This window comes from Macrobrachium rosenbergii, chromosome 49, assembly GCF_040412425.1.
Source record: "Macrobrachium rosenbergii isolate ZJJX-2024 chromosome 49, ASM4041242v1, whole genome shotgun sequence".
Classification (NCBI taxonomy): Eukaryota; Metazoa; Arthropoda; class Malacostraca; order Decapoda; family Palaemonidae; genus Macrobrachium; species Macrobrachium rosenbergii.
Genome location: NC_089789.1, coordinates 14,121,281 through 14,193,369, shown reverse-complemented (window position 1 = coordinate 14,193,369; position 72,089 = coordinate 14,121,281). Strand labels below are relative to the sequence as shown.

The window sequence follows — 72,089 nt, the reverse complement described above, 5'->3', positions numbered from 1 at the left end:
TAGCTAAAAATAATTCTTTACTGAAATCTGGGAAACTAAGCACGGGAGAATGAGTTAACCTTTCCTTTAGTTCATCAAATGCTTCTTGTTGCCTTGTTTTCCATACGAATGACATGTGTTCCTTTAATAACTCCGTCAGCGGAGCGGATATTGTTGCAAAATTCTTTATGTACTTGCGGTAAAAACCTGCTAATCCCAAAATGACTTCACATCCTTCTTACATTGAGGTGTAGGATACTCTTTGATTGACTTAATCTTTAAGTCGTTTACTTCCACACCCTTTTCACTTAGTGTGCGTCCCAGGTAGTCTATTTTCCTTCTGAGGAAATTGCACTTCTTTAACTTCAATTTAAGATTCGCCTTCCTTAGTCTCTTTAGTACTTCTCTTACCAGTTTTATGTGTTCTTCAATTGTATCTGTTGCTATTATCAAATCGTCTATATAGCAATGTACATCCTTGCCTAATAAATCACCTAAAATCTTATCCATTAATCTCACAAAGGTTACTGGGCTTGACTTCAGACCAAAAGGCATTCTCACATATTGATATCTACCGTTGCTTGTACTAAAGGCAGTTAATGGTTTACTTTCCTCGTCCAAAGGAATTTGTAAAAATCCTTGCAACAAATCTATTGTGGTAAAGTATTTCTTGGGTCCGATCGTTGTGATAAGATCTCTCATAGACGGCATTGGATAAGGATCATTTTCGGTTATCTTGTTTAACCTTCTGAAATCTACCACTACTCTGTAGGTTTTATCCTTTTTGAACTAGCAAAGTGGGAAAGACCATGGAGATTTTGATGGTTCTATTATTCCTTGCCTATCCATTTTTGTACTTCTCTTTCAATGATCTCCTTCTGGGAATGGGCTACTCTATAGGCTGGTATGTAGATTGGCTTTGTGGTTTTGGAATGTCTATTCTATGCGTTATTTCACCTGTGTTACCTAGTGTATCGCCCTCCATAGCGACTATGTCTTGGTATTCACTTAGCAAATCTATGAGTTTCTCTCTACCACAATCTTCTTTAATATCTTTCAAGTGAGACCCTATCTTAGCTCTTCTCAGTTTTATGTCCTGGGATAAATTTTCACCTTCTTTATTGATTGGTGCTACCGTTTCCTTCTCTACAACTTGAATGGGAATGGTGTATACCTCTGCTAAACCTAATTCTGTTCCCTGTGTTAGCCTAACCTTTCCTCCTCTGTTATTCATAACCTGCAAAGCTATTTTACCCTGCCTGACTTCATGTAGACTAGAAGAGTAATGTACCCCCTTTACTTGCGCTTCTTCAGTAAGCGTGAGAATTTCCTTCCCTTCAAAAATTGGATTTACTGTACATTCTATCCATGCGCTCTCTCCAGGTTTAAATCTTAACTCCCTGTCTAATTTCAAGTAAGTTTCTTGGTTGGATTCTAAGTGAGTATTTATCTGTTGAGAGCTTGTGCTGTATACTGAATATCTTCCCTCTGTCGTGTCTTTCTTTAGAATACTTCTCAATGAAGAGTGCTCTCGAGTCGGGGTTCTTCCTGTTAATTTACATAGAGGTATTCTAGAAATTTTATGACCCCTTCTAATCACTAATTGCTCTCTAGGTGCATTAATGCTGATACCTTCTCTAGCCATAGTTGGATAACCAATTAGCAAATGTGCAAACCCTAACTGTATATCTCTTACTACTAGAACCTTCTCCTTTAGTGAAATTCTTCCTAGCTTAAAAGGAAAATCTATTTGTCCTACTATTCTGATATTATTACCCTGAACGTCTGTGATTCTACAGTCTACTGCTGGGTTCAAACTTAAGTGAGAAAAATACATCTGATACACCTTTTCTGACATTATATTCTTGGGACTTCCTGTATCAAAGAATGTGGCAATAGGTTTCTCTAAACCAACATGTGCGGGAAATACTGGTCTATAATTATATTCATTCCCTATATTAACTTTGCTAACCTGTCTAGTTTGGCTTAGGTTCTGCAATCCGGTCCTTCCCTCTATTATGAAGGAAGACCCATTATACCACTGGAGTGAAAATTTACCATTGTGTCATCTGATATACTCGCAGTTTGGTTAGTATCTTGATACCTGTTTGGGTTTGAACTCCTATTCCTTCTAGCTTGTGGAGACTGTCTACGGTCTCTACCTCTGCCTCTTGTCTGAGATCTATATCTAGGTGCTGAAGCAGGTCTATTTCTGCAATCTCGATCGCTATGCCCGGCTCTCTTATGGAAAGGGCAGTAAGCTATCCCTCGACAGTCACTGGCATAATGTCCCTTCTTCTGACAGTTATAACACGTGACTGTTGAAAATCCCCCTTGAGTTGTATTACCTAACGTCCTAATTCTGATTCTATCTGGATTCCTAGAACTATTTTGTCCTCTTTCTTCTTGTCCTATGGTGACTAAAGGTCTGTATACGGGGTTCCCTTCGTGATTTCTACCTAAGATTCTTGCTACTTCCTCTTCAATCTCAGCTATGTCATCTGAAGTCTCCCATTTTCAGGTCATCCTTCCAATAGCTTCGGCTGGCAAACTTCCAATCATGAATGCTAACCTAATAATGGTTTTGACATCAGCTACTGACATTTTATCTGTCTCTGCCCATTTAGTGGATGTGACTAAGTGACCCCATTCATTCATATTGTTGTATAGCTGGGAACTCATCCCTTGGTAGCTTCTTTTGTCTGCCTTATAACAATGAGCTATCCTTGCAAGGCTGATAACGGGATCTGTTTTGCCTACTGTGGAATATACCTTCCTAAAGAACTGTTTCATTTCTTCCCAATTCTTAAGTCTCTGATATGTCTCGGAATGGACATATCGTTCTAAATCTCCCCTGCTTCCAGATCCAGATAACTCTTCGCTTCACTGAGTTTTTCGCTATCTGTGCCTATTATGTTATTAAGATGTATGCCTACCTGCTCTATCCAGTTTTCTAAGTTACAGGCACCCTGACCTTCTTTCCTTCCGCAAAATTTGGCTATATGGTTAATTGCATGTCTTTTATGTGTACCTACAGCGGCAGAGACTGGGCTAGTTGAATGTGTTCCCCTATCCATAGTTAAATTATTGGTTTGACTTCTTGTGTAAACAGGAGTTCTTACACTATTAGTTGTGCCAATCTCCTCCTGGGCATTTACTCACTAATGACAAACACTTTCTTAACCAATGAGTATAATGGCAGTAATAACAAAACCAATAAAGTCAACCAGTTCTTAAAATCACAAAAAAAAAAAAGGTGATTTCTATCTTACTTAAAGTAAAACTAATCAATCACTAAAATTTCCCCGAAATTCTAAATTACCGATTGGCAGTGTTAAACAAAGAAAAAAAAAATCCCTTAACTTCCAATTATCCTTGACAGTGCTGGTAAAACAAGTAAATAAATTATCACTCGCTTCAAAAAAATTAAGGAAAAAATAATCTTCGAAAAACTTATGATTCTGAACACCTTTAAGCGAACAAAAAAAACAAGTTGAGATTTCTCGATCGAAAAATATATAAATTTCAGCTAACGAATGTTACATAAGAAATTAAATGCTTAAAATAATCGTAGAATGACACAAATAAAATACAGAAATTATGGGTTAGTCATGCCAAACGTTAAATAAAGTTTAGTAATACCAAATGTTGGATAAAATTTAGTAAAAGATCGATAGGTGCTTAGTTAAAGAAAGTGAAAAGGAAAAAAAAAACTCTTGTTGCCAAGTCTATTTAATTTACGTATGAGTTTTGTTTTCAGATGAATATCAATACAAGTGTTCTTAGTCGACTTAATTTTGTTTTTAACTCATAGAAAAAAAAATTTTTACGTGTGTGTGTGTGACCGTAAGGACATTCTTACTGTGAGTCGTTTTTTTCTCTCGTCTTTCTGCGCGTATTATCTCGGCAGCTTGATTTCGTTATTCGTAGGCTTTTATCCAAGGGTTAGGTTGTTCGTTCGTCTTCTTCTTCGCCTTCTTCTTCAGCGTCCTTCCGTCACTGCGCCTTAGCTGGGGATCTTGCTCTCACTCGATCACGGGAATCATCGTGGCGTCGACAGGAAAAGGGCCTCTCTCTCTCTCTGGGGTGTAGTCTTCTGCTTTGTCGTAGCGTTGTGTGTGTTTGCGTGGGGCGTATTTTATTTCTTCTTTGCAGAGTGGCGTATGTTATGTTTTGTCTTTGGTGTTTTCTTTGATCACTTGTTTATTCTATTTTCAATTGTTTATCTCACTTCACTGTTTCGCCAACTGTTCGTGATCACCATCTGTACACCCGCGGTTATCTCACTTAGCTGTTGAAATCTCACCGATCGTCATCGGCTGCAGCTTTTGTTATCTCACTTAACTCTTGTTATCCCACTGCTTTCGTTATCCCACCGCTTGCTACCAGCTGATGTCGGACCCTGTTTCTTTCCTTCAAAGGGCCCAACACTAAGGTAAGCGCGTCCGGCGTAGGGCGTGTGGTAATTATTGTAAGTAGGAACAAGTGGCTCTTTAAAACAGTTATTAAATTGTAAATTACCGAGGTTAAAGGGAAAATGATTAATTGTTCCCGTTTCTTCTTTATTTGTGATTTTTGTCTTACAGTTCCACCTATAGTTCTTAACTGTTTCTTAATGGTTCGAGACTTTAAGATAATGGTTTCGAGACTTTGAAATAATGGTTTCGAGAGACTTAACGAATTAGATTACAGGGACTATTGTTTGAGAGAGTCTTTCTTCACTAACACACTTCTTCTCTTTCTGTCTTTTCTGCTTCCCACACTTCGAATAGTTCTCTCTCTCTATCTTCCCACTCTAAGTGACTTTTTCTCTCTGTCTCTCTCTTTTCTCTCCATGACTTTTTCTCTGTCTCTCTTTTTTCTCCCACCTTTTTCTGTCTCCTTTCCTGTATGCCTGTCCTTATATCTCCCATTTTCCTTGTGTCAACCATGACGTCATATTCTGGGCAGGTACTGCTTTTCTGAGGCACCACCTCCACTTGCTTCATTCCAACTTTTTGGAGGTGTGTTTTAAGGAATTCCTGTTGATTATTGGGTATTTGCTCCTTGTAGGATGTCCCTAGGTCTCTGGCACTGATGGCATTTGATTGGCCAAAACATCTAGGCTTGACCTGTGGGCGTGGCTTATTTCCTTGGGCTATCCTCGAAGTCAAGGGGGTTGGGTGTATTTTCCCACACTCTGCTAACCTTCGCAGGACCCTCGTGGATTTTCGAAGGCACGGCCAGATGCAATTTCTCTTAGCGCCTCGTTAGTGCTGGTGTGTTCTTGAAGATATGGTTGGCGACTTGTTTTGACAGGCTGGAGATTTATTGCGTTCTGGTCCTTCGTACTGACCCAAATGGAAATAGGATATTTCTACTCCGGAAAAATACATTTTTCTCTATTCACTCGATACATATATATATATATATACTGTATATACATATATATATATATATATATATATATATATATATATATATATATATATATATATATATATATGAAATTTTTTATGGCAAGGTGATTTATATACAATCATGAAGCTACAAAATTAAGCTTAATATCAAATTCACGCTAACTGTGAATATATATATATATATATATATATATATATATATATATATATATATATATATATATATATATATATCTTTAGCGTCTAAAACGATACAGCCTATCAAAGAAACACAAAGGAAAGGTATGGTTGACAGATGTAGAGATTTGATAAGAGATAACCTTTTATAATCTTTTAATTGCGCTACCTATCCCAGAATAAGACTGCCTCCAAACTCCCTAAAAGCCAAGTTGATCTTACTGAAAGATTTTATCGGGTACTGGGGTCACGTCTTTAAAGGATTGAAATTCCAGCTTGTATGACTAGGATTTAACTTGTGTCACTATAAGGCCATAGAATTCGTTTGGTCTTTCATCTTCTTCTATATATAACAGCGTTTTGCATAATATGTACATTGTCATTCACTCGACCCACCCTGTAAAGAAAGTACGCCCAGACGTGTTCTTCCTGCTTCACCTATGGGAAAAGCGGAAAAAACTGAGAGACGTGTTCTGCCTGCTTCTGCCAGGTCAGTCTCATACGACGTTCACAATTACTTTACGAGAGAAAAGATAAACAATGGGCCCTTGACCGATGTGACGAGAGTTTACGATCGGGCATGTGAGGTACCAATATTCTCAGAGGGACTATGGAACGAATCATCAAGGAAGGGAGAGATACCAATGAAGAATTTGGAAAACCAACGTTCAGTGGATCTAAAGTCAGATGTAAACCATTTTAATATGAAGGACAAAGAAAAAAGAACGAAACGAAGGTGTGGGTGGAGGGATTGGTCTCGCACCACCCAGTACAGAACTTAATCCGGCTTTACTATAAGCTGATGAGACTTTTCCCTTTGTCTACAAGGGAAAATATCCTCAACTTTTAGATTCAAATGCGAAGCATTCTGATGAGACCTCGTGTCATCCGCCTTGACATTTTGGTTTGACCATAAATTAAATACACCATCCAAAGGCAATTTTCCTCAGTCTACTTGGTCGTAAATTTCCGAGAAAACGATTATATAATTTTCATTTTTTTGGTTTACTGTAAAAGAAAACTATTATGCCAGCTTTGTCTGTCCGTCCGCACTTTTTACTGTCAGCACTTTTTCTGTCCGCCTTCAGATCTTAAAAACTACTGAGGCTAGAGGGCTGCAAATTGGCATGTTGATTATCCACCCTCTAATCATCAAACATACCGAATTGCAGCCCTCTATTCTAGCCTCATTAGTTCTTATTTTATTTAAGGTTAAAGTTAGCCATAAACGTGCATCTGGCAACGATATAGGACAGGCCACCATAGGGCTTTGGTTAAAGTTTCATGGGTCACGGCTCATACAGCATTATACCGAGACTGCCGAAAGTTAGATCTGTTTTCGGTGGCCTTGATTATACGATGTACAGAAAACTCGATTGCGTCCAAGAAACTTCGGTATTTTTTACTTGTTTTTATCCTCTGTAATGCTGGCAGCTTGTGTTTCCTCAACCATACCTACAGTTTGACGCTTGATCCCACGAACTCCAAATTGCTTACCTCGCAAGAACTGGTAACAAAACAAAACGATATTCTACCCTACCTCCTTGAGTCGTCTCTCTCTCTCTTATCCCAAATTATTTCCCAAAACCGCTCTCTCTCTCTCTCTCTCTCTCTCTCTCTCTCTCTCTCACGACTTGAGACTTTTAACTTGAGACTTTTCCTTCCTTTCACTCTTTCCCAGAAGCAAATTTTTATTCACTTTCTCTTCCTCATGAGCCATTTTCAGTACTTCTAAATCTTCAATTCACTACACCTCCTCTCTCTCCTCTCTCTCTCTCTCTCTCTCTCTCTCTCTCTCTCTCTCTCTCTCTCTCCCATGCAGGTTTTGATTGAATTCTTTCCATCTAAAAACCCTTCGGAACCAACCTGCTAACATTAGGTTGCAATCCAGGGCTCTACATCATAATCACCATCTTTGTGGAAAAGTAAACTCACACTGACAAAAGGCTCCAGGAAACTCTTAACAACTAAACGAAAAGTCAATATTTCAGCAAAATGGCTCAGCTCAGACACAATTTCAAATCCCTGAATGATAGCGTTCTCTCAACACTAAAAATAATAAAAACCTTGCTCCAGGAATAAAACTCTCACGGATTCATAAATAACAGTTTAAGTTTTCTTAAAAGAAGTAAGGCATGTGGTGTTATTTCCAGTTCAAGAATTCCAAACTTTCTTGAAAAATTCAATGACAACTTTGATAAAACTGCAGAACTGTTGGTAAAAGACTGAAAATTGACATAAAGCTACCACCATAAAAGGGACATCTTCTTTACCAATTAGGAGTTTTAGTATTCAATCGTTCATCTTTTTGGCTAAAGTGATCCAAAGTTGTAAGATGAGAGAGTGGGAAGTGTATGGAAAGTGAAACGGCTGATGTTGCAGATGTTATACCACTGACAGGGGATAGTGACGAAACTGCATAGAATACTGGAATGGACTGGAATTGTGCATAAGAGAAGAGAGCTCCAATTATATAGGCTGTGAAGATAAATGGAAATCATGAACACTGAACAATAAATGTTGAAGTGGACAGTGGAAGAGTGGGAGCGTTTATATCGTAGGGGTGTTTGGAGTTAAATCTGACGGATGACGGTAGGATGAGAGAAGTGTCATAGAATCTATGGAAAAATGTAGAGAGCAAATTTAATGGTACAGTGCTGTCTCTTGTGCAAGTTTACCACCCAGGAAATGTTTCGTCTTACTTAATGTCTTCGAAAGGTCGATAAAATGTCAAAAAATTTTTTTTTTTTTTTTTACTTGAAATGCACATACTCGAGATCGTGCATACACACTCACGCATGCACAAACTTCCACACCGCTTTTCAAATCTAATAAAAGAATAAAAAAAAAGATCTACGAAGAAACAGAATTCATAAAATTTATATGCACATCAGTCTTCAGATATACTTTTATAGACACGTGCTTTTTATTAGCGACAAGCATAATTCCCAGACACACGCTCCTCCGTATGCGACTTTTTAAGAAAGAGCCATCAATCATGCAATACCAGAACCTCATCTCTTCGACGAAAATCTCATTTTTAACTCCAGTGAAATCTTGGGACGTCTTCGAACAACTTCCAGGAATTTAATTACACATAATAGTCGGTACAGACTTTCCATGTTTACATATTTGGATTACCTCTCATTTCTCAAGCACGATAATGACTCCAGGATATTCTCCACCAAGTGGTATGGAAAGGAAATGCGATATTTCATCTGAAATATCTTACGTTATTCAGACGACTAGAATGATATTTGACAATTATACACAGATATATAAAACCTGACCGCTATATATATATATATATATATATATATATATATATATATATATATATATATATATATATATGTGTGTGTGTGTGTGTGTGTGTTAATATATATATATATATATATATATATATATATATATATATATATATATATATATATATATATATGCATGTGTTTATTTATATATTATATATATATATATATATATATATATATATTATATATATATATATATATATAGTATATATATATATATATACATATATCCTGCATTACTCGTCACTGAACTTCTGAATCAAAGATTCCAAGCACGGCAGATCAAAACAATCCAGATTATTAGCTGCTTCACATTCTTCCACATGTGGCTCCTCCCCTTCGGAATCAAAGCATTCATAACAAAGGAAATGAAGAAAATAAAAGGGAAGTAAGAGAGAGAGAGAAAGAAAGAGAGAGAAAAACTCAGCTAATTGAAAGGGAATAATGAGGGATCATTTCTCATCTCTGAAGGTCCTCTCTCATCTCTCGAGCAGAGCAGAATGAAATGAAGACGACTCCTGTCAAAGAACGGAGTTAACGAACGAAACGAGCAGATGTGGCTCATCAGCGAATGCCGTTGAGACTAGACAAAGGAAACGGGAATGAATATCGTCTAATGGACCTAGATGCCCCAAGGTATTACATGATAACGGGTACAGAGAGAGAGAGAGAGAGAGAGAGAGAGAGAGAGAGAGCCCCTTTTGCTGCTCGTGTCACGGAATGAGGCCGGTTGTCTCTCGTGCACTTCATAGCCCTAGTGCATCAAGATTACTAATTATTCAGTACCTATTATCTAACTTAACAGGGGTATTATGAGACTGATAATTATGCAAAGTGAAAGCCTTGTTTAGATCCTTGACATCCAATTCATTTATAGAGGAAAAGCGAAAGGAGGAAGAAAAATTAAAAGGACGATGGCAACGTTAAAAAAAAAAGAAAAAGAGATCAAATGAAACAGATTTAAAGGTCTGAATTTTCAGTAATATCCAGCTGAAATAGTTAGTTGTATTTACTGAATGTGAGTTTCACACTTTTGATTATATTTATATGTGACTTTTGCTTTTCATTTTGAATTTCGTTTGACCTCATATCTTCTGGCGTAAAAAAAAAAGGGGGGGGGGGACAATTAGAACTTGAATATCCTGGAATGGAAACCCTTAAATTTCTGAACGCTAGTTTAGTGGTCACCTTCCTTTGGAGGGTAACTAGACATGTCGTCTGTGATGAGCGAAAGAAGTACTCAAGTAACATAAAGCAAGCAAGTAAAAAATGCGCCGAAGTTTCTTCAGCGTATAATCAAGGCCACCGAAAATAGAACTGTCTCTCGGTGGTCTCGGTATAATGCTGTATGAGACGCGGCCCATCAAACTTTAACCACGGCCCATAGTGGCCTGTCTTACATCGTTGCCAGATGCACGATTATGGCTAACTTTAACCTAAAAATAGAATAAAAACTACTGAGGCTAGGGGGGCTGAAATTTGGTATGTTTGATGATTGGAGGGTGGATGATCAACATACCAATTTGCAGCCCTCTAGCCTCATTAGTTTTTAAGATCCGAGGGCGGACGGACAGACAAAGCCAGCACAATAATTTTCTTGTACAGAATACCAAAACCAATCAGTTAATTGCACTGAATACTCCCCCACCCCACCCCCCAACCTCCACGGGAAGCCTGATGAACACTTCTTTAAGGATATCATGATGCAAAAATTATTTGAGCAATACGTAATTGACAAAGAGCATGTCATGGCAAAAGAAACAAGTAACTGATAAGCACAAGTCTGAGCGATAAAGATATAGGTTATAATGTTTATTAACTTTAAGATCAGTGGTTACTGAATAAGCAAAGATGATGCACGAATAAGGATTTAGAAAATCTCGTGAACTTTATCGATTTATGCTTTTGCTGATGAGTATTATTATTATTTTTTTTTGCTAAAGCATACTGAACGTTTTAAAAATTGGAATGGAATATAGAGTTCAGGCCGAAGGCCAAGCGCTGGGACCTATGAGGTCATTCAACGCTGAAACGGAAACTAACAGTTAGAAGGTCTGAAAGGTGTAACCAAGATCTTGGGTGTAACAGAAGGAAAACCTCGCAGTTGCGCTATGAAACAATTGTTAGGAGAGGGTGGATAGCAAGATGGATAAGTGTTTTATAGTTCCCAGTCTCGACATTTAAAGAAAAAAAAAAACATTTAACTTTCAACAGACATATCTGCAACTGACGTAAAAGGCGAATGAAAAGTAATGATGACTATACAGAGGATTTCAGGATACTTCTTTTAAGTATATCTTAGTTTAACCAGACCACTGATCTGTTAACAGCTCTCCTAGGGCTGGCCCGAAGGATTAGATTTATTTTACGTGGCTAAGAACCAGCTGGTTACCTGGCAACGGGACCTACAGCTTATTGTGGAATCCGAACCACATTATGACGAGAAATGAATTTCTATCACCAGAAACAAATTCCTCTAATTCTTCATTGGCCGCTCGGAGAGTCGAACGCTGGGCCAACAGCGTGCTAGCCGAGAGTTCTACCCACCCCTCCGACAGGATACCTTTAATACTACCGTTACTATGACTAGTGTTGATTTATGTTATCATCAACCTTAAAGCTATTACTAAAAGGTTAAATAAGGAATTTCACCTCCATCACTACTACCACTACAATTACTTCGGCTTGTCAATATTAAAGTGACTTCTTCTGTGAAGAGTGTGATTTTTTTATTCACGAAAAAACTAGACAGATTAAGACTAGAATTTCCAATTAATAAAATAAATAACTTTGAATCATAGGCCGACCACTCATTATCAAAAATAAAAGTTAACTATACCTTAGTTTAACCAGACCACTGAGCTCTCCTAGGGCTGGCCCGAAGGATTAGATTTGTTTTACGTGACTAAGAACCAATTGGTTACCTAGCAACAGGACCTACACCTTATTGAGGAATCCGAACCACATTATAGAGAGAAATGAATTTCTATCACCAGAAATAAATTCTTCTAATTTTTCATCGGCCGCTCGGACAATCGAACGCAGGCCCAGCAAAGTGCTAGCCGAGAACGATATCGCCCCGTCCAACGATGAACTACTCATTATCAAAGAAAAAGTAAGTAAAAGGTGGGTAATAGCCTTAGTATCCTTACCAACCACTTCCCAGTACGCAGCGTAAAAATGAAGAGTTGTAAATCAATCTGTTCGGAACGTTCCCGTCTTCTCTATAAACTTTCTGGCGAGGTCAATACATGAGGGGAGCAATCAGTCTGAAATTGTATGATTACATGTTAGCAGATTGGTCATCAATAATTATGTTATGTAATTAACGTCAAGTATTTATGTTATCTAATACTCTACATTATTATGTCTTGTACTGTTTTTTTTTTTTTTTTTTTTACTTTAAACAATTACAAAGATGCCTGAAAAATCTCAGAACACATAATTTTTTTTTATTAATGAGAGATAGAATGTTCATCATATCACGTAAGATACCTAAACCTTGACAATGTACCGAACTTAGAAATAGTTACAGGTAATGAGCTCAGTTCAGAGGACCTTTGAATTAGGGGCCCCCTGAAGAGGAATAGGACCGGTTTCCTACGCTCGTTCATTAAGGATATGATTAATATCATTGATTAATGTATCCGGATCCTTTGCTCTAGAGCTACGGAATTGTCTCCTTCAATTAAATTGAATTGAATGAAATATAGAATTTAGGCCAAAGGTCAAGCACTGAGACCTATGAGGTCATTCAGCGCTGAAACGGAAACTGACAGAAAAAGGTTTGAAAGGTGTAACAGGATGAGCACCTCAAAGCAGTTTCACTAAGATGGAATAAGATGGAAGAAAGAGAATGTGAAAGGAGGTACAGTTAAAGGAACGAAAGGCGTTGCAGCTAGGGGCCGAAGGCACGTTGCAAAGAACCTTAAGTAATGCCTACAGGGCACCGCATGAGGTGCACTGACAGCACTTACCCCTTACGGATTAGCCTACTTCGATTTGTCTTGAAGTTCTGAGAGTGGACTTTCATATGTTTATGAAAGGTTTTGATACCCTTCTCAAGCGCTTTTGCCTTTAGTTTAAATTTTATGTAATAACTTCCGCTTCTTGTTTGTTGGGGATATTTTTCCGATTGTTCATTTTCTTATGTCTTTGCACTCCTATAATCTATTCTAATTTTCTTATAGATGTTATTTTCATTTCACATTTGCTATGTTCCTTGGGTTATTGCATTACAAGTTAGCCTATGAAAGATTTGCAAAAATAACGGACTGCTGTATTTCCCGTTTTGTTATCAAAACCAAATTACATGAAAGTCTGGTAGTTGTAAAGGTTACGGCAGCACAAAGATATCGTTTATTATAATTTTTCGAAACGATAATTTTTCGACTAAATATAAAAATGCTGTATAAAATGCTGTACAGATGAGAATCCAGAAATCTACCGAGATAATGAAAAATTTACCGTTTTTGGTCAAGTTTTTACGTTCATAGCCGAAAGGCTGGTAATAAACATGCAGCAACTCTGCGGAACGGCGTGTTTAGTACCAACCCCTAGGGGATGGACGAAAAAGCATAAACAAAAGACGGTAAGTTCACATTTCGGCAAATTTCTTAAATTATCTCACCTGTAGTGCATTATATACGCCCTTTTCTATAGTTTATCCAAAAATTATATATATATCTTCGTGTGGCCGTCTTTTACATGTGCCGATATTTTTGGTACCCCAAAACGCAATTCACCAAAAATTCTTTAGATTATTACTACAGCTATCCTAAAAGGGATCCTAAATGCTATCTGATTCGTTTATATTGAGTACATATACTGACTGTAGCATTAATACTTCCCTTTGAAGGCATGACAAGCATCTACTGATAACTACCTAAACTAAACGTTTAGGTAGTTATCAGTTTGTCACCAACAGTAATGTTATGACTTGACAAGCTACCTAGCCTAAATAGCTTCTTCCCACTAGAATATCCATTATCTACATTTGCTCCAAGAATAAACTGCATTTTTCCAGTAAGTAAAGCATTTGTTCCTAGTAGAAAACGGCAAACCATTCTTAGACCTACCACCTGAAATGGAAATTGAAATTAGTTTGTTTGTTGCTTGCGCGTTGCCCCCATGTGCTTGCATGGGCGGCTTTAAAAAGCCTACTATGTAAGATCATGATGATACTCCACCCCTTCAGGGGCACCGCCCCTGAAGGGGTGGAGGTAAAAAAAAAAGCATGTGTTCTGAGTATAGAAAACTTAAATGTTAATTACCTTATTTAAGCAATATATTCCTGCGCACCATTAGTTTTCAATGGTTGTAGTCTTTAGATCCGTAAATGACTAAAACCATTCACATAAAATACACCCATGTTCGTCCCTCAATGGGCATCGGTTCCTGAAAGTTATCCAGCTTCAGTTTCTTTGTAAAGACTTTGTATATGAGTAATTTACCTAAATAACTTGAAATTAGTTCACATAGATAAATGCATTACAATAGGCAGTAAATTTAGATAAAACATATGGAAAAACGAAGGCTGTGTTTTTCTAAAAAATCAAAATGATGCCGTGTCCCAAGTCCAGAAATTAATCAATGGACTGGGGTCCAGCTTTACCAGATACCTTCGCATATACGGTATAAACGTTAAAATATTTAATGAAGTATTGTACGGAAAGGTCACCTGCAAGTATGAAAACTAAAAAAAAAAACAACATTGATCAATGAAGGGAACAATAAATCTCAAATCAGAGAGCCCAAATCCAGTGGACAAAAATTGACACTAAAAACTTCGCTTAAAATTTCGTGCACTCATACTCTTATCACAGACATCTGCAGGTAGCCTACACTGGACTCAGACTCCTTTCCGAGACTAATATTAGTTATTTATAGGCTGGGAACTTACTTCCATAGAAATCATAGCAGAACCTTACAAACCGGGAAAAAAAAATAAGTTTCAGAAGCGTTAATCCCACGATTAAACTTATAAGAGAAAAGCTGTAAAATCGAATGACCTGAAAAACAGTAAAACAACCGAGATCCAGTGGAGGAAATAGATATAAACTGTCTCTTACTTTCAAAACTGTCCGCATTTCGCCAAGTTCTTAAGGCAGTAGCTGGTCGACCTGGACACCTTAAACCGTCTTTCTTTTCACAGGGGGTGACAGGCGAACTGAGTACGTAAGCAGTAAATCCAGTAAACGTTGCTTTACAGAACAAAGAGAAGAAAGGGGATGTGGACCTCCTCACGCTATTTGTCCAACTGACTGCGGTCGTTGGACTCCTGTGATCCTGTCTCGAAAGGAGCAATCCCGAGTACCAGACTTGGAAGAAAACTTATGAAAAACGGTTGGCAAATTGTTAACTTGTTATTCCCTTGTTAAAAGAAGAAGCAACGCACTGGGCTTCGTACAAGGATTATGTACCTCAAGGGTTAAGACTATCACAAATATTTCGTCATTCGAAATTAACCACCAAACACCTAAATTCTTGCCTGAAAATTACTTGAAATTTTATCGAAAACGTATTGTTGTAGAAAACTGAGCCCGAGGTTTTTCATATACTGTATTTTAACCAGAGACCTGGTTGAAAATTGTCTCGGGTCTACCGAATGTAAATGGTTTTACTACCTTTGTTTGGAAGCACCGAGGTGGTTGTACTTTCCTCCTCACCTCAGATGTGTTTTCTTTTAGGATCCCTAATCCAGGGTATCCTGAACCTAAAATATTTAGGAAGTATGCTACATTTTTTCCGAGAGGCAAATTTCTGAGATGTACGATGGTATTGCACCATCCCCGGTTTATTTGCCAAATATCTGCGGAATCATTTGTGTGTGGGAAACATAATGAGATTATTTTCATGAAAATTCTATGGTTAGTTTTTAAGATATGGCGTCCGCTTTTTTCAGGGAAAGATCCCGTTTTTGGTTACATTTCAGGAAAATGCTTCCGGGAGGGGTGGGGGTCTGAGTAGCCAGATTTTGTGGTGGCAAATGTTTTGGACTCAAGTCTTTTATGTGAAAATATTTGCAAGTTTAAGGTAGCTGAAGTAGAATTTCAAAAGGGAAAGTTAGTGTGTTGCTCTTACTATAAACCGGATACTTTTTTTTACTTATCGAGATTTAACCAAATCCTTTCAAAACAAGGAATTATAGTTGGAAATCTTATGGATATTAGGCAAAGTAATTTAACGCCTGTTAAAAATATGGGATTTCAAAACATTGCTGGTAATGACTTTTCCAGGTAAAGCAAAAGCAAACAACTGACATACAAAAGTTTAGTTATAAACGCGAAGCATTGATTTTCATTTTCCTTAACGCATACAGACTAGAACATTCACATGCTATTTGTTTACCTACAAGGATAAATTTCCAGGCCAAAACATTAAAGAGTTATCTTTCAACATAAGGTAAATTTGAAACTCACTCTCTCTCTCTCTCTCTCTCTCTCTCTCTCTCTCTCTCTCATGACATTCACTGATGTGTCCAATGCAACAGAATCCGTACCCGTATATTAGCAAATGTTCAAAAATTACAGAAATTGAAATTCATTTTCTTGATATCCCGTCAATGAAGTCTTTGCAAAAATAATAACTAATTACGAATTATATATATATATATATATATATATATATATATATATATATATATATATGTGTGTGTGTGTGTGTGTGTGTGTGTGTGTGTGTGTGTGTGTGTGTATATGAGTGTGGGTGCGTGTGTGTGTGTATATATACATCTATATATACTGTATATATTATCGTTAAAACTTTTTTTTAGTCGATACCACAGTGCAAATTAATTAATCTCGTAAACGCCAGATAAAGAAGCAAAAAGATAATTATGATATACATGATCAAAAATAGACAAAACGAGAGATAAAGAAAGATGGAAGAAGTTGTTGCTTGCATTCGCCAATAAACCTTTTTCTTTCGGGCTCTCGTGGATGTCAATGAATATATCCTATTCATTTACACCGACAAAATTAAACAATAACTAGACAAGAAGTGTAGATTTTCAATAACAGTTTCTAACAGCAGCTGCAATATAAAATATATAATGAAACAATTTTGAAGAAAAAACTTGGACACACAAAAAGGCAAAGAAAGCGCCAGGTAAAAACAAACATTTCCTGGGGTTATGCAGCAGACACAGAGAGACACACAAAGCAAAACGACACACGCGAGATTTATTTGTCAACAGGCCACGTTCTGACGCTGGTAAAAATGGGAAGAGAGATCCTTCAAGATTTACCTGAGGATGAAGAACGTTTGAGACAATATCTCATGACTTACCGTTGCATTTCCCAGAAGACATGCGACGTCTGAAGAGCGAAAGATTATTTGTGTTGCTTGTTTGAGGTGTTTGGGAACGGAGAAAATATGAAACTGTGATACACTGTAGGTCTCTCTCTCTCTCTCTCTCTCTCTCTCTCTCTCTCTCTCTCTCTCTCTCTCTCGTGATTTAAAATATCTTAACAGTTTGAATATGTATCTTCCATACCCTACAACCATTTATTCATGATGTCTTTTACAGTAACTGGAAACTAGTTTATTGCAGGTGTACTAAAAAAATATCGTATTATTACAGTAAAAAATAACTTTGCATCAGAAAAAATTTTTTCTTTAAAAATATGTAGAAAGAGAGTTACCACAAAATCTTCATAAAACTCCGTAAAAACATTATTAAACCAGTTATGCAAATTATTTTAATGTAGTGAGAAAACCCGGATTTCGCTTAGCAACCACTGTACGCTCAGATATTTCCAAAGAGAAAGTTCAAAACTGGGGCCTAAAACGATTAAATAACAATTTCCTCGCATCACACGGAGATATGAAGCCATTAAGAAGCCATATACTATAACAATAAAGACCATTAACGGTAAACCTCAGTCAGAAGTTTTAATGGGTTCCTCAGCACTGTTCTAGAATGACTGTTCTCAAGTTCCTACGAAGCCCTGACATATGTTGAAGCTCGTCTCGACTGCTCCGTTATTAAGCCTCATATCACCTCTAGTCCTTGTTCTTCTCCCTGTAAATGTTTTCCCGGACTTTGCTTAGCTGCTGATGTTCGTAAATTGAAGTTAAGACGTGAGGCTCCTCCAGAGAGCCATGCTCTTTACTTCAGTTTAAATTTTCGGTGCTACTTTGGCTTGTTATCTACGCGTCATGAAAAATATTTCTTTCCACTCATTGTTTCACTTACTGGTATCCTAGTTTGTGTACTTTTTTTACTGGTCTTTTGTCTCAACAGTCGAATACTGTGGATGGGTGTATATAATACTTTGATTTCCGAGGGGCTAGTACTAAAAACGGCGAAGCAGTGTAGATCGCATACCAAAGTGGATTCATGACGCGTAGATAACAAGTCAAAGTGGCACTCAATTTCCTCTTTTTTTCAATCAGTCTTTTCTGCCACAGTATTCGACTGTTGGAACAAGAGACCAATAAAAAAAGTACGCAAAGTAGAATATAAGTAAGAGAAACAATGAGCAGAAATAGATATATTTCATAGCACAAACGAAAATAACAAAACATTGATGATAAATCAGAAGGTGATATATATTTACAAAAAAAAAAGGAATGAAAAGAGCTAATGTTAACATAATGCTGCAATAAATTTGGGGTCTGATCAACTTATTTGCTGTTCCAAAATTTCCCTTTAACCATCTATGAACCCAAGACCAAGAGAAAGGTCTCACTTCTCCCCAAATTCCCCATGTAGGCGGATCTTTGTCTACCTCCTTATTGCGTCAGCAGGTGAATTGCCTTATTGAGCAGGTACCTCTAAGATACGTCATCGCCTACGTAGTTACCCCTGGTGGGAGGCGACCCCACCCAATTGGGTAGACCTTGTCTCTCGTGGCCTTGTATGAACCTATTTGTCAAAAACTAAAAAACATATCTCACTATCAATTAAAACATGGGCCAGTTAATCAAAAAGCCCATCAGCAAAAGGAAGATATTCCCATTCCGCAAACATATGCATGTTCAAAAAAGTTAAAATCCAAGTGAAAATACACAGCCGGAATCTGCCTGATACGTGGAGCTTAATAATAATAGATGTCATTTTCAGATTTAATAATAATAATAATAATAATAATAATAATAATAATAATAATTATTATTATTATTATTATTATTATTATTATTATTATTATTATTATTATTATTATTATTATTATTATTACTGGAAAACGCTTCAGCTCTCCACTTTCGCTGCTGATACACTTGCACTGGAATTCTCTTTCTACTTTTGTCTGCCTGACTCTTATAACTTTCATCCCTTTAGGAGTCATCTTAGTCTATACTGTTACCACCTTCCTTCACAATTTTACTTATTTATCTTTTTTCATTTCGGACATGGTATTGTCCGTTCCATTGCCTTGTTAAAGTTGAAAAAGAGAACTTATAAGATGACCTGCCAATCATAAGTTACAATATTTTTTGCACGCTTTATTTTATACGTCTCTTTTGACCCTTGCAATGAAACGAAAATAAAAATATATCTCACTAAACTTTTCTTCCATAAATATAAAACCATTTTTCAAAGTTAGAGGTCTAATAGTCGTCTTTTCACATAAACGCCTCCATCCGTTTCTTTTATAGCCTTCGCCCCTTCACGGACTAAATGACCCCATCTATGGTTGAGGAGAAAAGTCAAAACAGGAAAAACAAAGTTAAGGGAGAAACGTCGTTCTTTATTCCGCCTTCATCTTAGACTTTGCCATGAAAAGATTTGCTCCTTTAAAGCGCCCATCTTTTTTTATAAGACATCATTTCTAATGTTGGTGTTTTATTATTTGTCTTTCCTTCATTTTTTATTGGGGGCGGGCACTGACCTCGACAACGTGAATGGCCCTTAACAATGGATACTGAAGGTTTTGGAATGTCATTTTTGTTACATTTGTGCTTCGGACAAGAAAAATGGAAAAATGCCAATATTACGTTCTCGACTCCCGGCAAATTCCAGGACACGTTTGCCGACAAATAACTTTTCGCATTTCTATCGAGTTCCTGAGGAAGATATCTCTACATTACTCTATACTAGCAAAATGGAGTCCTCGGGGCTCTTGTTACAGGGGAAAACTTTCAGAGCGTATGAGCTTATTGGCAATAAGGGATTGAAAGAGGAAGAACACGTCTTTGCGTGGTGCGGTATTTCATTGCTAGGTAAATGGACGAATTCTAACTTCATTCGCAAAGATTACGGAAATACTCAGTTGATTTTGTTTTGTCGCTGAAAAGTAAAAATATTTTGAAAAAAGAACCTTTATATCTCTCATGCATACATTTAAATACATACATGCAAACATGCTTACATATGTATAAATACATACACATACATTTATATATATATATATATATATATATATATATATATATATATATATATATATATATATATATTGATATATATACATACATACATGTGTGTGTATATACATACACATATATATATTTATATATATATATATATATATATATATATATATATATATATATATATATATATATATATATATATATATATATATTTATTGTCTAAGCTTAAACCATTGTGGTGCATAGTTACTCTCCTTAACTGGCTGGTCTTTGAAGTGTAATCATGCACCTATTCTAGTCATTGAAGTTATAGGTTTTGAATGAGAAATAATAGCTCCTTGTTATTTTCCATGAAAACTAATGAAAATGTCAACAGTTTATGTGATGTAATAAACCACTCCATTGTTTCATGAAATCCAGCAATAAATGTAAACAACAAAAGACGATAATTGCACAGAAAGAAATGAACGGCAATGGAACAGTATCACAAGTAAACAGACAAGATGAGAATATATTTTATAATCATATTGTAGTTTTAAAAGTAAGTCTTCTATATTTTAGACAAATTCTGCTTAAAAAATGCTTTCTTCCCCTTTTGGTGTCAAGGGTTGTGGTGACAATGACGAAAAATTCAGGAACATTTGATTGCAATACTAACCAGCTAACGCTGAAAAAAAGATTAAGAAATTTCTTTAATGCCATTTCAAAAGCATTAATATTAAAGATATATGCCGAAGGTTTCTGTATAAAACAAAACCATAAACAAGCAATAAATGAATCCCTTCGATACCTCTTAAGTGGCAAGGGTCGCGGATGCCAAAAACCACGATAAATTCGACAGTAAGACAAAAAGACCATCTTTTCCCATTTCGGTATTCACTGATGAAGGCCAAACGCACAAGATCCTAAGGAGAACTTCAGTCAGGTCCCAGTGATGCATTTACATTGATTGCCTGAAATTTCTTCTTCTTCTTCTTCTTCTTCTTCTCGGGGATTCTGACAGGAGGAAGAGGCACGGTTGCTTCTTTTGCGTTTCATTAGGAAGGTCGCAGTTTTTGCTGAATTCTTCTTTTTCGAATTGTTTCTCACCTATTTACTCTAAAGTCTATCCATATTTCACCCTCATGCTTTAAAAAAGGAGTCCATTTTTGTAATCTCTTGTGGGCCAGTTCAAATTCCTGGGAGTTATCATACATCTTTTATACAAGAGTACCATTTTGTGACTTAAAATACATTTCGCATCTACTGTGTACCCGACGCGAATTTCCAGAGTTAGTTTTCAGTTTTGTGTAGAATACATTTGGAAACCTGATTTGCAAGCTGTCTTCCACAATATCGGAATAGAGATAGAAAGTTAAATGGGAGACGAAAAACAGGAAATACTGATCAAGATCTTAGCCTACATTTTTTTTTTTTTTGCATTTTCTAAATGAAAATAAAAGGATAAATAGGATATTTAGATGAAGAATTTAGCATTACGTCACAGTAAGCAAGTTCCAATTAAAAGAAATTTGTTTAGGTGAAAATTCAAACAGAGGATCGGTCATTGATGGTGATATTCTGAGATGAAGGTGATAATGAAGGAGTCAATTTACAACAGTGCATTAAATTGTCTTCGTTTACCAAGCCTTAGGACAAAAAAAAAAAAAACTTGTATTTTCTGAAGATAGAAAGAAAAAAACATCAGCACACAGACTATATAAAACATAAATATGACTTCCCCACACTTGTTTCTTAATTTTTACAGCGTATTTAATGACCACTTTTCTGATTTAAGAGAAAATTAAAAGTCCACGTGAGAAAAATGCAGTCAATGATAAACAGCAAAACTCGTAAGCCATTATCGAAATGGAAAAAAACAGACCTTCCAAATGACCCTCCAGTTCCGCTCACCTGGGCACGTTCTCTCCATTTGCTTGATTGTAAAAGTGTTTGCTTGTGGACTCGGAGAGTTTAAATAGTAAGGAAAAGGAGAAGAATAAGCGGCTAATAATCTCTTTCCCTACCCAAAAACTATACAAGAAAGAAACAATCATAAAGTCTGTAGCATTTTCTGTCAAGCACCCACTAGCTTATCACCCACGCAAACGCGCACACGCATACAAATACATACACACCATACACACAACACACACACACACACATATATATATATGTATATATATACACACAGGGTGTTTCGAAATTAGAGCCCCCCGCCCCCCCTACAGCATAAACTAAAATTGATATGGGCAAAAACAAAAGTAATTCAGAACAGGTATTTACTTAAGTTTCTCTCTGAGTATTTAATATTTTGTGTGGCCTCCATCTGCCTGTACCACAGCCTGCATTCTTGAGGGGTATGATTTCAGCAAATCGCGTAAAATCTGAGACTCAAACTCCATTTCCCTGAGCACTTCGGTCACCTCTCTTCGCAGATCGTCGAGGCTTGGTGTACCATCACTGTGCACGCTTCAACACAATCCTTTAAGATACTATCAATGCTTTCACACACATTAAGGTCAGGGGAGCTACCTGGAAATTCACTTGATGAGAAGAAATCGGTACCACTGTTTTGAAGCAGCTCCTGTGTCTGAAGAGCCTTGAAACATGGTGCCTTATCATGCAAAAATATGACTTCTTCAACAGATAACACATTTTCAGGATCTTTGAGGAAAGGAAATACTCCACCAGTAAGCACAGTTTCTCTGAAGTATTCGCCATTCCATGACTGTCCTTTTTCTTTGATGATCCACATTAACCGTTTGGCTGTGAAACAGAAAAATTCCCAAACATTCAGGAAATTTCACAACTTGGGGATAGTGCACGTCATCGCTGATATCATCCAACTTTGCAGCCCAAATGATGTCGTTTTTATGATTTGGCTTTCTGACTGTGTAAATGAAGAATTCATCTGATGTGGCAACATGGAGAAAGTCAGCTTCATCCCAATCTTTAAGAAATGAACCACAAAACCATGCACGGTCTTCTCTCTGTTGCTGAGTGATGTTGGACTTGCTGATAACATGAAATGGTTTGATACCAGATTTTTTCAACTCACGATATACAGCACTATAACTTCTCTTCTTTCCCCTTTTTGTTTCTAGTTCAAGCGCCAATTTACGTAAAGACTTTCTTGGTCTACCCACTGCCTCAGTTAGGAAGTCTTTTGACTCCTGAGAAAGGACTTCAGGCCTTCCAAGATTCTCACTCTTTTCACAATGACAGTCATGTGGATTTTTGTTCCAGTTTCTTTTAACAAAGGATTCATCTCTTTTAATGTATTCAGCTATCAAGGAATGTGAAATGAAGGATGTGCCAGTATCCCTGGCCTCTCTGAAGGTTATAGCCCGGATTCAGTCAATCCATCTGATTTCCTCCGAGTCGTTAGCCATGGCTGTATCTAACTCCGTCACTCAGTCTGAAAATACAAGAAATGTGAAATGAAAAACAGCTTAATAGAAACTTAAAATAATGTACTTGGAGGTAGGCTATAGCAGAAAACTTCATAACTTTCCATTTGTTCTGTGGAGGGGGGGCTCTAATTTCGAAACACCCGGTATATACACCCACTCACTTATTACCGACACAAACACGCACACGTACACGCATGCAGATACATACACACCATACACACAAAACACACACACACCATACACACAATACACACACACACACACACACACACACACACACATATATATATATATATATATATATATATAATATATATATATATATATATATATATATATATATATATATATATATATATATATATAGATACATATTAAGCCGGCTGTCTAACAGGGGTGGCTCCCAAGAAAAGACAAGCCAGCGATCACTGTCACCTTCTTTCTTTAACTGCTGAATATGCAGAAACTTTCGATAAGAGCAGCCGCCTCTTACACATACACAGAGGCTCATAAACAGCGCGTAGAACCTACTACATACACTTTGTTTTCATTAAAAACTTGACTCTGTTTTCTTCTCTTTTCCTTGAAACAATGGTAAATCTTTACTATGCAGTGGATATTGAGGTAAAATTATCTCTCTCTCTCTCTCTCTCGTGGATTTATTCACCTAGCATCTGCAGTATATTCCCGTCCTGATAAACAACACTTCTTGTCTACGCTGAGCGTGCGTTCATTATTAAATTAGTGTCCGAAGAACCCGTCGCAGGCATTGACATCATGAGCTTTGACTGCAGTCTTCTCCTGGGACTGCCTCCTACATAAAGATGCGTCCATCTGCACCTTGTCGCAAACGTATAACAAGCAGGTTGAAAAGATGTCAACGACTGTATGGGAATGGAATGGAATATAGAATTCAGGCCAGCTGGGACCTATGAGGTCATTCAGCGCTGAAAAGGAAATTAAGAGTAGAAAGGTTTGAAAGGTGTAACAGGGGGAAAACCTCGCAGTTCCACTATGAAACAGTTGTGAGGAGAGGGTGGATAGCAAGATGGAGGAAAGAGAACATGAAAGGAAGTACAGTAAATGGAATGAATAGGGTTGCAGCTAGGGACCGAGGGGACGCTGCAAAGAACCTTAAGTGATGCCTACAGTTCACCGCGTGAGGGGCACTGAGGGCCCGATCCCCCTACGGAGTCAACGACCGTATGCGGAATTCGAACTTTTGCCCAGCGATTATCAGGAAGTCGTTACTTGTATTCAGCCCGTTTGAGGTGTCTGTGCGATAAGGGACCGACGTGTTTCTATAACAAATTTTACTGTGGTGTGGATGCAACCCAAGATGGTAGCAGTGCGTGTTTCATTTTAGTTGTCTGTAAAAGAAAGCTATTGTGCCGGCTCTGTCTGTCCGTCCGCACTTTATTCTGTCCACACTTTTTCTGTCCGCCCTTAGATCTTAAAAACTACTGAGGCTAGACGGCTGCAAATTGGTATGTTGATCATCTACCCTCCAATCATCAAACATACCAAATTGCAACCTTCTGGCCTCAGTAATTTTTATTTCATTTAAAGGTTAAAATTAGCAGCAATAGTGCTTCTGGCAACGATACAGGATAGGCCACTACCGGGCCGTGGTTAAAGTTCCATGGGCCGCGGTTCATACAGTATTATACCGAGACCACCAAAAGATAGATCTATTTTCGGTGGCCTTGATAATATGCTGTAGCGGCTGTACAGAAAACTCGATTGCACCGAAGAAACTTCTGCGCATTTTTTTCTTGTTTTAATTAGACCTTCGCTTTCTAGACTGGTGGATTCGTTTTAATCCAAAGTATTTAGAAAACTTCTTCAAGATGAGGATTTTAAAGAGCTGAGAAACTCAGATCTTTAGCCGTTCTTCCATTTTCAGTTACGATATAACATTAAGAAATTCCCAAGAAAATTCTCCGCCAGTCTCACAGACTTTGCCATCATTTATTCCATACGGTTATCGAGGAGACAACTTAAGCTAAGGATTCTGAGACGTTTAAAATCTGTTATCACAAATCCACAATCGTCCTAATAACACCGAGAGGCAGATGAAAATAAGTTCTAAATGCTCTATTATTATCGCAGATTGTTAGATATTACTTGAATGTACAGCCATTAAGGAGACATCTCTGAATTCAAGGACGCTGTGTTGTTTAAATACGTATACATATGTATATAATCCTTTCATACAGTGAGAAACATTTTCGCGCGGGAAAAATTTGCCTAAATAGAAATCATCAATCCCACGGGAGAATAAATGGGAGTATGAATAATTATCTAGAGGAAGGAGGAGGGACGCATGAAGCATAATCTAGAGGTTGAAAGGAGTATATCAAGTGAGTTGCAAATTCATCTTATAACTTATTTAAAATGTTCGGAAAGTGTTTGTTATTATATGTTTGTCTTAGTGTTGTTTAGTTGCTTGTTGTACGATTTGTTTGTGGCTCATTTTCTTACAACTTTCAATCGTTTTGTTTGTTACCTTCTTATCTTTCTGTGTTTTAATAGTATTTATAATTACTTAAACAGTTATTAGCCTTTTTGATTTGCTCAGTGTGAACACGGATGTATAATAATAAGAGAAATGACAAAATCCTTTTAATTTCAGTGAACATTTATCTACAATTCCTTTCGATCTTGTTGTGACGTAGTTTTATTTTGGTCCAGAGGATAGAGTGGGCGTGCTGGGTATGATATAGAATGGAGGACGGTGGAAGGGGTGTTGAGAGATTTCTTAAAAATACTCTTCTCGGTCTTGTCATCACAAAAAAACCTTTGATAGATTTGATATAAACTCGTCACATATTTTTTGCACTGGCGCTTACTCTACAACGCAACATTATCCATAAAGAAAACACTCACTGCAGTAACTTCAAATGAATCTCACACAACAGAGAATACACTGTTGACTGATTAATTTGTATTCGAACCTTGCGTCACAACGATTAAGGTCATCAATGTCGGGAATATGTTTTTGTTTACAGACAGTTCGTGTTAAAAGTAAAAGAGAGGAAACGTTTCTTTCCGAGAGATACTAAATACAACTAAAATGGAACGACGCGCACGATTCTGCTATTAAATGGTTCTTACGCAAGCAAACGGGACATCGGTAGCCAACGCAGATTTCAGCTCGAGAGATGAGCAAACTTGAGGGGGAAGGGGTAAACAGGATGCGCGCTCGTTCTTCGGGAAGATAATGGATGTGTTTATGTACAGTATGTGAGAGAGAGAGACAGATAAGGAGAGACAGGCAGACAGAGAGAGAGAGAGAGAGAGAGAGAGAGAGAGAGAGAGAGAGAGAGAGAGAGTTCAAAAATAATGTAAAACTGAAACAAGCAGGATCAGCAAGGAGACCTTACGAAATGCTGATTCCCGTCCCTTCTCTTGTGAAAAATTATCTGAAAAAAATCTCTACTCGTTCCCGGACAACTTTTATTGACGTTGATTGATAAGAAGACGTTGTTATTCCTATTTCACTTCTGTTGGCCTCGCATAAGGTAGTTGGCTGTGCGTTTCTTATATTTAATTTCTGTGCTCAAAGGATCGTTTGTTTTTAATGAAATCTCAGGATTTGACGAAGCAAGATAGTGAAACAGCATAAGAACACAAACACTCACTCACTCACTCACTCACTCACTCACTCACACACACACACACACACACACACACACACACACACACATATATATATATATATATATATATATATATATATATATATATATATATATATATATATATATATATATATATATATATATATATATATATATATATATGTGTGTGTGTGTGTGTGTGTGTGTGTGTGTGTGTGTGTGTGTCTATTTGCGCGTGTGTATAAAATACTAAAACTCTGAAAAGTTTGTTTTTTTCCACACTGCAGCACACGATCAAGTGTTAATTTAGCTGTGTCATCTGCCCACCCCTGCCCTCCCCCCTTTCTTTTTAGCCAAGGCTGGTTAGAGGTTAACCTAAGGGACATCATCTTAATACCATCCCATAGACAGGGACTAAAGAGTCCAAAAGACCGACCTCTTGGAAATGGAGACCTAGGACAGACGAAGCACACAAGCTGGAAGATATTTCCAAAGTTTAGTAGTACAGGAAACGAAGCAGCCATAGAATATTGCAATCGAAGCTTTACTGATTTCCACACTTTAGCAGAGAAGCGGAGGACTGACAGGTATTACAGACAGTTTGAAATAAGGACAGACTCGATAAGCTCAATGGTACAGTGCCAAAATATTACCGATAAATGCAATCTATGTATGCAATTTATTTGCAGGCCATTCTCTATCAGTGATCAACGTGTTAAGAGAAATTATCTTAACACATCAGAATTCATTCAATAAAAGTTGAGGTTAATGCAATTAGAGAAATTAATTAAATTACATGAGTTGGCGAGGGATCACTGCCGTTAAAAAGGCACAAGAACTATATCTAAATTTTAAACAATTCTTTTTTCAATTTTCCGGAACTGAAAATTCTTTTTCATTCTGAAAGGATATATTAAAGGGAAAGCAATGAGCTTAACGAAGGGACTACATATAAAGAAAACCGAAAACTAAATAGGAAATTGCTTGGAAAACAGTGAGTTTCGTAAAAGCTAAGCACGAAAGCAACAGTCCAGATATGAAAACAGGGAATGCAGTAAGCTTTTGTATTTATTTATTCATATTTACTTTCTTGTATGTATGTATGTATGTATGTATGTATGTATGTATGTATGTATGTATGTATGTATGTATGTATGTATGTATGTACCTGTTTTATTGTTAGACAAAAGAAATAGATAAAACAAAATAATGGTAAATTTATAAGGCGAAGTGGTAAACCTTTTGTGTTTTTAAATGAAACTGGCTTAATATTTTTTAAGTAGATTACTGAGTATTATAAATTCCCTCAGTGAAAAGGTGTTTTAATCCAACTCTATCTGAAATTATTACCAGCACGTACCATTATCATATAAGATAATAAGCTTACTTTTATACTCCTCTGGGAATAACAGCAATTTCATAGTTAATGTTTATCCATAATTATTCACCTAATGGAATTTAATCTCTTGTGAATTAGATTAAGCCTGTACTGGTTGTTTACCTTCAAATGTAACCTGAAGTCAGAAACCTTTTTCTTTTTTAGTCTTTCCAGTTTTAATTCAGGCAATGAAGCATTATAAATCATGTATCGTGCAAAGCATGCATAGGCATTATGATATTCAAGAGCCTCCGGTATCACATACACGCTGTGACAATATTCAATCCTCGGATATAAACTGTAGCATTCCGGCCTATTCCAGGGTTCGCTCATTTCTCTACCCTCCCTTTTTGAAAATGATCCGTCGGTTCTTTAAAGGTTTAGATATAACTTTTTACATCGTTTACTTCTTTGCTTTTGTTTCCCGTAGTATCTTTTCCATAGTGAAATTTTGTACTTTTATTCGTAAGTGAGCCTGAGTGTTATTCAGTTCTATTTCTTTACTTAATCAGTAATGGATGGAATAGGATACTGTGTTAATTTTCTAATCCCTATTTAAGAGTCTCATGAATATTTCGGAGATAACTTTGTCGTTGCGAGTCTTCATCGATCGCTGAACACCAAACTATTATATACGAGGTGTAGACACACGCGAACACATATATTTCCATACGTACATACATACTGTGTGTGTGTGTGTATATATATATATATATATATATATATATATATATATATATATATATATATATATATATATATATATATATATCGTATATATATACATACTGTTTACATGAATTTGTATACGTGAATGTGGAATGATAAGTCAATGAGTGCATGTCTATGCATGCGTATATTTTTCATCTAAGTAAAATACACTGTTCTTCCAGCAGCAAACCATATCCTTTACGTCCTAGTGACAAGAATTACTCGAAGACTTCTGACAACTTTTAGAGCTACGAATAACTGGTTATTTCCGGAATCTCTCCCAAGAAGTTCCTACTCCCTCTTTCGCTCGACCCAACCTCTTTATTTTTATTGTTATCCTTGTTTCTAGCTTCGTGACTCTTCTAAAGAAATAACCAGACCACTGAGCTGACTTTCAGCTCTCACAGGGCTGGCCCGAAGGATTAGCTTAAAATACTAGGTCCAGGCCTGAGGCCAAGCGCTAGAGATAACAGTTTAAGGGGAACAAGGGTTGGAAGGGGAAATAGAGAGGAAAAGTTCTTGAACCAGATACTGAACTTTTGATGGATCTCTGAACCTCAATAATTAGTTGTTATCATTGATTAGGTAACAGCGCCTCTCTTATACTGAGCCCTTACTCTATGTTAATCTGTATACATCAGGATAAATGACTTTTCCTTACAGTTATGGATTGTTCCAACTTTCATTAACAATTACCCAGCGTTGGTGCCCATAGTTGTTGTGACGTCACGCTATATAAATCAGCCAATCAATCAGTAGCATATTCGTTTTAATTTAGAACAAGGGCTTTAGTCCACCTTCAACCGCCCTCTTTTTATATGAAGGCTTCGGACCAGCGTGGCCATGTACGGTTTCATACAAGAATCACAAATCTTGTTATAAGTTATTATCGGCATGCACCTCAAAGGATTTTAGCAGGCGGCAGTAATAGCATGAGGCATTATTTGTATGTATCTGGAAGTACCCCTATCACATATGGCAAAGCTTTGTCTAAAATTGACATATTTATAATGAGGTTAAGGTCAGGATACAAGTACTCTTGGGAGTATGTTGGTGAGAGTAATAATTTTTCGTACAAATTAAGTAGCGAGCCAAACTCTCATACAATATGTCATGATGTGTTATACTGTATTGAACCTTCAGAATGTAGGGATAGAAGTGTTGATTCAGTTCCAGAGCAGGTGTGCTATTTGCTTAACAATAATATTGTTCCAAGAATTATGAAGAAGTTTCCCAATTTCCATTGGAATAAGCAATTTTGGAATGTGAATGATGTATTGTTGAAATATTGTGGAGTGTGTACCAGCATGCTGATACACCCCATTTGATGTATAATATGTAATATGTGTCAATAAATTTCTTGAACTTGAACTTGACCTCATTGTTACTCCGTGATTCATTTACCCTTTACGTTGGAAATTACCATCTGAATATTTGAATCAGAAGTCTCATCTTTTCCCAGAATGCATCACTCATTCAGTACGGATTTTTTGCCAGTGCAAGAATACAAAATATATTAGTTTTGTTTAACAATGTTCAATGGTGTTTTAATAGGTTGGTGGACATATTCAACAAAAAAGAATACAATAAATACAATAACGGTAGTCATATTGGGAAATGAAATGTGGGAATATGAGATTAAGCACATGCCCATTACAAAGTGAATAACAATAGTTGCCCCTTTAGTTTTTCCCTCGTGTCTGCTGAGAGCATCAATGAGACAATTCAATTATTAAATGACCAAAATAAAAAATATAACTTCCGTCACGGGAGTGAAAACGTAATGTAAAATATAAACAGTGTCTGGCTTTTTTCATTTTATATATATGTATGTATATATATATTGTTACGCGTGAGACTTGGCTGATAAGTTTATTACTTGATTTACGTAATTTTTACAAGGCCCTGCACGCCAAGAACACACGTAACCTGTCGATGAAGCTACGAATTAACCTCAAAGACAGCTGTTTAAATGAACCAAGGTCGCCAACCGGGGTAAATTCCCGACAAAATGCAAGAATTGCGGTTAACTAATGAAATTAATTAATCTTCGCCCAACTTCGGATGCAGTCCGCTTTACTCGCTAATATGGTAAAACCAAAAATCACAACGGCTCTCCCAAACAATAACATCGAGACACAAAGAATGCAAAAGAATTAAAATGACTTGCTTACCTTCCCTAATGCCTAGTTACTCTTACTGTAATAATTTGGATGAAACTAAACAATATAATAATTAGGCTCAATCTAGACTTCGTAAAAGCAACGTGTGCTTGGTAATCTACTGGGTGGTGGCGGGAGAATGGAACAAGGAAAATTGGAAATACAGGAAGTTATTAGTCAGTCGACGAAGCTTGGACAAGAATCGGACTTACCTTGGACGCCGAGTTGTTTGCACATACAACGGACGCCCCGAAGTCTTGATAATAGCAGTCTTCCCAATTCACTAATAAATATAGACGAAGGAACACAAAGGGGGTAGGGGGACAAAGGACACCGTTCCGTCCCAAACACGGCGTGCTCTCTCGCTCACGGCGCGTATCTCTCTGACCTCGCTCTGATCCAGCAAGGTGGATGGCCGCATCTGTACACTACGCCCCAGACAATCCGACCTTGACAAAGACATCGCCAAATGCATAGGGTAAAGGGAAAGACAGCTTAAGACCACTGTTACTAGAGATTACTGAGTGAAAAACCTCTCTGAGGTTAGGTCCCTAATGTCACACAGGCATACTTTTGTTTTTCTTTTTTTTTTTTAATTACACAGCCTATCCCTGCCTACGTGAGGACGCCGTCTGTCTCTGCTATGATCGTTATATTTGAATTGCCTGGTCTACCTGTGGGACAAAGACGTTCCCTGTTGAGGTCAATCTGATTGATATTGCTACACATAAATACATCGAGGGCAAACAGCAGTAATATTTATAAATATATATATATATATATATATATATATATATATATATATATATATATATATATATATATATATATATATATATATATATATATATATATAGTTATGAGGCTAGTCCCATAACGTTCGATCTGGCAACACTGCGCAATTCCCCTTCACGATGGTTCGACATAAACGTCCCATGTAACTTTAGATCAAGCTGCGACCTTGTGGCATTAACAGGCGGACTTGAGTGCACCTTTTGCGAAGTGATTTTGTTTCAAGTGTTACGAAAGTGAGCGAGAACAGTTACGAGCAACGCTGTGCGATCAAGTTTTGTCGCAAACTCGGACAGAATGCCACTGTAACGTGCAAAACTTCGACAGGTCTAATGGGGAAGACTGCTTTGTCACGAGCACAGGTTTTCAGATGTTTCAAAGCATTTTCAAAAGGCTGAGAACCCATTCAAGATGATCCTCGGTCCAGAATGGTACGTTATTTCTCTATGGTATCTGGCCGTGCCCTCCCCACCTTCACTTACATAACTGCCATTTCAGACCTTGGAGCACCTTACTGCATCCCACAACAGTAGACTAATTACCATGCCCATAATTCAGTTCTAAGACCAACCGGGACAAGTTCATTTATTCTGTGAACAGGGTGAATCGTATTGGGGGCGGGAGGGGCTTTAAAAAGCAACGATGGAAAATATGCAGCTCACGAGGAAGTAATCCTTTTACATATTATTGCTTCGGATTTTCGGGAGACCTGAAAAAACAAACATCAGTAATTAAAAGAACAAACTGTCCTATAGCATGGAAATTCACTGGTTTTTTAAAAATCCTTATTTGTTATACTATGTCTAGTCTTTCTTGATTTTCGTTTTCTCCTATTCTGTGTTTTATTCCCCCCCCCATCTTTCTTGTTATTCACATGCGTTCTTATGCTTTATTCTCCTATGTTCCTCCTATGTAACAGACTATCAGTATAGAGAGAGAGAGAGAGAGAGAGAGAGAGAGAGAGAGAGAGAGAGAGAGAGAGAGTGGAAGGGGTAGTATTAAGGATTAGTTCTTCGAGACCCTCTCATTGAAATATTCCTACTCATTTCTGCAGTAGGATTGCAAAGCCCAAATTCCGAGAGTGTGTGAGGCTTCAGGAAAAATTTTGGATCTTTTCTAGATAGTGACCCACAAAGGTTTTAACCCGGTATGTATCCACCCTTGCGGCGTGTTTAGTACAAGCCCGTTGGGGATTACTGTAAAAACACAAACAAAGACTGTAAATATCAAAAAGATAATGTCCCCCAAGAAATATTAGTCCTAGATAACGACCCCCGAAAACCCTTGGGAGTCACTATCTAGGAAAGATCAAAAATTTTCATTGATTCTAAAATTAGATTGCATAAATTTTCATCCTTATTAATGAAGTCATTATACAGAGGATAACGAGCTATAACAGAGTTGCAAGTAACTATAAGTATATATAAAATAGTCAAATATGTCATTAAACAACTTTCCCTTCAGTTCAGGGGCAAATATGTTATTATTATTCCCGTAATGACGCTGTCATTTTTCGCAACGAATGGCTCAAAAACAGGAATTTCAAGCGACAGAGTGCAAGATCTTTTGCCTGTATTCTAAATCATTTTCAATTAGGCTACTTACAATAGAAATGCTCTGTCTTGTGTGTGCCACATCCAGCCCCGCTCGCTTCCCCTGGCGTGCAAGATTAGTATTCTCTCTCTCTCTCTCTATCTCTTATGCTAAGTTCACACATTCACGTATCAAGGCACGCATGCCCACACATGCCCATGCACGGGGCGGAGTCAGCAAGTACGCAAACACAACGCAAATACAACGTAAATGTACTGTAAGTACTGTGTAAGTGCGCCAGCATGCGGCGCGACCGTTACGGACCACCCGGGCATGCGCAGGAGGCCACAAACCTTTCGACCTGCTCAAAACCCTGCGTGGGTGGCCAGGTCAGCTGTCAGGTAGCATGGCCCGACCCGCACAGCGTGGCGCCAAGCGCGGGCTGACCATGCAGCTGCTAAGCCTTACCTGTGGTCCCACACTGCCCCACGGTTCCTGCTCCGCACCGCATGGCTGCCAGCATGACGAGGGAGTAGACGTGGCAACGCTGCCGCATCGCCCGCAACCACGGAGATGTGGCAACACTTTGACCTGGGATAAAGGGACAGGGACACGCTTGCGGGTCAGTTCTTCTCTGGACAGCATCCTGTTGCTCTCTCCGTCAGCGCCTCCGTCGTCGTCATCCACTGCAGCCAAGATGCCGTAAGGACCCCTGTTGAAGAGGACCAGGAAGGGGGCCCTGAGAACTCCAGGAGCCCTGGCAGCTGGAGTTGCCCCCTACACAAATCCTTCAGAAGCTGATGGTCCCCCTTCAGGCAGTGATGCTGTGGTGCTGCAGCTTGAGGCCGACGAGCTCGTGACAGAGAGTGAGCTAGAGGAGGAGGAAGAGGAGCTTGCCCTCGTTTACGAGAGCAACCCCACCGCCACCACCGACGACGCCGCCCACGAGGGGGATGCCGACGATGACACCGAAGGCACTCCTGAAGGAGAGGGCCCTACAGGTCAGGGCCGGAAGAAGAACCCATCAGTGATCCTCTTGGAAGAGAATGAGAGGCTTGTTGGCAAGTGGCTGGAGACCGAGGCCGAGTTTATTTATAACAAGGGCCTCACAGCCTACAAGGACAAGGCCAAGGTTTGGAGGGCCTTCGAAGAAAAGGGCCGGTCACTTGTTCCTCCCGTGAGCGGCCGTGAACTGAGGACGTGGTTTACGTCCCTCAGGAGTCGTTTTGGGCAGCTCATGGCGGAGAAGAGTGGCTAAGGGACGGGTAGACGGCTGACAGACTGGGAGAAATGGATCCTCAACATTTTCCACTTCCTGAAGCTGCACATTGTGCGTCAAAGGAAGCCAAGGGTGTTGGGACTTCCGATGATATGTCTGTTTTAATGTGTTTCCATGCATAATTATTACTGAATATAATGTTATTACATAGTTTCCATGCATTCAATATACATTTTATACCATTTTCTCATATATGTTCCTCCTATTTTTACAGGCTGCTCATGCTGCTGCCGCCCTCCCTGCCCAAGCTCTGGACCTGCCTGCTGCTCCTGTTTCTTCTCCTGCCCTGACACCGATGCCCTCACCCTCTCCGCTTGCTGAGCCAGCAAGCACCAAGGCTTGGAAAAACCAAGCTTCCGAGCTCTTATGACGCCACCTTCACGAGGGCACAGGCCCTCCGGGACGATATGTTGTCCAATATGCAGCCAGCTCCTCGTAACCCCCGCGTCCTCTACTGGAGGAAGTTTTTTGAAGAGGTCGAGGACGAGTGCGTGCAGGTGTCAGAGCAGCTGAGTCTGACACTGAAAATGGAAGTGCTCGGTGCCATCCAGAGGTACATCAGTGCCACCAAAGATGGCGCCACGGTGCCGTCAAGGGGCATGATGACCCACACCCTGGCAGTGACAGCAGAATGTCAGACACCTGCAGTTCCTGCCAGGCTGTCGGCATCGCAGCATCGGTCACTCACTGCACAGCAGCTGGCGCTCCTACAAGCACAGTTGGTGACATCGACCCCAAAGGAGCTCAGCAACCTGTCACTTGACACGACATTCCTGAATAATTTAGAGTTAACATTTTTTATATACTGCCGTTTTTCCTTGTGCTTCTATTTATGTATATGTTTGTATTTTATATTAAATAAATATATTTTGCAATATCATGTCTAGCTCTAGCCTCGGTCCAAAAGTACTAAGTATTGATGAGAATAATGTATCATGGATGTGAAAAATATCATGTATTTAATGAAGTAGCTAAAATACAAGTACACAAATAAAGAAGGCAAAATGAACCTGAATACACTAACATTTCAGTATACATTACTGACTTTGAAATAAGTTCAAAATACTTTATGTAACATATGTGCACAGAAGCAAAATGACAACAGACAAAATATTAGCAAGTCATATCAAATGTCACAAATATCGGAGAGATGGTAGTTTCAAAAAGAGATATATCAGAATATCAACAATGTAAATGCTAAGAGCAGGTACTTTCAAGAACATAGAATTATCACATCAGAATAGAAACAATGTTAAGAGAAGGTACTTTCAAAAATGATAGTTATCATATCAGAATAGAATCCATGTTAAGAAATTATTAAAAAGGGCAAAATAACTACATCTTCTTTCTTTTATTTATATGTATGTTTGTTTCATATTGATTAAATATACATTTGCAATGTCATGTCCCACTCTATCCTCTTCGCAATTACCAAGTATTGATGAGAATAATATATCATGGATTTGAACAATATCTTTTATTAAATCAACTAAAACAAACAGTACACAAATACAGAGGGCAAAATAATCCTGAATTAATACATTATTGAATTTTAAATAAGTCCAAAATAAATGCAAGAACAGACATTTAAGTAATTACAACAAGCAGGTATGCAGGAAAGTAACTAAATCATGTTCTCCTGCCAGTGCACGGAGCCTTCAGCCGATGAAAAATATTCCTTCAGCATGTTACGCTGTTCCTTTGCAATCCTCGTTGCAGTGTTGCCGGTCACGGTTGGAAGGGCTGTTCCTAAGGACGGGTCACTCCTCCAGCTACCAAGTATGACAGCATGTGTGACGGGGTGCTCCTGATCTCCTTCTTGTCTGCGTGCATTTCTTCTTATTATCATATTGTGCAGAACACATGCGGACATCACTAATGGCTCTATACGGTCAGGCTTCAGGCATATTGCAGTGTGGAATACTCGGAATCTGTTTGCCAGAATCCCAAATGCGTTCTCCACCATCCTGCGTGCCCTGCTTAACCTGTAGTTGTAAATCCATTCCTCCTTGCTTAGCCCTCTTTTGGGGTAGGACTTCATAAGGTAATTCCTCAGGGGGAAGGCATCATCGCCAACTAGGAAGTAGGCCACAGGAGATCCATTGGATTGACCTGGCAGGGCATCAGGTTGGGGAAGATTTGCTTCCTCTTGCAACAGCATTTCTGCCCATCGGGTCTGGGCAAATACACCACCGTCTGACTCTGACCCAATGGCACCCACGTCAACGTATATGAACTTGTATGAAGCATCAGCAACTGCAAGTAATACCATGGAGTAGAACTTCTTGTAATTGAAGTAATGCGTACCGTCTTTGGGAGGGTTACGGAGCCTAATGTGTTTGCCATCTATAGCTCCAATTACGTGCGGGAAGTTCCACTGTTCCTCAAAACCCTGTGCAACCTCCTGCCACTCTTCAGGTGTTTATGGCACCTGCAGTTCCTCATCCCCGAAGGCAGCAACAATGGCCCTGCAGGTCTCTGGTACGATGTGACTAATGGTGTTGTGGGCTACCCGGAACGAGTATTGCAGACTCTTGTATGAATCACCTGTAGCGAGGAAGCGTAGGGTGATAGCAACATGTAGGCCTGGCTCAATGGGTTTCCTCCAGAATGTCACTTTCTTCTGAATGTAGGGTGTGACTCGTTCAACAATTTCATTGAAGAGGTCCTTGTCAATCCGGGTAAAATTTCTGTACAGGTCTGGGGCTTGGGTTGACAACTCCTCCATCAAGATTGTCATAATGACCTTGCTCCATCCTTTTCTGCAGGTACGACCACGTCCACACCCTCCTTGGCCGCCTTTTTTTCTGCTCTGTGTGCTTTGCAGCAATCATTGCAATCTTCAGCAATAACATGATGAGCACATATTCAATGACATACGGCGAGATTTCTCTTCTATCCCTACTTGCTATAGCTATAAGTTGATGCATATCAGCTATGTTGTCCAGTTGCTTCAGCAGGTTGGTAGTATGTCTTGATGCTGTGGTATTACGGCATTGACTAGCCACACATGTGCCACTGCCGGCCCTTTTATAGCTGGGGTTTAACCCCCGTAGTGTGTGGGGCCAACGTGACGTTTGCGTAACTCAGTTACGCAGAACATAAAACATACAGTATACGGACGTCGGTGTTACGTGCTCTGCCACGCACTACTTCTGCCTGCGCCGCCGCTTGTTAGTAAGCGTCACGTCACCCTTACGCAGTGCGTACATTTGCAGCGCACTAATACGCATGCTTTACGCACATCATCCCATGACACGTAACCAGTTGGGCGGGGCTTATTTTCTCGTGTATGTGCACGTTTCACAAATTTCGGCTGTGCATGCGCATGCATGACTTGATACATGAATGTGTGAAGTGAACTTAGCATTAGTTGCCAGGATCCTCCCTCTCATTCAGTCATGTGTGGGCAGCTTTCCTCGCACTCTCTCTCTCTTGTAGTCGCCGGGATCCTCCTTCATTCAGTCATGTGCGGGCGGCTTTCATTGCGCGCTCTCTCTCTCTCTCTCTTTGGAAGTGAACGCAGTGCGTTGCTCTTCCTCTCACTTTTTGGCTCTTGTCATCACACTCATTATGGCGTCCCTCGAGATAGCATGGGCAACATTAAGCTTTCCCTGCTATATATTCAGACCAAGTTATATTGAATAAAAGCCTCTCAATCCAACGAGCTTGCAGGGCGTGAGATCCTTCTTGTTGAACAAATCTCTGAGAGGTTTGTGGTTTGTTTTCATTTTAATCTCACGTCCCAACAAAAATATATTGGTCTCCCTCCAGAGCCTCTATCGAAGGGTCTGTGGTTCTTCGCGGTCTTTCTAAATGCACGTGATGCAAAACAAATCTGCCTCTCTCTGTTCTCATCATCATTTGTGGAAAAATCCATCTACTGCTACGTTACTAGCATCGGTTGTCGCTAAAAAGGACCGATCAAACTTGGGTAAGCCGGGAGGATAAGCTAACAATTCGCCATTTGCGAGTGCTCTTTCATCCTCTGGAAAGACCCCTCCCCCAGTTTCCCACCCGTGAAGCGCTCTTTTCTCAGTAAGTCCAATGGTCTAGCTATTTCGCCAAAGTTTCCTAGGAACTTACAACAATAACTTGCAATTCCGAGAAAACTGAACACTTCTTTAGCATTCTCTGGACGGGGGGAGTCTTCGATGGCCTGTAATTTACTAGAACAGGACCTGAAGCCTTCAGATGCCTCAAAATGTCCAAGGAGCTTTGCCCCTTTTTTTTTCTAAAAATCTGCGTTTTTTTAAATATTGATTTTCATTTTTTTCTGTTAAAGGGTTCCCAACACTTTTATATTACCCGTGTGTCCCTCTAATGTAGTGCCGCTGATAATGATTTCGTGTAGATATACAGAAACACTATGCCCTATCAAGAAGGCTAACATTAACATTAACACTGCCCCGAGGCATTCCTCACTCCAGTAAGAATTAATTAACGTTTGCTCTGATGATAGATTTTTTTACTTCTTCCTTCTGTGGTGCTACCCAGATTTTAGATCAAAAGTAGTGTAAAACTCAACATTCTCATTTGTAACGGCATTCGCCCGCCTGTAATCTACATGTAATCTAGAGAGCCATCCTTCTTTTTACCCTTCACGATTGGAGAGGCGCAGGGGGACGCGCTTTGCTAGATTATCCCTTCATCCCTTAATTTGTCAATTACCTTCTCCACTTACCTCTGATGATGTACTGGTACCTAGAGCGGCTTTGATCGTATGGGAGGTTCTTTTTCTGTCGTGATCGCACCTTCTACATTCCCCTACATGAAGAAAGGGTAAATTCTCAGGTCGAGTGAGTAAGGTGGAATGTTTCTTCGTCTTGTGTCTTCGACGCTGCCTCCCAGCCGCTGCTACGTGAGTACTCTCAGCTGATGCATGCTCATCAAGGTCACACACCAACTCCTCGCCTTGCGCCACCCTCTGATCTGATGTGCTAACAAACGGTACACGCGCTTCTCCATGCGTTGCTTTATTTACCTCGGGCAATATATAACATATCACATATTCTTTTTGGAGACTACCCATTTACAGCAAGCTCTAGAATGGCTGTCTTTTAATGGCTACAACTTTGCAGTGTTTTTACTTAAATGAACATAACAAAACGAATGAATTAAAGCGAGAATAGGGGACTTTATATACTATGAAAAGTAAGTAAAGAACATTCATAGGATGAACATTTTTGTGTATATATATATATATATATATATATATATAATCAACAATGAAATATACAAAACAGTGAAATATTGAAAAAGAAAGAAGGAAAATTCTGGCAGAACTGCTGAGTCACGTTCAACTTGGGTGGAGTGCAACAGTCAGTTTGAGCTTGACTCTCCTAGTGGATTGTAGTGCGCATGGTCTTGCGAGCAAATATTTCAAGGTGATACTTGTGTTCATTATCATTTCACAGATTATGAACGTCCCTGTGCAAATTAATTCAGATCCTATTACTTTACTGCTAATCCTTGACGAAGGCGTTCCCTCCCACCCTGCTAAAAGAGCTTGGCTGTACATGACGAAACATCCAAAGTAAGTATGATTAGAAAATGTGCAAAAGAATATCATTGTAACTCGTAAGAAGACATTTCCATAACTCCATTTGCAATTATTGAGAAAGATACCAAGGAAGGAACTGCACGGAACGATTGTGTCCGGTGAATTTTTTTTTTTTTTTTTTTTTACTATTGTCGTGTCGTCCAGAGCTTTTTCATTTCAGATGGTATTTGAGTTTAACTTCTCTCATGGACCTTTCATGGGACAATCGCTGCCTTCTACATTGAATTTTGGATATATAATATATATGTTATCGCATTTCTCTCTCTCTCTCTCTCTCTCTCTCTCTCTCTCTCTCTATATATATATATATATATATATATATATATATATATATATATATATATATATATATATATATATATATATATATATATATATATATATATATATATATATATATATATATATGTGTGTGTGTGTGTGTGCATATATATATATACATATATATATATATGTATAAATAAATGATTACGTGCACAGGCACACATACATTTATATATATTATATATATACATATATAGATAGATAGACTGTATGAAGCAACGGCTGAATTCCAGAATCCCACTTAAACAACTTTCCCCTGCAGATAACCGTCGGTTGTCATTGTCATTCAGGCCTCATACTTTTGTCCCGGTCTCACTTTCTCCACATCCCATCCACACACATCAACACGCACTCATCTTCAGGGCATGTACTCAGGATACCCCTCCCCGGGTCATATCTCATGCATGCCTATTCGGCCTCGAAAATGACCCGCATGTTCTCTCTCTCTCTCTCTCTCTCTCTCTCTCTCTCTCTCTCTCTCTCTCTCTCTCTCTCTCTCTCTCTCTGTGAGTTCCTTGGATCCTCCTCTTCCCTCTTAAGTTGCGTTTTCAATGTAGTGACTCAAACGACTTTAGCCGCGCGACTAGAGCTGCAAGATTACAGTCAAAAAAGTTAAGTATACCTTAGTTTTACCAGACCACTGAGCTGATTAACAGCTCTCCTAGGGATGGCCCGAAGGATTATATTTATTTTACATGGCTAAAAACCAACCGGTTACCTAGCAACGGCACCTACAGCTTATTGTGGAATCCGAACCACATTATGACGAGAAATGAATTTCTATCACCAGAAATGAATTCCTCTAATTCTTCATTGTTCGGTCGGAGACTCGAACTCGGGCCTAGCGAGTGTTAGCCGACAACTCTACCGACCGCCCAACGAGGAGCTTAGTCGATTTGCAATACAACTTGGTCGCTCTACTTCATCCACTTCATTGTTGATGTAATGGCGGAAGCTCCTGGGTTAATCTTTCATCTTCTCAAGGAAGATGAGAAGACGAATATATATTTTATTCTGGATAAATACTCTGCTGGTCCCGCGTTCGATTCTCCGCCCGGCCAATGGAGAATTAGAGGAATTTATTTCTGGTGATAGAAATTCATTTCTCGTTATAATGTGGTTCGGATTCCACAATAAGCTGTAGGTCCCGTAGCTAGGTAACCAACTGGTTCTTAGCCACGTAAAATAAATCTAATCCTTCGGGCCAGCCCTAGGAAATCTGTTAATCAGCTCAGTGGTCTGGTTAAACTAAGGTATACTTAACTTTTCTGAATAAATAAAAAGGAAACAACTCTCAGCAATTGTATTCAGCAAGAGACACCGAGAAAATTGAAAATGTTCTAATACTAAGACATCTTTTGATTGATTATTTCGTGTTCTGAAAATTTTCTTTTACGTTTAAATACTGAACAATTTTTTTTAATAATAACTCGTCAGTCATTAAAAAAAATCACACACACACACACACACTATTAGGGTCGTGACAGCTGTTACGTCACTAGAATCGCTTCACTCGTCCGTCTGTAGACGCGTCATTGGAAATGGTGCCATTTGATACAATGAGGAGTACAAATTGCGGGACTAGTCATTTGAGTTACGGCATTGGAAACCTCCTCGACTGTCATACGTGGCTTTCCTCGCTTTTCCCCGCACTCCCTCCCTGTTTCTGGGATCCCCCTTGTTCTATACGAGTCACTGCCTTTAGTAGTTGAAGCAGTTCTTTGTTCTTTCTCCCTCCTTTTGGCTCTTGTCATCACACCCATTGTGGCACCCCCGGAGAAAGCATCAGCAACCTTACCAGATTTCCCGGTTAACGTGTCGTGCGATCCCCTTATCAGAAAAACCTCTGGTAGGTCTGGTCTGTTTTCAGTTGTATCTGATATCCCATCCAAAAATATCAATATCTCTACAGTTCCTCTCTGTCGAAGGTGCTATAGTTCTGATTTATTTCTGGTGATAGAAATTCATTTCTCGTCATAATGTGGTTCGGATTCCACAATAAGTTGTAGGTCCCGTTGCTAGGTAACCAGTTGGTTCTTAGCCACGTAAAATAAATCTAATCCTTCGGGCCAGCCCTAGGAGACCTGTTAATCAGCTCAGTGGTCTGGTTAAACTAAGATATACTCAACTTTTCTCGATCCCACTTAATGCGCGGGATGCAAAACAGATCGGTCTTTCCCTGTTCTCATCGGTTTTGGAAATAACCCGTCTCTTGCTACGTTACTAGTTGTGGGTAAGGTAACAATTTATCATTTGTGAGTCGTTCTTGCAAACATATTTGTTTTCTAAACAGGTCAAATGGTCTACGTGTTTCGGGGAACTTCACATGAACTTTCAGTAATAACTTGCAAGCCCAAGAAAACTGGACACTAATTTAGCATTCTTGGACGGGATAATTCTCCCCGCGATTGTTCCGCGTTCCCTTGGTTTGATCACTTCCTTTTCTACTTCCTTATGATGATGTAGGTACTGGTACCTGACACGGATTTAATCGTATCGGAGGTTGATCCCTAGGGGTACATATACCTTCGCGATCACATCCGATAGCATCTCCCCGAACTGAGGCTATTTCACAACAACTCCAGCTGATCGCACTCGTCAAGGTCACACGCCGAGTCATCATCACCCAACACCACCCTCTGATTGGATTTGTTAACAAACGGTACATGCACTTCTCAATTATTACCTTATTTACCCCAAGCTGTATATACTTCCATCTTCTTATGACCGTATGAATACTGTTCCTTCCGCCATAAGCCTGATGGAAAGACCGATGAAAAAGTTAGTTAAATTGTCTGTTCTACTGGACAGCTTCCATCCTATTCCCTTCACATCCACATATTGTTAGATTATTACTCTGTATGAAATCTAATCCTGAAACAAAACATTCACGCGATCCTGGAAAAAGGTAGTCTACTACATTCAAGTCATCAACTAAACTTTACAGAAAAATGTTTGTCTTGCCTCGCATTTTCTGTAGTAAATTAGGCAGTGGTTTTTGGTTGTCTCCAAAGTGATCCATCCTTTCGTCTTCTTTATTTACCCCTTCACTTTGTTCGCATTAATCAAGTACTCACTAGTTTTTTTGTTCAATAGGGCAGTCTTTGCTTTATACACACACACACACACACACACACACACACACACACACACATATATATATATATATATATATATATATATATATATATATATATATATATATATATATATATATATATATATATATATAGGAATATATATATTGTGAAGAAGTGTCCAGTGTCTGTTCTTCAAATCAAACCTGGTATCTAAGTGCTTGATATTTGATTACCAAACTTACCATTTATTCGACAATTATAGTTACCTCACAACAGCCAGACACCTGAACCCTCATCACACATACAAAACGACTGACTTCTCTAAAGGCAACGGTGATCCCTTATAAAACTTGTCAATCATCAAAGACAGCAAGTTCATTAAAATAGGTGTGAGGTAAAATCAAAGGGCATCACTCCAATAACATTATAAAAGTATTTTTATTTTATTTCCCTGGTTCGAGCTCACTTCAATTACTTGAAGGAAAACATCTCACTTACCACTCTATCTCTAATTCAAATCAAAATTACTGGTGGGTCAATGAATGAAACTGATATAATATTTTAAATACAAAAATTTATTTCTAAATTCAAAGATTATACATGACATTAACAGTCTCAGGGAAATTTATTATTACTTGAAAACAAAACAAAACTGGATTAAATCTGAATTAATCATCATTCAAAATTAAAGCAGAAATTAATTTATTAATTAATCAAAAAATTATTCCAGTAAAATTTAAATTGTTAAATAACAAAATTTGATTGAAAGAAAATACAAGTAAATTAATTCCCGTGTTAAACCAAATAAGACAATTAAATCAATCATATAAAAATGTGGAGTCAAAAGACACAGAAATATACTCTGCAAAAAAATTAAATATAAAAAAATGTAAAGCAAAAATTAAGGCAATAGGAAACACACCACATAATTATAAAATTCTTTAAAAGATAAAGCATAAAACATACAACATAAAAAAAGTATTAAAAAGGGAAAAGTATCTTTGTGTACAATCACTAAATATTTTTAGTGCACTAAAAACCAATAATTATGTTACAATACCTTGGTACCAAATGCTTCGTGTCTCTAATCAGGGGCCGTTACTTAATAAAATACGCTGTTCAGATAACTCAGACACATTTACTATGGAATTAAACAGTTAAAGGTTACGAGTGACCATGGCCTACCAAAATATCAATTACGTTACAACAGGACATTCGAAGTCCCGAGAGAGAGAGAGAGAGAGAGAGAGAGAGAGAGAGAGAGAGAGAGAGAGAGAGGGAAACGCATCACCCTTCAACACGGCTTTTGGTCTCAGAATGACACCCCAACGTAAGGGTGTCTTAGACGGCAGGGCAGGGCATGGCCCTACGAATCCGTGAATGGGTTTTAGACGAGATCTTTATTTTAAAAACTCTTTAAGAGCGATAACTAGAGAGAGAGTGGAATTACAGTTAACAATAATATTTATCATTACACAGTTTCAGAACAAAAGAATCTCTAGTTATTATAATAAGAATGAAAAATATCGTCTCATGGAAAATTCCTGAATGATGTTAGGCAACTTTCCCGATACCTCCCACAACGTCTGTACACTAATGGAGTCATATGAGAAGGTGTTACCTCATCAAGTTTGAATATTGATTAAACAAATCGCGACTCTATTCAGAACAACTACTCTCTGTCTCCCTTCGCGCCACTTACCGTCCTTACAAACCACACAGTGTTTACAGTAACCACATCGACTTTACACTGACTCTAAATACAAAATTATACAGTATACAACAACACACACATACACATGGGGAGGTTACTGCATTATGAAAACCACAGCATAAGAATATATATATATATATATATATATATATATATATATATATATATATATATGTATATAGTGAATAGAGAAATAGGTATTTTTCGAGTGAATAAGTAGTAGAAATATCCTATTTCCATTTGGGTCAGTACGGAGGACCATAACGCAATAACTCTCCCAGTCTGTCAAAACAAGTCTCCAACCATATCTTCAAGAACACACCAGCACTAACGAGGCGCTAAGAGAAATTGCATCTGGCCGTGCCTTTGAAATCCACAAGGGTCCTCCAAGAAGGAAGGTTAGCAGAGTGTGGGAAAATACACCCAACCCCCTTGACTTCGAGGATAGCCCAAGGAAATAAGCCAAGCACGCCCACAGGTCAAGCCTAGATGTTTTGGCCAATCAAACGCCATCAGTGCCAGAGACCTAGAGACATCCTACAAGGAGCAAATACCCAATAATCAACAGGAATTCCTTAAAACACACCTCCAAAAGTTGGAATGAAGCAAGTGGAGGAGGTGCCTCAGAAAAAGCAGTACCTGCCCAGAATATGACGTCATGGTTGACACAAGGGAAAATGGGAGATATAAGGACAGGCATACAGGAAAGGAGACAGAGAAAAAAGGTGGGAGAGAAAAGAGAGAGACAGAGAGAAAAGCCGCAGAGTGGGAAGATAGAGAGAGAGAACTATTCCGAAGTGTGGGAAGCAGAAAAGACAGAAAGAGAAGAAGTGTGTTAGTGAAGAAAGACTCTCTCAAACAATAGTCCCCGTAATCTAATTCGTTAAGTCTCTCGAAACCATTATTTCAAAGTCTCGAAACCATTATCTTAAAGTCTCGAACCATTAAGAAACAGTTAAGAACTATAGGTGGAACTGTAAGACAAAAATCGCAAATAAAGAAGAAACGGGAACAATTAATCATTTTCCCTTTAACCTCGGTAATTTACAATTTAATAACTGTTTTAAAGAGCCACTTGTTCCTACTTACAATAATTACCACACGCCCTACGCCGGACGCGCTTACCTTAGTGTTGGGCCCTTTGAAGGAAAGAAACAGGGTCCGACAACAGCTGGTAGCGAGCGGTGGGATAACGAGAGTTAAGTGGAATAACAAGAGCTAAGTGAGATAAAAAAAAAATGCTGCAGCCGATGGCGATCGGTGAGATTACAACAGCTAAGTGAGATATCCGCGGGTGTACAGGTAGTGATCACGAACAGTTGGCGAAACAGTGAAGTGAGATAAACAATTGAAAATAGAATAAACAAGTGATCAAAGAAAAACACCACAGACAAAACAAAACATACGCCACTCTGCAAAGAAGAAATAAAATACGCCCCACGCAAACACACACAACGCTACGACCAAGCAGAAGACTACGCCCCAGAGAGAGAGAGATGATTCCCGTGACCGAGTGAGAGCCAGATTCCCAGCTAAGGCGCAGTGACGGAAGGACGCTGAAGAAGAAGGCGAAGAAGAAGACGAACGAACAACCCAACCCTTGGATGAAAGCCTACGAATAACGAAATCAAGCTGCCGAGAGAATACGCGCAGAAAGACGAGAGAAAAAAACGACTCACAGTAAGAATGTCCTTACGGTCACACACACACACGTAGAAATTTTTTTTTCTTTGAGTTAGAAACACACAAAATTAAGTCGACTAAGAACACTTGTATTGATATTCATTTGAAAACACAAAACTCATACGTAAATTAAATAGACTTGGCAACAAGAGTTTTTTCTTTTTCTCTTTCTTTAAACTAAGCACCTATCGATCTTTTTACTAAATTTATCCAACATTTGGTATTACTAAACTTTATTTAACGTTTGGCATGACTAACCCATAATTTCTGTATTTTATTTGTGTCATTCTACGGTTATTTTAAGCATTTAATTTCTTATGTAACATTCATTAGCTGAAATTTATATATTTTTCGATCGAGAAATCTCAACTTGTTTTTTTGTTCGCTTAAAGGTGTTCAGAATCATAAGTTTTTCGAAGATTATTTTTTCCTTAATTTTTTTGAAGCGAGTGATAATTCATTTACTTGTTTTACCAGCACTGTCAAGGATAATTGGAAGTTAAGGGACTTTTTTTTTCTTTGTTTAACACCGCCAATCGGTAATTTAGAATTTCGGGGAAATTTTAGTGATTGATTAGTTTTACTTTAAGTAAGATAGAAGTGTTTATCACCTTTTGTGAATTTTTTTTGTGATTTTAAGAACTGGTTGACTTTATTTGCTTTGTTATTACTGCCATTATACTCAGTGGTTAAGAAAGTGTTTGTCATTAGTGAATAAATGCCCAGGAGGAGATCGGCACAAACTAATAATGTAAGAACTCCTGTTTACACAAGAAGTCAAACCAATAATTTAACTATGGATAGGGAACACAGTCAACTAGCCCAGTCTCTGCAGCTGTAGGTACACATAAAAGACATGCAATTAACCATATAGCCAAATTTTGCGGAAGGAAAGAAGGTCAGGTGCCTGTAACTTAGAAAACTAGATAGAGCAGGTAGGCATACATCTTAATAACATAATAGGCACAGATAGCGAAAACTCAGTGAAGCGAAGAGTTATCTGGATCTGGAAGCAGGGGAGACTTAGAACGATATGTCCATTCCGAGACATATCAGAGACTTAAGAATTGGGAAGAAATGAAACAGTTCTTTAGGAAGGTATATTCCACAGTAGGCGAAACAGATCCCGTTATCAGCCTTGCAAGGATAGCTCACTGTTATAAGGCAGATAAAAGAAGCTACCAAGGGATGAGTTCCCAGCTATATAACAATATGAATGAATGGGGTCACTTAGTCACATCCACTAAATGGGCAGAGACAGATAAAATGTCAGTAGCTGACGTCAAAACCATTATTAGGTTAGCATTCATGATTGGAAGTTTGCCAGCCGAAGCTATTGGAAGGATGACCCGAAAATGGGAGACTTCAGATGACATAGCTGAGATCGAAGAGGAAGTAGCAAGAATCTTAGGTAGAAATCACGAAGGGAACCCGTTTACAGACCTTTAGTCACCATAGGACAAGAAGAAAGAGGACAAAATAGGTCTAGGAATCCAGATAGAATCAGAATTAGGACGTTAGGTAATACAACTCAGGGGGATTTTCAACAGTCACGTGTTATAACTGTCAGAAGAAGGACATTATGCCAGTGACTGTCGAGGGACAGCTTACTGCCCTTTCCATAAGAGAGCCGGGCATAGCGCTCGAGATTGCAGAAATAGACCTGCTTCAGCACCTAGATATAGATCTCAGACAAGAGGCAGAGGTAGAGACCGTAGTCAGTCTCCACAAGCTAGAAGGAATAGGAGTTCAAACCCAAATAGGTATCAAGATACTAACCAAACTGCGAGTATATCAGATGACACAATGGTAAATTTTCACTCCAGTGGTATAATGGGTCTTCCTTCATAATAGAGGAAGGACCGGATTGCAAAACCTAAGCCAAACTAGACAGGTTAGCAAAGTTAATATAGGGAATGAATATAATTATAGACCAGTATTTCCGCACATGTTGGTTTAGAGAAACCTATTGCCACATTCTTTGATACAGGGAGTCCTAAGAATATAATGTCAGAAAAGGTGTATCAGATGTATTTTTCTCACTTAAGTTTGAAACCCAGCAGTAGACTGCAGAATCACAGACGTTCAGGGTAATAATATCAGAATATTAGGACAAATAGATTTTCCTTTTAAGCTAGGAAGAATTTCACTAAAGGAGAAGGTTCTAGTAGTAAGAGATATACAGTTAGGGTTCGCACATTTGCTAATTGGTTATCCAACTATGGCTAGAGAAGGTATCAGCATTAATGCACCTAGAGAGCAATTAGTGATTAGAAGGGGTCATAAAATTTCTAGAATACCTCTATGTAAATTAACAGGAAGAATCCTGACTCGAGAGCACTCTTCATTGAGAAGTATTCTAAAGAAAGACACGACAGAGGGAAGATATTCAGTATACAGCACAAGCTCTCAACAGATAAATACTCACTTAGAAACCAACCAAGAAACTTACTTGAAATTAGACAGGAGTTAAGACTTAAACCTGGAGAGAGCGCATGGATCGAATGTACAGTAAATCCAATTTTTGAAGGGAAGGAAATTCTCACGCTTACTGAAGAAGCACAAGTAAAGGGGGTACATTACTCTTCTAGTCTACATGAAGTCAGGCAGGGTAAAATAGCTTTGCAGGTTATGAATAACAGAGGAGGAAAGGTTAGGCTAACACAGGGAACAGAATTAGGTTTAGCAGAGGTATACACCATTCCCATTCAGAGTTGTAGAGAAGGAAAACGGTAGCACCAATCAATAAAGAAGGTGAAAATTTAGCCCAGGACATAAGACTGAGAAGAGCTAAGATAGGGTCTCACTTGAAAGATATTAAAGAAGATTGTGCTAGAGAGAAACTCATAGATTTGCTAAGTGAATACCAAGACATAGTCGCTATGGAGGCGATACACTAGGTAACACATGTGAAATAACGCATAGAATAGACATTCCACAGAACACAAAGCCAATCTACATACCAGCCTATAGAGTAGCCCATTCCCAGAAGGAGATCATTGAAAGAGAAGTACAAAAATGGATAGGCAAGGAATAATAGAACCATCAAAATCTCATGGTCTTTCCCACTTTGCTAGTTCCAAAAAAGGATAAAACCTACAGAGTAGTGGTAGATTTCAGAAGGTTAAACAAGATAACTGAAAATGATCCTTATCCAATGCCGTCTATGAGAGATCTTATCACAACGATCGGATCCAGAAATACTTTACCACAATAGATTTGTTGCAAGGATTTTTACAAATTCCTTTGGACGAGAAGAAAGTAAACCATTAACTGCCTTTAGTACAAGCAACGGTAGATATCAATATGTGAGAATGCCTTTTTGGTCTGAAGTCAAGCCCAGTAACCTTTGTGAGATTAATGGATAAGATTTTAGGTGATTTATTAGGCAAGGATGTACATTGCTATATAGACGATTTGATAATAGCAACAGATACAATTGAAGAACACATAAAACTGGTAAGAAGTACTAAAGAGACTGAGGAAGGCGAATCTTAAATTGAAGTTAAAGAAGTGCAATTTCCTCAGAAGGAAAATAGACTACCTGGGACACACACTAAGTGAAAAGGGTGTGGAAAGTAAACGACTTAAAGGTTAAGTCAATCAAAAGTATCCTACACCTCAATGTAAGAAGGATGTGAAGTCATTTTGGGATTAGCAGGTTTTTACCAAAGTACATAAAGAATTTTGCAACAATATCCGCTCCGCTGACGGAGTTATTAAAGGAACACGTGTCATTCGTATGGAAAACAAGGCAACAAGAAACATTTGATGAACTAAAGGAAAGGTTAACTCATTCTCATTACTTAGTTTCCCAGATTTCAGTAAAGAATTCTTTTTAGCTACAGATGCAAGTCGCACTGGTATAGGAGCATGCTTAATGCAAAGACATGATAACAAATATAATGCTATAGCATATTACAGTAGAAAGCTAAAGCCCACAGAAATAAACTACTCAGTAACAGACCTAGAGTCTTTGGCCATAATAGATGCTTTAAAACACTTCAGGTATATCATATTCGGGTACAAGATAACTGTATTCACTGATCATTCCGCGCAGTAGAAATGCTTAAGAACTCGAATTTTTCCGGACGTAGAGCTCGTTGGTTTATGACAGCCCAAGACTATGACATAGAATTGAAATATGTTCCAGGAAGGCCAATAAAGTGGCAGACGCCTTATCAAGGCATAGTACCCAAAGTGGTAGTATGAACTTGATAGGTCACAAGCAGAACAGGCCGAATTCATAAGCAATGTATTTACCATGCATTACACTGAAGAACTTTCCAGACAAAATTTCATAAGTGAACAAAAAGTGATGAAGATTTAAAGGAGATCTTCGATTTTGTAGAAAATAAAAGAGAATTTAGTCAAAAGGAACGAGCAGAACTAAGTAACAGAATTGGATGCCCCATAGCGTTGTAAACGTCATAGACGACGTACTAGTTTGGATGTGTCACGAGTGTGACCCGTTTGATCAATTACTAGGAGTACTCCATAAAAGAATAGTACCAAAGAGCCTAAGAAATAAAGTCATTGAGTTAATGCATGACGATGACATGAGAGCTCACCCAGGAAGGGGTGAGACAGTTAGACTAGTTAAAAGATCTTTTCATTGGAAAGGAATTTACAAGGATGTTAGTAATTACGTGAAGAGCTGCAAACTTGCAGCAGTTACAAGGGAAGAACAGATAAGGAAGTACCTCTAGGAAATATCCCATCTCGCAGACTCCATTTGAAAGAGTAGCCATAGATCTAATCACTAATCTTCACACCACGAGTAAGGGGAATAGAAATATATTAGTGTGTATTGACGCACTCACTAGATATACAGAGTTAATACCATTAACTAGTAAAGGAGCTAAAGAGTGTGCAATCGCTCTCTTTGATAAGATATTTTGTAGGTATTCTGCCCCACAGCTCATTATATCTGATAATGGCACTGAGTTCAATAACTCATTAGTTCAAGAAATTTGTGATGCATTCAAGGTAGAAAAGGAAAGCGATACAACCGTATCATCCAGCTAGTAATGGCTTAGCAGAAGGAAATAACAGAAAGGTTCTAGAAGCATTAAGGCATACAGTAGGACAGGATCCTGATTGGGACGTCAATTTACCTTTAGTCCAATTATCACTAAACGCTAAGTATCATACAAGTACTCAAGCAACACCCATAAAAGCTTTAATGGGATATGAACCAAGATTACCATATGCGTGTGGCTAAATCAGCCACTACAGCCTAATTACTCTGAAGACATTATGAAAATAAGAATTGGGAATTTCAAGGTAATTCATAAGCAATTACACAAGAATTTAGAGGAAGCTCAGAAGAATATGATAGACAGGTATCAAGAAGGATTAAGGCCAGTAGATTACAAGATAGGCGATGAAGTTTACCTCAAGAAGGAAGTAAGAAGTGGAATTAATTACAAGTTAGCCACTAAATTCACAGGCCATACAAGGTCATAGATGTGCAAGAGACTAAGGTGAAAGTGAAAAGGTGAATGAAGTAATACCTTCCACATATGCTGAATCATTAGAAGAAGAAGGATTTTGGATAAATAAAGATAAAGTCAAGAGAACAAAAGAAGTTAAAGAGGCAGAACTGACTGAAGAATTGGAAGAAGCTACTTCAGAAGAAAAAACTAGATATAACCTAAGAAATAGAAGAGTCACATTTCAGTAATAATGATAAGAACAAACCCATCAATTCATCCTATTATTCCCTGTATTTGATTTCTTTGTTGCTGAGTTTGCCTTCATTGGTTGACTTAGTAATGAAACTATTTTTTTATAATGTTGCAATGCTTACTTTAATTAGTCGGTCTTGTAACAAAAGAATTTGGGGTTAAGGCGCCGTAACTTCGAATTTACATTTTCTTTAACTGAGGGGAATTACTTAGGAAGCAAGAAAGTAAAGTAAAATTTCTGAAATGTAACGTATTAAAGTCAGAAGGGTTAACAGTCATCTTTAGGGATTTGCAACCCACTGTCACTAATAGAAGAATGAGGTAGAAGTTTAAGACAGGTTTTAAATGATTTCAACAAGAATCTTGTTTTCAAATCACGAATATTTGTGTCAGTGTACTAATTATAGAAGTAAAAGGTAAAGAAAGGAGAAATACAGTTTGTAAGATTTGTGAGTACTTTAAGGGGTACCTCATCCAGGAGAAATCTTGGCATAACCCATAACATGTCAACGTTGAAAGGAGTGCATGAATTATACTAACACTAGAAGTAGAAATAGTAATTACTTATTTTCCCGTAGAACTAACACGTTTACGATCTTCGTTTCTTAGAGATACTTTAATTAGCGAAAGCTTACCGATTTGTTTTGCCAGTCACAAAATATTCATAAGTACTACTTTGTTTTCCGACCCAAGTTGCCAGTCATACTTTTGAGTTAGTCATTAAAATGTAGAAGTTTCCTATGCAAAGAGAAGTCTATACTTGCATTGATAAAGTCAAGCAACAAGTACACAAGTAAGTTACACATGTTAGTTACACAATGTTTGAATACACCCAAGATACAAGTAAGGACATTATCATTCGTTTGTAGCAGCGAGTCCAACAAGAAATCCATGAAGAACGGCCAAGAAATGAAGATTGCCGCCTTATGATTGTACAGATTGATTACTTTTAAGAATTTAAAATCCACCTGTTAGGCAGCTAGGTATGAGGGCTGAGTAAATCCAAATGTAACTTGGATAGATAATTGCTAATGTTTCTTTGCTCTTTTATATCATTTACGATTGTTTAATACTTAAAGCCAGATACATAGAAGGAATTTGTCATACAAAACGTGCATATTGTTAGGAGCCCTCATAGTCCATACTGTTTTGTTTATTTAGAAAACTGTCAGGAGCCAGTTAGGTAGCATGGCCGAGACTGTATCGAGTGAATAGAGAAAAAGGTATTTTTTCGAAGTAGAAATATCCTATTTCCATTTGGGTCAGTACAGAGGACCATAACGCAATAACTCTCCCAGTCTGTCAAAACAAGTCTCCAACCATATCTTCAAGAACACACCAGCACTAACGAGGCGCTAAGAGAAATTGCATCTGGCCGTGCCTTCGAAATCCACGAGGGTCCTGCGAAGGTTAGCAGAGTGTGGGAAAATACACCCAACCCCCCTTGACTTCGAGGATAGCCCAAGGAAATAAGCCACGCCCACAGGTCAAGCCTAGATGTTTTGGCCAATCAAACGCCATCAGTGCCAGAGACCTAGAGACATCCTACAAGGAGCAAATACCCAATAATCAACAGGAATTCCTTAAAACACACCTCCAAAAGTTGGAATGAAGCAAGTGGAGGAGGTGCCTCAGAAAAAGCAGTACCTGCCCAGAATATGACGTCATGGTTGACACAAGGGAAAATGGGAGATATAAGGACAGGCATACAGGAAAGGACACAGAAAAAAAGGTGGGAGAGAAAGAGAGAGACAGAGAGAAAAGCCGCAGAGTGGGAAGATAGAGAGAGAGAACTATTCCGAAGTGTGGGAAGCAGAAAAGACAGAAAGAGAAGAAGTGTGTTTGTGAAGAAAGACTCTCTCAAACAATAGTCCCCGTAATCTAATTCGAATTTAAGTCTCTGAAACCATTATTTCAAAGTCTCGAAACCATTATCTTAAAGTCTCGAACCATTAAGAAACAGTTAAGAACTATAGGTGGAACTGTAAGACAAAAATCACAAATAAAGAAGAAACAGGAACAATTAATCATTTTCCCTTTAACCTCGGTAATTTACAATTTAATAACTGTTTTAAAGAGCCACTTGTTCCTACTTACAATAATTACCACACGCCCTACACCGGACGCTTACCTTAGTGTTGGGCCCTTTGAAGAAAGAAATAGGGTCCAAACAACAACATATATATATATATATATATATATATATATATATATATATATATATATACATAATGTATATGTTATTATATGTGTGTGTGTATAAAGTTCAGACGCTTAGTTATGATCTCACTCATTAGTCTGAATGTTTTAATATATATATATATATATATATATATATATATATATATATATATATATATATATATATATATATGTGTGTGTGTGTGTGTGTGTGTGTGTGTGTGTATAAAGTTCAGACGCTTAGTTATGATCTCACTCATTAGTCTGAATGGTATTTATATATATATATATATATATATATATATATATATATATATATATATATATATATATATATATATATGTAATTGTAATATAATAATACAATGCCCCCTTAACTTTCTCGAATTCCTCACACTTTTTTGGATAGCTACCGCACATCAGAGTTTCTTCATATTTCTTGTTTTCTTTGGACCGCAATAGTGCCACAACTTTACAATCATCATTTCCTCCAGGTAAAACTTATAGACTTTCATAGTGTAGGCCTGAAAGGTTCAGGTTCCATTGCAAAACAGTCAGTTGTGTTCTTTCGGTGTGTTGTTGTTTCTGATCGATCAGTTCATGACACTCTTGTGTTTAAAATAATATTTCTCTTTAAGGGGGAAAACTCGGCATTTCTGTTTTTGCCGGTATCAAATAATTCTTGTTTGATCCTTCAGTTGTGCCCATTTTAAAGACAAAGTTGTTCTTTGTCAGTATGGAATCCATAATTCAATAGACCTCATTCAACCTAGCTGGGGGACAATTAGTTTCGTGGAAAGACTTGAAGTTTGGTCTATATGGATAAGTAGAACAGGAAAAACCGCTGGGAAGTATCTTATTGACATACTGTGGGAAAAAATGCTCATATCTTTAAATAAAATAAGTTAGTAATCCTGTAATAATGATTTAGCATTTTGCTTATGCTAATTGTAATTTTTGTAGATTTTCCCTTAATATTCAAGAAGTTCCCTGTTACCTTCTTAAAAATTCCCTGTTTTTCAAGATTTTTGCATTTTCTTCCCTGTTGGCATGAAAATTTCCCTAAAACAGGGAAATTTCCCTGTGCTTGGCAGCACTGATATAATGGAGAAAACTTGGAACATCACAAAAACGCACTATCATTGCAGTAGACCTTGATCACATAAACAGTGTATTGTATTTTACCACGGAAAGCGTAATTAAGATGAATGTGGAATATTTCAATTACTGAATACTTGCTTAAGTAGCTTTTCTCCTTTTCCTAATTTTTCTGTCATGAAACATCACAAATATATACGTGCACAACTATGATAGTAATGCACATAAACACGAGCTTACATATATTATAGAAAATTTTCCAAACATTAAAACTTTTCCTTGGCAGCTTTGTCTCTAGAGCAAAAAAAGACACAATGGTCCCTGCCATACTAATACTTTAAATTAAAATATATATATATATATATATATATATATATATATATATATATATATATATATATATATATATATATATATATATATATATGTGTGTGTGTGTGTGTGTGTGTGTGTGTGCATGTATGTAAGCATGTATGTATTCAATATCTTGTTATATCAAAGTTGTTCAGAATAATGTCGACGTTATCACCAGCAAAGTCTCACTCGATTTGTTTTGTTTCATTGTATCGCTGATGAGTATTTGCTACATTTTTATTGTGAACATCTTTTTCTTCATTGTCTCCAACTTTACTCATGTATAGCTATATGGGGTCGCTATTTCCTATCAGCCTTCTCCACCTTCATGAACATTTATAAACCTGCATTGTGCGTATATCGGAAGGACATAAATGACAACTTAGAACGTCGCGTGGCAGGTATCCACATCTCCACATGTAGGCGTCTTTGCTGTTATGTGCTTGGAATTTCCTTGTTTTCGGGAAATTCAGATAACCTAAATGATGTAGCTTATAGTCATTGAAGAATGAGTATAACCCTGAAGCATTCAGTGGTTAAATATAAAGTCACTCACATTAGTATTTAGGTGGCCGGAGATTTTAGCCACTGAAGAAGGAAATGTTACAACAGGCTGCAGAACACACATGAGAATAGAGATTTATTGCACTAAAAGCATAAAAAATAAAAGAAAAATTTTGATGGGCCATACTACAATAACATGTTTTAGTTCCTCATTGGGAGGGTCGATATCGTACTCGACTAACACTGCTGGGCCCGCGTTCGACTCCGGCCGGCCAATGAAGAATTAGAGGAATTTATTTCTGGTGATAGAAATTCATTTCTCGCAATAATGTGGTTCGGATTCCACAATAAACTGTAGGTCCCGTTGCTAGGTAACCAATTGGTTCTTATCCAAGTAAAATAAGTCTAATCCTTCGGGCCAGCCCATGGAAAGCTGTTAATCAGCTCAGTGGTCTGCTTAAACTAAGGTATACTTAACTTAAGTTATTTTACATGCATATAATTATTGCAATTGTTGGGCAAACGTCTAAGATAACTATTCCAGAAGATAAACTTTGTGATGAGATTTTAAGATATAGAATTTTCAGCTGTATAGTTTGCAGAAGAGCATCAGAATGATAACCTTTGTCGTCTTTCAAACTAACTCTTTTCTTCACAGTCCACAGGGATCTTCCTAATGCAGTCTACGAAGGAGATACCACAGCTAAGAAAAAATTCCCGGATCATATATCAAGTGGACGTAAAGACAGCCAGTTTATTGTTGGACTTCGTTACCTTACTCCTCTCAGGGCTGTATGTTAGAAAAGGGCTTTGTTGAAAATGAAGCACGAGGAAAGTTCTTTGTGTTAGATAATATTAACAGTTGACCATCCAGCTGTGAAGCACTTCTTAAAACAGGTGCTGAACATATTCAAGGAGCAGAAAATCTTATATCACTTTTCATTTTTCCAGTAAGAGAGTTGACAGATAAGCCATGGAACCACGAAGAAGAAATGTTTTTGCTAAATATGAAAAAGGCAACACAGCGTTACACACAGCTGTTAAATCTAATGATGCTAAGTTAGTTAGGAAACTCATTCGAGATGGGGCCACAGTAAATATTCAGAACGAAGATAAAGAGACGGCTTTGCATCTTGCAACAATTAAGGGAAATACTTGTATAATGGAAATGCTTATTGGAGCTGGAGCTAACATGTATAATATCAACAACTTGGGCAGGACCGGTGCTCATCATGCAGCTTTTTTTGGGCAACTTGATGTTATCAAGGTTCTTTTGAAGGCAGGGCTTGACGTAAACTTCAAAAACCAAGAAGAAAACACTTTGCTTCATTTAGCAGCCGGTAAAGATCACAGAGAATTAGTACAACTCTTGATCAGTGAAGGGGCAAAAGTAGATGCCAAAAATAACATAGGTAACACAGCTTTACATTTAGTTGCTAAATATAACAGTGTTAGTGTAGTTCAGAAACTTATTCGGTCTGGGGCTACAGTAGATGCTCAGAACAATCGTGGACAAACACCTTTGCATCTTGCAACAAATAGGGGACATATGCGTATAATGGAAATACTTATCAAAGGTGGAGCTGATACATATAATGTCCATGATCGGGGCACTTCGGCTGCTCATCATGTGGCTTTTAATGGGGACCGGTGTGTTATGGAGGCTCTTTTAAGGGCAGGGCTTGATGTAAACTTCAAAAACAAAAAAGGAAATTCATTACTTCACTTGGCAGCCCGAGAAGGTAAAAAAGAAGTAGTGCAACTCCTGATCAGTGAAGGTGTGGAAATAAATGTTATCAATAATACAGAAAAACTCCACTTCATCGTGCTGCTTACCTTGGACATACTGATATTGTAATTATGCTGCTAAAGGCTCAACCTGAGGTGCGCACACCAACAGATGGCTTGTCTTTCATGCATGAGGCAGCGAGGGGGAATAGGCTTCACACAATTCAAACTGTCTTCACAGATTTTCGCCATACATTTGAGCCTCAGTCATTACACCGTGGTTGCAGTGTAGCAGAGTGTGCTAGTGCTGCTGGTGGCTGTGATAGTACGTGGTGGCTAAGAAAACAAGTGACTACAGATGTTGGGATATGTGGTCCCTCCACCAGTAATCTGGTAAGTATTAAAGCAACATTAAAATGATACATTTTAGATTACTGGATTTGTGTTGTGGTTAGTAATATGTGAATTCAGCTAGAATTGTTTGTTGTCATGAAGATAAAGTAGCTTTTAGATTCACGATTAAAGAATTTAAATTGGATGGTGCCGTCTGAAAACTTTATTGTAGATCAGAATTATAATGTATAATGTACACAAAGTACAAAGTATGCTCAAGCGTATGTGATCAAGTGTACATATACATCAACACACTTATGCATCTTATATGTTTATTTTATGTGCACACTCAGTTACATTGATGATTATGTAGTACATAACGTGCTTTATGTGTATGTCTGTGCACTGTGTACACAAAATTCAATTGAACATGTATTCCTCTTTGTTACTGTCCTACAGTTCTTACTTCCCCAACATCTTCACTGATTTGCTTCTTCCCATGTGTCCATACAACTTACTCCTCTAAAAGACGACTCAAATTTGTGTGAGATTTTCATTATTATTCAGTTAAAGTTCTGGACTGTTTTAACTTTATACCATTACCCCTGCTATGTTTATTCTGTTCTTTGTCACTGCTTCAATATATTGACCCCTTTACAAAGTATCAAACTTCATCTATAAGATAAAATACTGTTTGCAGATAAATTAACTGTGGACCTCTTAGAGTTTAGAAATACTGCAGGCTTGATGACAGAGGTAGGGGATATTCTGCTCACACACTACAAACTATTTTTACTCTGTCTCTTTGTTTTTGCCACAACCCCTGTGATTTTACCTCTTCCACTGAATTCCTAACTTCTGGACATAAATTTCTGCAAGAAGGGACTTTCTTTTGGCAGGTGCGGACTGATTTTGAGTAAGTCACCATCCCACTCCATATCTGAAAGATATTACCGGATGCGAAGTTTTTATGTATTTCATCTTTGCTTTCGACTACTACCGCTACAAGATTTTCTTCATTTCAGTTTTAATTCTCGACATCAGTATTGTCAGTTGAAAACATAGCCCAAGAAACCAAGTTAACAGTTCACTGTATATGGCTTCAAAGATCCAAATTACTGAGATCTGGATTTCACAAAGATCTGGTCTCATTATTCTGTCTGTATGCATTTTTTTTTATTTAGAAACCAAAGATAACTAATTAAAAACAGATGGAGATCAAGAAAAACTGATGTCAGAAAATAAATTTAATAATACACTAGGCAAAAATTTAAAGAGTATTGCTAAAACTTAACAGGATAAATAGGGTAAACATTTAGGGTGATAGTAAATAGTAATAATTCGTTAAAATATCACTCGGTTATGAAGAGCAAAATATCAGCTCCGTTTGAAAGTGTTAGGGACTTGAGGCAGAGAAATATTTTAAAAGTGGGTCTTATAGTAGGGAATACATACTCTCGCATATACTGTATAAGTTTTTTAATTATTTTCAGATGAAATTGTCCTGTATTAATATTTTTATTGTATCGATGTACGTGACTTAATTTTAGTGGCGCATTCAAAGTTACCTAATGTGTTTTAATGCCTTAACATATAAAAGTCTACTTTGCTCTTTGATTTGATTTAGTTGGCTGTTCGTTATCTTTTACTTACTGAACAAGGATATCTAAAGCTATTCACAGAAGATATGTGCGAGTTTTACGCATGTGTGCTTTTTCAGGATTACAGCAAGGAACGCTATGAAGTGAGTGGATCAGATGTTATCGAGAGAGCCGGAAAGGAAGGTTGGTGGGATTCTTCATGGTTGAAGAAAAGTGTAATTGACGGACAGATAGAACTGCATTACATGGATGAAGAGGGGGACACTGCCCTTCATGCAGCTGTAAAAGGTGGTAACAGAGATACAGTGAAAAACCTGATCACGGTTGGAGCGCTCTTGGTAGCCCGAAACCATCAGAGCTTGACGCCAGTAGACATTGCCGACAAAATGGGCATAAGTTTGCAGAAGTATCTGCCCTACAAGTCAAAAACACCGGTGAGTCTCGAGATTTTTAGGTGGACAATACAAAATCAAGGTATTTTTACATATATACATGTGTGATATATATATATATATATATATATATATATATATATATATATATATATATATATATATATATATATATATATATATATATATATATATATATATATATGCATACATACATACATATATAAATTTTACATATACATATATATATATATATATATATATATATATATATATATATATATATATATATATATATATATATATATATATATATATATATATATATATATATATATGCATAAATGTGTGTATATAAGGGGAATATATTGCAAATTTGCACTAATTATTAGTGCACATATACTTACCGTTAAGATTTTCAGTTCAGTTCAATGTCAACTAAAAATGCGCTACCAGAATTATGTTACGTTGTGGTCAGTGTTTTGTCTCTGATCTCCTTATTCATGCAGCTAGAAAGGTCAGGAAATTCTTAACTTCCAGGAAAAACATTTTCATTTAATGGCTTCGCATGTAGGGAATGAAGCTCAGATACGGAAGGTGAGGCTATTCTATGGGGATTTAGTCGTTAATTATTTGGCTGTCTCGTTAACTAAGCCTGGGAACTAAGTTTGTGGTCTAGTCTTGTGATTCCAAAATTGTATGCAAGAGTTTTTACATATCCTTATTAATTCATTTCTTTATGAAGATTGCATTTCATTTCATTTAAGTGTTTGAACGAATTGTGAAGTTTTGGCTATAAAGCCAAGCACTTTCAGCTTCAGTGGTTAAGAAATTGAAAAGAGGCAGGTGGAGTGGTTAGACTGAAACATAAAAGAGATTTAGAATATAAATTAGAGGAAGTACAAGGAATTAAGGTAAGACTGGGAGAAAATCCTTCTGTTACACTTAGAAGTAATAGTTAGGGATATTGGACAGCAAGATGAAGGAAAGGAAGTGGAAATGAAAGCAAAGACTGAAAAATTGGTGCAGCTAAGGGATGAGAGGACGCTGCAAGCAATACTCTCATGTGGAGATGTTCATCCACCAGTAATTGTAAGTTCCTTGCTGTCTTCACTCCTTGCACTTTTGAATTATTTGCTTTTACTGTAGTAATACCAAGTACTTTTGGTTGCTTTTTGGCCCATTCATTTTACATTTTATTTAATCTTTCTCAAGAAGTCATTTTCTGTTCATACAGTTTTTTAGCATATTTTGGTCATGACCAGGTAAAACTGGATATCATCTGGGAGAAACTTGCAGAATAATTTTCTTCCTTTCAAGTACCATGAAAGACAGTCACTATAATATACTGAAATACTTTTCGTTTGGTATTCCAGCTTGACAGCAGAATAGCTTCACAACTGTACTCTGATCTGCTGAGTGTCATTACCCAAACTGTTAGTATTGATGTTGCTGACATCAGAATACATGGCTCTCGTAGAAAACATGGGAAAAATGTTGACATATTGGCACAGGAATGGAAACTACAGGTCACAAAGATTGTGAGTAGGTTGCTGGCCTGGGGAGTACCTCATGAACGTCTAGGAAGCTGTGACAGGCTCATACTGCCTGTGGCCATTACAACAAATAACAGGATTTTGCTACCAATGCTCTTGGCTGCTGGGTTTCCACTTACCACTACAGACTCAGGACTAGGTATTGTCCAGTTAGCATGGCTAACTCCCGACATTACCATTTGGGTTGGAATGGTAGTAACAAGGGTAAGTCTTCAAAGTACTTTACAATTTTTAAATTAATTTTTAGAGAACCGGTGACTCTGGTCATCATTTTCTCAGATGATTTCTCTGTTTTCTGAAAAAAAGGATTGCACACACACACACACACACACACACACACACACACACACACACACACACATATTATATATATATATATATATATATATATATATATATATATATATATATATATATATATATATATATATATATATATAATATAAAAACTCATATGTAGGACCAGATTCAAGTTGTGGTTAGTGAAACCTTCATTAACAATCAAAAATTGTATCAGATGTGTCTAAGGACAGTTCTGTTTTTCTCAACGTTTTAAATATGCCATCTCCTAAACCGTTAGTAAATTTATTTCTGAATGCACTGAATGACGGGAAAGCAACTTTAAAACAAAAGACCGCCGAGATCTGTTAGGGACACCAGATGCTTCATCCAGTTCCATAGTAAGGACTGTGATTCGGCTGAATCTTTTCTGTACTATTTTCTACAACTGTAGATATTGTTCCAACTGAGTAATTTACTATCCTACCAGAAGAGCCTGAAAAATGGATGGCATCTGATCATACTGTGATTCCCCTTCAGGCTCTGCCATGTGGTTCAGTAACTCGATACGTTTCTACCATTTAAAGCGGACGTGACTTCCACATTGCCACATAAAAAGAGGAAAAATTCTAGTGAATTTAATTGCCAAGTTTGTGTACTTATCAGTGCTCAGGTCAGTTTATCTGGCTCTATAGAATACGGGTATTTGGCTAGTGTATTTATTAGTGTTGAGCAAATTACCAAATTCAAAGTATCCATTTCCCATCCCAAAATTTCCCTCGTTCAATGTGCTGTGGTTATGTCTTGTATCCATAACTTGGTATAAATCATAACCAACATGAGAAGGAATAGTATTCCTTCATATTCATATTCGTCGTTTAGATCTCACTCTTAGTACATTGGGTTTATATAAACATGCATTGATCTAATTTTTTCTCGAATCTCTTGGAATGATTTACTTTTCTTTTTTAATCATGAAAATACTGAAGTTTTTTAAGACGTTAGTCTCTTGACTACCCAGTTTACATGCATTTCTATTTTGTAAATGTATATAAAACGTGTGACTGAACTTGGTCTTCTTGAGTGTATCAAATAAGGCAGTTTACAGGCCTTGTGAATAGCAAGTGCTATGCATTGAACCTTTACATCCAAATATTACTGGTTTTAAAAAATGGAACAAGTGCAAGCAGGTCTCTTAATAACGCGGCTCAAGTATTCCAGCTAATATGACCTTATAAAATAAGTCTGTTATCCAGTGATGCTTCGTCTTGCCTTAGGGCTTAGACTATTCGACCTTGGCAATATTGGCCCTGGTAGTTGTTACACCAGATAACTTGGTCAATCCATTTCCTCTTCTCTCTGTGCCTTGCTTTAAACTTCGAGGATTTCTGCTACACCAATATCTACATTCCCTACTTTTCTGTTCCCCGTACTTACCCATAATATGTCCAAACCGTATAAATTTTCGACTTATCAGTTTTTGAGACTTCATTCAGAATCAATACATTTTTCTAAGCAAAATTAGGAGAACTTTTTGCAAGGTATTGTTTTCCTGTTATTTATATATTAATATATGTGGAATAGATAGACGTCATTTTAGTCAAATTAAAGTTGAGCTACTTAAGCAGTGATTGCTTTTATGGTATCAGAATGATACTTGTTCGCACTACTTATATAGTATGACACTGCACCCTAAATATCATGATTAAATCAAATTTGGCCATTCGTAATTCTAGAACAGTTTTTTATTTAAAAAAACTTGGACATACTTCAGCATCCAGCACTTCTGAAAGATCCACCAAACCAAATCTTTAATACAGAAGCTTGCCTTAATCTTAAACCATAATAATGTTGCCTTTGTGTTATATTTTCAGTCTAATATTTTACTGATTTCAGGCTGTCATCAATACCCTCAAGTGCGAACATAAAATGCTCACGATGCGGCAAGATGAAGCTGGGGAAGATTCTTGTTTGCTTAACTTGACAAGAATTCTGATTCAAGGTGTGAACAATCTGATACTTGAAGATTTGTCTGGAGAGAAGCCTTGGGAAGCTCAGTTTAGGAGTCCAGATGCTGTTTCATTGACACAGCTGTACATAACAGCATGCAGATACGGTGCTACCTTAACAGCATGGTACATCTGGAAGGCAGGTGGAAGCAACTATGATAGAGAACTGCCTTATAATTGTACATCTTTAGAAGCAGCCCTGTCTGGAGGGCACTTCTCAACTGCGTTTCGCCTAGTCCTAGATATGGATGCTAATCCGTTTCTTAAGAATAAAGAGGGTGAACTTCTCATCAGTTTGTTTCCTGAAGAGTCACATTTTACTGGAAAGTTATATCTCTTGGAGGTTTGTATTTGCTTTTGGAATTTCTATAAATGAAAGAAAAAGTTCTCATTTTTCCAATTTACTGGCCCATACTACTTCTCATTCGTGTATAATGTTTGATATAGTCTGCGTTTCATAACAATTATTGGTCTAAACAGTGTTCTTTGTGCCCATGAATCTAGTTTTAGTTCATATTTCACCCTTCTAAGTGTACAGTAATTATTCCCGTTTGTGTTTTGTATTGCCATTGGATGAAACAATAATGTTCATATTTTTATCTGTTTTAGTGGATTGGAATCTATCATTGTACCACATAAAACACAATTACTAATATACACTGTTAAAGGATAACTGGTGAAATAACATCACAGAAGCACCTGCAATAATTTTTTTATAATTTTGCGCATTTCTTCCATAGGTGATGTTGGGAAAGGATTATCGAACCCTTGATAAAATGGTGGAGAAATTCAAAGATGACGATGATAAACGAGATCTTCAGCAAGTCATCCTTTTACTTATGCTGCTTTTTCTTCAGTATACCACCGGTGGCGGCTCGATTAGTCCTAACAGATGGAAATCCTTCCTTGGCTTAGTGTTGAAGGCATACGAAAGGGTAAATAAGCCAGAGACTTTGTATTCATCCCGTAGGTGGATGCTTTCTCTCAGCAATGTTCTTGTAAATGAGGGAGTTAACGGAACCAAATTTAAGAAGGCTGAAAATATTAAGTCAAAGATTTTGGATATAAAGAAAGACATTAGACTTCAAAAAATTCGACAGAAACTTGATTTAGACAGTACAGGTGATTATTTCTATGTTCTTTTTTCTACACTGGAAATTAATTTTCGCGAAACTGAGATTCCAAGACCTGAAAACTTAATTTCTGATGGAGATCTAAACGTTTTGAAACTTAAGTCCTTGAAAATGTGCTGTGAAAAACCTTTGGCATTATTTTTACATCTTTTGACATCACTTACAAGTCTTAATCTCGAGAGTATACTGAATGAAGTATGCAAATCTCGACCCCTCCACCATGCGGCTAAAAGTGGGAATTCTTCGGCTGTTGCATATTTGCTAGAGTGTGGTGCATCTCCTTTTAGTAAAGATCGCTCAGACATTTTGCCCATTCAGTATTCTGCCATGTTTGGTCACAAGAAAACAGGAGATATCCTCATCAGCAAACTGACAACAGACAGTGAAAAGGACAAACAAAAGGAATTACAAAAAACTTACTCACGATATTATGATAAGTATCTAGACTCTTATGGCCTCAAGCGTGTTGACACTGGAAAATCAAGACGTCTAAATATTCAGACTTATGAGCAATTGCTTACTAGCCGTTTTGATCATATCAAGGAGCAATTAGAAAAGAAAGGTGTAGACAAATTCTCTACAGAACACCACGTCAGCTACACAGATGGTGAGTCTCGTGAAATCAAAGATGCTGTAGCTCAGTTCCTCTCGTTATTGAAGGACAAAATATCTTCAAAGAAGAAGGATTTTGAAGGAGATATAGAATTTGTTGGGAGTTCTGTAGATAATGTTCGCTTATATTGTCCAGATGAGTACGACTGTAATCTTCTTTTGAGGACAGTCAGTGCTTATCCAAATGGAGGGTTGAAGGCTAAACTTATAAACCTTGAAGAAAAAAAGACCATAGAGTATGGCCATAAACAATCTTTGAAAGCGCACCCAGCCACCGAAGATCTCAAAAGTTTGATGAAAGGAACCCGTTTTTTAGATGATTTCTATAGTATTGCCAGGGAATCTTTGACTGAAATGGACTTGACTGGTGACAAGTTAAAGATAATGTTGCCAGGAATAAAGCGAACGCAAGTTGGTATAAATTTATCTTTCCTGTGGTTAGGTACCGAATACCCTATGCTCTTCATAGACATAGATTTCGTTCCTACTGTAAGAGCACCATGGCCAGAGGGTCTTCCAAAGCCCAACTGCAGTCTAAACACCTGTCACCTGGAGGAGGTTTATTTGAATAATGTTGGTAAAGGTGAATGGAGACTATCATTTGGTCCTACAGAAACAAAGATTATGAGAGGTCTGAGTGTCAACAAGAGAGATGTTTTTCTGGTTTGCAAGATGATCTTGGCTGCTTTCAAAACGGAGAATTGGGTTCCCGTTGAAATAAAGAACAAGTTTATGTATTGGGACAGCCGGATGTTTTCTCTCCACTCAAAAGGAGGCTTTGCTCTAAAGAACTGTTTTTTCCAGGAACTTGAAAAAGTTACTAATGAAGAGGAATGGGCTAGGGAGAACCTTCTTAAGAGAGCCCAGTCAGTTTTTGAGAGAATGTGTTTGATAGAAGAGCGGTCTCCAGTAGTGGGAGATATGCAGGTAAATTGTCCTGTTGTATACCCAAAACCTGTAAAGGCTTATTTCGGAGGCGATACAGAAAAGGCTTCTGTATATCTTTGTGCTCCAGAAATAGTAAAGTTTTTGAGAGGTATGAATACGAACTTCAACGTGCGAGATTTGAACACCTAGTTTACGACATGTTGTTTTCTCTAACATTTTTAATGTAACTTCATTTCTATTTTTTCATCGTTCATCTTAAGAAAGATGACGACAGGTTCTCAATCATTTCGTTTAAGAGTTTTTTTTTTTTTAACTTTACAGATGTTTGAATTAAGCTGTCTTAGTTTTTATAATCTTTTGAAATTTTTCGTGAAGTCCTTCATAAATTGCTTAGTACCTAAGCAATTCAGACTTTTTGACCTGACAAGTTGAGTAATTACTTGGTACTCTTACTAATTCTTTTTATTTCCAAACCCAATATAAACATCGTTGTACTGTAAAACTTTTCTAAGAATAAAATTTTAGATATAGAATAAATGTTTAAATCCCCTGCCAATATTCAGCTGTATAAAGCTCATAAAGATGATGTGCATGACATGGTTTCATAAGATCGAGAAACGACGGTTAAAACCACCTCTGGCTCAATGTTAGTCCATGAAAAGATGATGATGAAATCACGTCTGTTAATAGTTTATGATTTGCCTGCCTGTTGAAAGAAGAAGTATAATAACAGTCTTAAGTCGAGTCAGAAGGCATGAAAGTTCTGAGCATGTGTTCCAGAACAATGGAAAATATGGCAACAGTCTCGAGAACATTGTTTTAATACTTATGATGATATGATTTATTTAAGAGTATCTGTGACTTCTATCAATAATGGTTCAGTTACTGATGTCAGTATTATTATATTTACAGAACGTGAAGTATTCTAGGTAATGAAGAAACGGTCTAATTTTGCACTTCCGACTGTCTGTAGATCTGATCAAAAATAAAGTGAATAAAAGAAGTTGATACATTTCACTAGTATTTTGAATAATTCTCCCTTCGTATTCATCGATAAAGTGTATACTTTTAAAGAATCTGCGTTACATCTTTCACTGTTGCAATATTAACACTGGACAGGTAAATACTTCCAATCTTGGTGAACTAGAACTTGACTCGAGGAATATTGATAGAGATTTCCAAATGGCGATTCTTGCTGGAGTGTAGTTTTTTTTTTATTGCTTTTTTAGTTGCTGGAGGAGGCACTGTATTGACATTTACTGGTATTATTCCCCCATCATGGTTCCATTGTGTTTTCAGTTTCGGGCTTTTTCTTCGTAACTTTTAAAGTTATGCAAAGCCGAAATCCAAATATAAATAATAAAAATATGCATCCCCAGAGAGAATGGCTTTACAATGATTAAGTATCACCAGTGTTAAATTTTTCCTTAGAGTAATGTACAGTGAAGGGTCGAAACATTCATGTGATGAAATAATTTAGGTCTCGTGACAGACTATTTCCAGTGTGTTGGAGACCTGTCACTGGACAAAATCAGAGTGAAGACTTTTAACTAGTGTTTGAAATAGTTTGCTAGTTTGAAGGAAATCTTGAGCTAGCGATCAGTCTTTGTGCTTTCACAGGTGAATACTATCGGTTGATGCCTTACTCATTTCACCTTTACAGATTGACAGGTAAATATTGCACACCCAACCATCCTTGTTTTCAAGTTTTCCTTAAGAATGACTAATTTCGGATGGGTCCTTACTGAACAAAGTTAAAGACAGTCCCGAGTTCTGAGATTTGCGGTCATGAATATCGTCAATTATTTCATCTTCACTGTGCAGTCTGAAATAGAATAACAGGAGAGCTGTTCAACCTTTCCATTATTTGAAGTATGTGTACCTACCCACTGATGTCTGTTGAAACACTTGAAATGTGTCTTTAGGCAATGAGTTTCAGTTTGGTCCAGGTTATATTTTAAAATAAATTTGTTATATTTAATCCAATTCCAATCACGTCATTCCTCATTCTTCTTATTAATAAACTGAGCTGACCTTATGCCAACACGTGCTCTTATCTAGTGAGCATCGTATGCAGCTATTCGCTTACTTTCCATTATTTCAAGAATAAATGAAACCAAGTGGAGGATAAAAAGAAAAGCGGTGGCGTAAAAAAAAGGGGGCCACAGGAAGACTAAAGAAACTTTAGAAGAAGAGGAAGACGGAAACATTTAAGTTCTCCTGCAGCTTTAAACAGCAAGAATAAAGAGGTTGCAGTGATTTTGGAATCATAGTTAAAATTTTAAATAATACACACACACACACACACACACACACACACACACACACACACACACACACACATTATATATATATATATATATATATATATATATATATATATATATATATATATATATATATATATATATATATATATATATGTATGTATATATATTTATACATGCATGTGTCCGCGTGTGTTTATTTGTATAGAAAATCTTGCGTATGCGAGTCAGCATGCATTTTTTTTACACAGCTACGGACATTTTTGCCACATGCTCATAATCGCATTCCAATGATCATGCTTTTTTCTTCCTTTAATTTCTGTGGTAACTGACTGCTAAACCGCAGTCTAGATCAGGGAGGAGATGGGATGACGAGGCTTACGGCCAGTCACCCTGGCCCTTCTTTCCGAAACCACTCATTGGAATCCCTTATTACAATTAACCGAAATGTGAAGCTTCTTCTTTGATGTTATTTCTGTTTCTTCCGGATTCGTAGACTCTTTTCTCGTGAGATAAAGTGAAAACAATTACCTGAAGGTTTGGTTTTCTCTCATCAGAGCACAACATTATGTTGTTGTTGATATTGCTTCTGCTGTAGTGTTCTTCCTCAAATGATTCTAAATAATAATCCTATATATTGAAGGAGTTTATTAATAGCAGAATGACAGGGGATCCCGCTTAAATAAAGGGGTTTATGGACTCCTCTTTAGTGGCGTCAAACTAGTCTTACAAAAAGAACCTGGTTACTGAATTCTGGAACCGCAGGCACTAGCGGATCGAGAAACCTTTCATGGGGGCACTAATTTCATATATATATATATATATATATATATATATATATATATATATATATATATATATATTTATATATATATGTGTGTGTGTGTGTGTGTGTGTGTGTGTGTGTGTGTATAATATACATACATATAAAATATTCTCAACATTTTATTATTCATATAATAGATTTTTAATTTTTTCCCATTTTTATATTTATTTTTATATTATTATCTAAATCTTCAATATTATTATTTTGTCATTATTTTTCATGGGGGGAGGGGGACGTGCCCAGGTGACCGCCCCTCTCCCCGCCCCCTGGATCCGCTAGTGACCGCAGTCGAAAACGAGAATTTCACCTCCTGAAGTGTGTCACTGACTCGAGAGGGTGAAAGCGGTTTAAGATGCAGGAGAGTTTGGGAACAATGATGATGGTGTCTCTAATTGTATTGCCAACTTTAGAATTCTCTTCTTGCTTTCGTTTTTCCCTGTCTCTACCGCAATTCCTACTGCTTACATGAGTGTTCAAAGAAAAGCAAGTATTCGCTGTAAAATCTACATAGCGTTACCAATTATTTCTTTTACTTGAGCATTGTAAAACTTTATTTGTGCGACATCTGAGCAATGTTACCAATTTTTTTCTTGCTTAATGATTATAAACACATAACACCTCAGTAATGAGCTGTTTGAGATGTTCTTATCTCCTGTCGTTAGGTCAGGTGAAGTCAGTCTCTACTGTTCACATTCTCACCCTGGCCGGGGTCATTCAAACGCCAAGGGAGGACTCCTGAAGGAGAAAGTCTGAACCTCTTAAGTCCTACTTGAGCGTTCACGGGTACGTTTCAAGACCTTCCTCAAAAATGCGCCTTTCAAAAGTCGTTTAATTTCAAATTGCAAATTATTATCACTAGTTTGTTTCACAGTGATAAGTAACTCCCAGTCAGCATTAACAAAATAGTGACATGAGATCGGAAAGAATTTTATTTGTAATTTTAACATATCTTCGGCAAAGTATAGAAGATACTCGGAGGAAACATAATATAATTTTCAGTGAATAAAGGTTAATTTGAGAAGTTCGGATTAAAAGGAACTTCTTACTAACAAGCGTTCTCTATCAATGGTCGTTATTTGGGTCCTATTCAAGGAGCCATTGTTAATGAAGGTCTTAAATATTAATTAGTCAATGTTTATCTGATCCGCATCTTCACTCACACCCGGAATTTGGTTGTACATAGAAGAATCTCGCACTATTATCTTAAGAATAACTT

At 37.6% G+C, this 72,089-nt stretch overlaps 2 protein-coding genes across 2 annotated transcripts; both read left to right on the top strand.

The window, feature by feature from the left end:
- The first annotated feature begins 40,382 nt into the window (after window positions 1–40,382).
- Window positions 40,383–68,317, top strand: LOC136832111 (uncharacterized). Its single transcript, XM_067092791.1, has 6 exons — window positions 40,383–40,594; window positions 57,908–59,370; window positions 61,031–61,345; window positions 62,680–63,063; window positions 65,035–65,490; window positions 65,888–68,317. Exons 2-6 carry the CDS (start codon window positions 59,110–59,112, stop codon window positions 67,967–67,969), a joined length of 3,498 nt encoding a protein of 1,165 aa, XP_066948892.1. The 5' UTR covers window positions 40,383–40,594; window positions 57,908–59,109; the 3' UTR covers window positions 67,970–68,317.
- On the top strand, window positions 58,223–59,107 carry LOC136832338 (putative ankyrin repeat protein RF_0381). The gene has a single exon (XM_067093249.1). The coding sequence runs from the start codon at window positions 58,223–58,225 to the stop codon at window positions 59,105–59,107; it is 885 nt and encodes a 294-aa protein (XP_066949350.1).
- Window positions 68,318–72,089: the final 3,772 nt, after the last annotated feature.

Excerpts from the sequence above, each read along its gene's own strand:
- LOC136832338 (XM_067093249.1), top strand. The coding sequence starts at position 58,223 with ATGGAACCACGAAGAAGAAATGTTTTTGCTAAATATGAAAAAGGCAAC.
- LOC136832111 (XM_067092791.1), top strand. The coding sequence starts at position 59,110 with ATGCTGCTAAAGGCTCAACCTGAGGTGCGCACACCAACAGATGGCTTG. Across the intron at positions 61,346-62,679 it reads CCTACAAGTCAAAAACACCG|CTTGACAGCAGAATAGCTTC; the intron begins GTGAGTCTCGAG and ends TTGGTATTCCAG. Across the intron at positions 63,064-65,034 it reads TTGGAATGGTAGTAACAAGG|GCTGTCATCAATACCCTCAA; the intron begins GTAAGTCTTCAA and ends TACTGATTTCAG.